The following is a 72089-nucleotide window of genomic DNA, read 5'->3' as shown; positions in this document are numbered from 1 at the left end:
CATTTCTAAAGGCTTTGGAATTCTGGTAAACCAAGCGGAGGGCCATTATCCACAAATGTAGATAACTTGGAACAGTGGTGAAACTTCCCAGGAGTGGCCGGCCTACAAAAATTACTCGAAGAGCATGACCATGACTCATCCAGGAGGCCATAAAAGAACGCAGAACAACATCTAAAGAACTGCAGGCCTCACTTGCCTCAGGTAAGATTAGTGTTCATGATTCAACAATAAGGGGTGGTGTCGACCACTGTCTAAGATGGCCGCATAAGACAATAGCTCTGCTCTGAGCTCAGAGTTATATGGCCCATCCACAAGCCCATCACACTGCCTGATCCAGCAAAGACATCTCCGGACTCCCCACGCCACTGACAATGTCACGGAGGAGGAGATAAGAGCTTCAGAAGATGTCTGGATTCTTTACGATGATCCGAGGAGGACCACAACAAAATGGCGGCGGGAGACATCAAGAGACGGCCGAGGATAGACCTCTAGCGGCCACTAAGTTTATTTTCCCTCAGGGAGACAGGGAGAGAGGAGAATATGCAGGATCTAATGAGGAAGTGTCCCCAGGCACCCCTGGCACTGGAAGCCCTGCTAAATCTGGCCCCAGGCGAGATTCTGATAAACCTACTGGCCCATGCATGGAAGTATGTGACCCACAACACCAAGCAGCAACACTCCTGATCTCCTCCTCTCCTACAGTAGGACAACCAATGTCAGATATAATGATGAAAGAAATGCTTTTATCCCTACGTTCCTCATTGCAAGCTGATATGTCAGCAGGTTTCAATAAATACGTCCATGATTTGGGGGAGAGAGTAGGTCACTTAGAAGACACTATGGGTGCTTGCACAGAATCTTACAATACTATGGTTTACGCACACACAAACAATGCTGAGGATTCATAGAACCCCCAAACCATCATTTCTTCCAGATGAAGTTCCAAGGGATGTTCTTCTAAGGATGCACTACTTCCAAGCGAAAGAAACAGTCCTCGCGGCATTCCGTAAGAAGTCTCAACTCCCTGAAAGCGCAGCATCAGTACAAGTCCTCCCTGACCTTTCCGCGCACACTTTACAGAGACACAAAAATTGAATCTCTATCACAAAGCCCTGCAATAGGAAATAGGATACCAGTGGAAGTATCCCTCTACCTTGAAAATCTTGTATGCTGGCTCAACTTTCTTCATCAATTCTCTTTCAGAGGGGCTCCAGCTTCTGAAACAGTGGAAAATTGTCCAAGTTGATCCACCTGACCATCCACAATCTCGTCCACCGACTAGACCATCTTGGGACTGGAATAAGTCATCACACAAATAAAACACCAAGAAAAAATCTGCGCTGGTCAGTCATCAAAGCCGAGAAGCTGTACCCTCGTGAGAAAAGAGCTCTCCATTCTTGTTTTGTTTATGAGAAACCATCTCTATTTCTTCCCTCCACCTGATATGCAGTTCAGCTGCCCTGAGTTCTTTAGAACTTTTCTTTTTACCCTCACCAGGGTTACCATGAATACTATTGGCACTCTAGTTACAAATTTCATCAGTCTCTTAAAAGGCACTATGTACTATGCATTATGTCGATCATCTTCATATTTTTATATGCACGGATTCTTCATGAGGCACCTACAACTCCACCCGTACATAACTGTGTATTATGTTTCAGTATCTCACTTCAAGCAAAGACAGAACTTGACTGGATCTTCCTCTACCCTCAACTCCATGGCTCTTAAATTACTATCCATCAATGCCTGGGGTCTCAACCACTCGGCTAAACGCTTCTCATTATGGAAGGAAGCCAGCAAGTCCAACATAGACGTCGTAATTGTACAAGAAACTCACTTCAAGACCTCAGCAGTTCCAAGATGTCAGCACAGAGACTTCCCATATGTTTTCTCAGCTGAATACTCCTCCAAAAAAAGGGGAATTTTGATTGCCGTCGAGCTACACTGTTCCATCATAGACAAAGACGGTAGATATGTTTTACTGGAATCATAATAATGAACATTTGTACACAATAGTAGGGGTGTACCCTCCTAACTCAAAACAAGGTTCCTTTTTTCATAAATTATTCAAATGTATAGCAAAACATATGCAAAGCAACCTAGTTGTAGGTGGTGATCTGAATTTGGTCGTAGACCCCAAATTAGACAAATTAGACAAAAGTACCCCTACCATTTCACTAAAAAACTGTCAAAAATGTTAAAAATTACAAGAGACAGTTTTTGACAATTCCTTTATTTAAATGCTTCTTCTTTCTTCTATCTTCTTTCTTCTATCTTCCTTCATCTTCTTCTTCTTCTTCTGGTTCTTCTGGCTCTTCTGGTTCTTCCTCCGGTGTTCTCGTCCAGCATCTCCTCCGCGGTGTCTTCTATCTTCTTCTCCTCAGGCCGCTCCGCACTCATTGCACGAGGGGAGGCTCCTGCTCTTCTCTTCATCTTCTTCTCTTCTTCATCTTCTTCTCTTCTTCATCTTCTTCTCTGGGCCACTCCGCATCCATGCTGGTATGGAAGGAAGCTCCTGCTGTGTGACGCGTCTCCTCTTCTGACGCACAGTGACTTGACAGGACTTCCCTGTGACGTCACGGGGAATGCCACAGGGAAGTCCTGTCATGTCCCGTGCATCAGAGGGGTGCGGGGTCACCGGGTGGCCCCGCCCCCCATTATTTAAGAACCGTCAGAAGAGGAGACGCGTCACACAGCGGGAGCCTCCCTCCATGCCAGCATGGATACGGAGCAGCCTGGAGAATAAGATAAAGAAGAGAAGAAGAGAAGAAGATGAAGAAGAGAAGAAGATGAAGAGAAGAGCGGGAGCCTCCCCCCATGCCATGGGTGCGGGGCAGCCTGAGGAGAAGAAGATAGAAGACGCCATGGAGGAGATGCTGGACGAGAACACCGGAGGAAGAACCAGAAGAGCCAAAAGAACCAGAAGAAGCAGAAGAAGAAGATGAAGGAAGATAGAAGAAAGAAGAAGCATTTAAATAAAGGAATTGTCAAAAACTGTCTCTGTCATTTTTAACATTTTTGACAGTTTTTTAGTGAAATGGTAGGTACCCCCTTACCATTTTACAAGGGGGGCCGGGATCTGGGGGACCCCTTGTTAAAGGGGGCTTCCAGATTCCGATAAGCCCCCCACCCGCAGACCCCCACAACCACCGGCCAGGGTTGTGGGGATGAGGCCCTTGTCCTCATCAACATGGGGACAAGGTGTTTTGGGGGGCTACCCCAAAGCACCCTCCCAATGTTGAGGGCATGTGGCCTGGTACAGTTCAGGAGGGGGGCGCTCTCTCATCCCCCCCTCTTTTCCTGCGGCCTACCAGGTTGCATGCTCGGATAAGGGTCTGGTATGGACTTTTGGGGGGACCCCACGCCGTTTTTTTTTTAAATTTTGGTGCGGGGTTCCCCTTAAAATCCATACCAGACCTGAAGGTTCTGGTATGGAATTTAGGGGGACCCCCACGTAATTTTTTTAAAAATTTTGGCCAGGGTTCCCCTTAATATCCATACCAGACCTGAAGGGCCTGGTATGGAATTTAGGGGGACCCCCACGTCATTTTTTTTTAAATTTTGGTTTGGGGTTCCCCTGTGGGGAGTTCCCATGCCGTTTTTATCAATGAACTTTTATGTGTATTGTCGGACCGGCAATGCAATAGCCGCGAGTAGTTTTAAATGACTTTTGTCCTTTGAAATGTCATTTTGCTGTCAGACTGTTTTAAACACGGGAAACATGCGCCCCTTTACAGGCATACTATAGACATCCCCCAGCTACGAAATTTAAAGGGATATTACACTTTTATTGTTTGACTTTAAGCATTATTAAAATCACTGCTCCTGAAAAAACGGCCGTTTTTAAAACTTTTTTTTGCATTGATCCATGTCCCCTGGGGCAGGACCCAGGTCCCCAAACACTTTTTATGACAATAACTTGCATATAAGGACTGTAAAATTAGCACTTTTGATTTCTCCCATAGACTTTTAAAGGGTGTTCCGCGGCATTCGAATTTGCCGCGAATACACCCCAAATTGTTCGCTGTTCGGCAAACTTGCGAACAGCCGATGTTCGAGTCGAACATGAGTTCGACTCGATCTCGAAGCTCATCCCTATCCCTATATACAGGAATATGAGGTGAGGCAGGCATTTAAGGCTATAAATACAAGAAAATCATCAGGTCCAGATGGAATCCCAGGGAGAGTAGTTAAGGCCTGTGCTGATCAATTAGCTGGAGTCTTTGCCAAGATCTTTAATCGATCACTATCATCTGCTGTTGTTCCGGCATGTTTAAAATCAGTCATTATTATTCCAATTCCAAAAAAGTCAACTGTTGGAAGTTTAGACGACTATAGACCAATAGCACTGACCTCAGTACTAATGAAGTGCTTTGAGAGGTTGGTTTTGAAATATATCAAAACTAGATTACCGGGTAGTTTAGATCCTTATCAGTTTGCGTATAGGGCAAATAGAAGCACAGAAGATGCAATAGCTTTAGCGTTGCATGGGGCAATTAGACATCTGGAGCATTCAAGAAACTACATAAGGATGTTTTTTATAGATTATAGCTCTGCCTTTAATACCATCATTCCAGATCGATTGGTTGAAAAAATGCAAAAATTGGATTTGCCGCCCTTTATTTGTTTTTGGATAAGGGATTTTTTGGTCCATGGCTCACAGGTGGTCAAATTGGATAAACTTGTTTCTTCCAAGTGAGAAATGAGTACTGGAGCCCCGCAGGGTTGTGTTTTAAGTCCCTTTCTCTATTCACTGCACCCCCTCTTATAAGACCAATAGTATAGTTAAGTTTGGTGATGACACTACCGTAATTGGTTGTATCACTGGAGATGATGAGGAGCCATACAGGAGAGAGGTTGATAGGATAGTGGAATGGTGTACAGCTAATAACCTGATCCTAAACACAGGGAAAACAAAGAAACTGATTGTAGATTTCAGAAGGAACAGGCCTGAACCAGCACCACTTTTTATTAAAGGCGTGTGCGTGAAGCGGGTCTCTACCTTTAAGTTTTTGGGAATATGCATTTCTGAAAACTTATCATGGACAATCAACATTAAACCTTTCATGACTAAGCCTATTTTTGAAATTTGGTGTTTACAAGTTAAAATCCGTATTTTTTGCTAGAAAATTACTTAGAGTTCTCAAACATTATATATATTTTTTTAGCAGAGAATCTAGAGAATAAAATGGAGATTGTTGCAATAGTTTATATCACACAGTATTTGGCAGCGGTGTTTTAAACGCAAATTTTTGGAAAAGGGACACTTTCAAGAATTTGAAAAAATCCAAACAGTAAAGTTACCCCAATTTTTTTGTATAATATGAAAGATGATGTTACGCCGAGTAAATAGATACCAAACATGTCAACCTTTATAATTGCACGCACTTGTGGAATGGCGACAAACTACGGTACCTATGAATTTCCATAGGCAACGCTTTAAATTTTGTTTACGGTTAACAGGTTTGAGCTACAGAGGAGGTCTAGGGCTAGAATTATTGCTCTCGCTCTGACGATCGCGGCGATACCTCACATGTGTGATTTGAACACCGTTTACATATGCGGGCGCAACTTCCGTATGCGTTTTCTTCGCTGCACGAGCTCGCGGGGACGGGGGCACTTTAAAAAATTTTTTATTATTTATTTTATTTATTTTTATACTTTATAAATTGTGTTTAAAAATTTTTTTTTTTTTTTTTACTTTTATTGCTGTCACAAGGAATGTAAACATCCCTTGTGACAGTAATAGGTGGTGACAGGTACTGTTTATGGAGGGATCGAAGATCTAAAAGACCCCCTATCCCTCCTTTGCACTTCAAAGTATTCAGATCGCCAAAAACGTCGATTCTGAATACTGTTTCTTTTTTTTAAACCGGCGCCATTGGCAGCCGAGTAAACGGGAAGTGACGTCATGACGTCGCTTCCGCGTTTACAATGAGAAGGCTGGAACGAAGCTGCCCACAGCTTCGTTCCAGCCCGCCCCCAGCCACCGAAGGCAGCCGATTGGACACCGGGCCTCCCAATCGCACGGGAGGCCCGGTAAGAGCGGCGGGAGGCGGCGGGAGGGGGGATGTCCCCTCCCGCTCCTCTGGTATAACAGCTTTTAGCCGCATCGGTTGTTATACTCGGGTAGCCGATCGCCCGCTGTAAACAACGGTACCGGGATGATACCTGCAGCTGGTTGTCATTTCTTTGAATTAATGCCATCTGGGAGATGTTTTAGGGTAATTAAAGCAAGGACAAATAGATTTAAAGAGAGCTTCTTTCCCAGGGCTGTTAAGGCTATCAATCCAGGAATAAAATGAAAGAGGTTACATAGTTTTATTTTCTGTCTTGTTTAGTTTTTTATTTTTATATGAGGGCACTTTTTATACCTTTATAATATGGGGACAATTTTATATATTTATATATATTATACACGTTTTGGTATAATTAAATCCTATATGGTAAATGCATGGTTGAAAATTTTGATGTATGAATAAGGTGTGGAGTAGAAATGTAATTTTAGCATTTAAGATGTTAATACTTCTGCAAATACTATATTTGTTCAGAACTCTTCACATCCCATTGAAATCAACATACATGAAAGAACTAACATCATTAATGAAAAAAATTATCTGGCAGGGAAAAAGAGCCTGTTGCTCCCATATATCCCTAATTATGCATAGATTAATTGGAGGCATGGTAGACCTACAAGACTATTACACGGCTGTACATGTGGACGCACTCAAACACTGGTTCAACCTAGCAGCTGAACCCCGGTGGCTAGATATTGAAAAGGGTCTTAACAACACCTTAAGTCTCTGCATCATACTATATGCAGATCAAGTGGTTAATATGGCGCACAATGGAGGTAGCCGAGTACATATAGCTAAAAATGGTGGGGGGAAGGGGGTGGGTTGGGGGTTCCTGAGAGGTAGGGATGAGCTTCGTGTTCGAGTCGAACCCATGTTCGATTCGAACATCGGCTGTTCGATCGTTCGTCGAATTGCGAACGATATGGGCCGTTCGCGCCAAATTCGTGTGGCGCGTCACGGCCCATAATGGCAAAATTGCTAGCACTTCAACTGCTGCCTTTTCAGTTGGTAGACTCTGCCCCCTTCCGTGAGTTTGTGGAATGTGCGGTTCCTCAGTGGCAGGTACCCAAACGCCACTTTTTCTCACGGAAGGCGATTCCGGCTCTCTACCAGCATGTGGAAGGCAATGTCCATGCCTCGCTGGACAGGGCGGTCAGCGGTAAGGTGCATATTACCGCTGACTCATGGTCCAGCAGGCATGGACAGGGACGTTACCTAAGTTTCACAGCGCATTGGGTGACTCTGCTGGCAGCTGGGAAGGATGCAGGACAAGGTGCAGTAGTGTTGGAGGTTGTTCCGCCACCGCGCCTCCAAAATGCTAATGATTGTGACACACCTCTCTCCTCCACCCCCTCCTCTTCTTCTTCCTCCATGGCCTCTTCCTCGGAACCAGCGGTGCTCCGTAGTCGTTCAAGGGGCTACACAAGTACGCAGGCCAAAAGATGCCATGCGGTGCTTGAGCTGGTGTGCTTGGGGGACAGGAGCCACACTGGGCAGAGGTTCTGTCAGCTCTGCAGGGGCAGGTTCAGAGGTGGTTGACGCCACGCCAACTTAAGGCAGGAATGGTGGTTTGTGACAATGGCACCAACCTCCTCTCTGCCCTCCGACAGGGACAAATGACCCATGTGCCCTGTTTGGCTCACGTCCTTAACTTGGTGGTGCAGCGGTTCTTGGGCAGGTACCCGGGCTTACAGGATGTCCTGAGGCAGGCCAGGAAAGTCTGTGTGCATTTCCGCCGGTCATATAATGCCAGTGCTCGGCTGACGGACCTCCAAAAGGAGTTTAACCTGCCCAAGAACCGCTTAATCTGTGACATGCCCACCAGCTGGAACTCAACGTTGGCCATGCTGCAGCGGCTGCACATGCAGCAGAGGGCCATCAATGAGTACCTGTGCGACTATGGCACCAGGACAGGGTCAGGGGAGCTTGGTTTTTTTTCCCCACGCCAGTGGGCCATGATCAGGGATGCATGCACTGTCCTGTCACCATTTGAGGAAGCCACGAGGATGGTGAGCAGTGACAGTGCATGCATCAGTGACACTGTCCCCCTTGTCCACCTGTTGGAGCACACGCTGCGTGGAATAATGGACAGGGCACTTGAGGCAGAACAGAGGCAGGAAGAGGAGGACTTCCTTAGCTCTCAAGGCCCCCTTTATCCAGACAGTGTTCCTGCGTGCCCGCCGATCACACAGGAAGAGGACGAGGAGGAGGAGGAGGAAGATTGTGTCAGTATGGAGGTGGAGCCTGGCACTCAGCATCAGCAGCAGTCTTTAAGGGATCAGTCCCAAGAAACACATGGACTTGTACGTGGCTGGGAGGAGGTGGCTGCGGACCATGTCGTCCTTAGTGACCCAGAGGACTCCGGACCGAATGCCTCAGCAAACCTACGCTGCATGGCCTCCCTGATCCTGCAAAGCCTGCGTAAGGATCCTCGTATTCGTGGTATCAAGGAGAAGGACCAATACTGGCTGGCAACCCTCCTTGATCCACGTTACAAGGGTAAGGTTGCGGACCTTACCTTGCCATCACAGAGGGAGCAGAGGATGGAACATCTTCGGGAGGCCTTGCAGAAAGGTCTGTGCAAGGCGTTCCCAGAGACTGGGAGGTTACAAACTCCTGTTTCTGGACAACGTGTTGCTGAGGCTTCGGTCAGTCAAAGAAGGAGCGGTGGAGAAGGTGGCCGTCTGACCGGTGCGTTCAGACAATTTTTTGGTCCGCAGCCCCAAGGTATGATCGGTTCCAGCAACCATCGCCAGCGTCTGTTTTACATGGTGCAGGAATACCTAGGGGCAAGATCAGACTTGGACACCTTTCCCACCGAAAATCCTCTGGGTTACTGGGTCTTGAGGATGGATCACTGGCCAGAGCTTGCACAGTATGCAATTGAGCTACTGGCCTGTCCTGCATCCAGCGTTCTTTCGGAACGCACATTCAGTGCTGCTGGAGGCGTGGTAACCGATCACAGGGTGCGTCTGTCCACTGACTCGGTCGATCGACTGACCTTCATAAAAATGAATCAGTCTTGGATCACTACCAGCTACCAAGCACCTGATGCTGATGTAACCGAATAATTTTTTTTTTACATCTCAGATCCCTTCAAAGACTGCCTATGCTGATGCTGAGTGACTATCCCTGAGTAATTATCCTCTTCCTCCTCAATCATCACGCTGATAGCTTGTAAGAACATCTTTGGTTCTGGGCGCCACCACCAGTGCCTAAGGCACAATTTTTCAGCCCCTGTTTAACAGGGGCGTGTAATTACAATTTTTGATGTAATACTTTGCAGCAGGGCTCGTTCCTGCATTCCAACTAGAGTGTCTGTGAGGGGTTGCAGTGTTGTGGTACCAGCACCAGTGCCTAAGGCCCATTTTTTCTGCCCCTGTTTAACAGGGGCGTGTAATTACAATTTTTAATGCAATACTTTGCAGCAGGGCTCGTTCCTGCATTCCAACTAGAGTGTCTGTGAGGGGTTGCAGTGTTGTGGCACCAGCACCAGTGCCTAAGGCCCATTTTTTCTGCCCCTGTTTAACAGGGGCGTGTAATTACAATTTTTGATGCAATACTTTGCAGCAGGGCTCGTTCCTGCGTTCCAACTAGAGTGTCTGTGAGGGGTTGCAGTGTTGTGGCACCAGCACCAGTGCCTAAGGCCCAATTTTTCAGCCCTTGTTTAACAGGGGCGTGTAATTACAATTTTTGATGCAATACTTTGCAGCAGGGCTCGTTCCTGCGTTCCAACTAGAGTGTCTGTGAGGGGTTGCAGTGTTGTGGCACCAGCACCAGTGCCTAAGGCCTAATTTTTCAGCTCCTGTTCAACAGGGGCATGTAATTACAATTCTTGATCTAATATTTCACAGCAGGGCCCTGTGAGGGCTTACAGTGTTGTGGCCACAGCAACACCTAAGGCCCAAATTTCTGCTGAGTATATAGGGCAGGACCCTACTTTCAAACAACTAACTTACAAACGACTCCTACTTGCAAACGGAAGGAGACAACAGGAAGTGAGATGAAATCTACCCCTAGGAAGGGAAATTCTCTCCTGTAAGAGTTAATATGGGAAAAACATTTCTCCTTTCCACTGATGCTTTCCAATTCATTGGGACAAAAAGTGAGGTGAAATCTTCTGAAGAGGAGGAAAGACAGCAAAACAAATGTCACAGGGGTGATAACCCTTCCCTATGTTTTCCAAAAATCTTAAAAAAGATTTTTTGGCTGGAGCTAAACACGTTAAAAATGTACCCGTTCAAAATTACAAAGAGATTCTACTTAACAACAGACCTACAGTCCCTGTCTTGTTTGCACCGCCTGTATACTGCTGTTCAGAGTATATAGGGCCTGGTGGCCCCACACCTTTCCTTATTTTAATTTGGGTGTGGGGTTCCCCTTAATATCCATACAAGACCCAAAGGGCCTGGTAATGGACTGGGGGGTACCCATGCCGTTTGTCTCACTGATTTCCATCCATATTGCCAGGACCCGACATTACATTAAACCCGCAAGCAGTTTTAAATGAGATTTTTTCCTTTAAAAATGACATTTGGTGCAGGGACTGTTCTAAACACGGGAAACACACGTCACTTTACAGGCATACTATAGACACCCCTCAGGTACGATATTTAAAGGAATATTTCACTTTTTTTTTTTTTACTTTAACCACTTCAGCCCCGGAAGGATTTACCCCCTTCCTGACCAGAGCACTTTTTACAAATTGGCACTGCGTCGCTTTAACTGCTAATTGCGCGGTCATGCAATGCTGTAACCAAACGAAATTTGCGTCCTTTTCTTCCCACAAATAGAGCTTTCTTTTGATGGTATTTGATCACCTCTGCCGTTTTTATTTTTTGCGCTATACACGGAAAAAGACCGAAAATTTTGAAAAAAAATGATATTTTCTACTTTTTGTTCTAAAAAAAATCCAATAAACTCAATTTTAGTCATACATTTAGGCCAAAATGTATTCGGCCACATGTCTTTGGTAAAAAAAATGTCAATAAGTGTATATTTATTGGTTTGCGCAAAAGTTATAGCGCCTACAATCTAGGGTACATTTTCTGGAATTTACACAGCCTTTAATTTATGACTGCCTATGTCGTTTCTTGAGGTGCTAAAATGGCAGGGCAGTACAAAACCCCCACAAATGACCCCATTTTGGAAAGTAGACACCCCAAGGAAATTGCTGAGAGGCATGTTGAGCCCATTGAATATTCATTTTTTTTGTCCCAAGTGATTGAATAATGACAAAAAAAAATTACAAAAAGTTGTCACTAAATGATATATTGCTCACACAGGCCATGGGCATATGTGGAATTGCACCCCAAAATACATTTAGCTGCTTCTCCTGAGTACGGGGATACCACATGTGTGGGACTTTTTGGGAGCCTAGCCGCATACGGGGCCCCGAAAACCAATCACTGCCTTCAGGATTTCTAAGGGCGTACATTTTTGATTTTACTCCTCACTACCTATCACAGTTTTGAAGGCCATAAAATGCCCAGATGGCACAAACCCCCCCCAAATGACCCCATTTTGGAAAGTAGACACCCCAAGCTATTTGCTTTGAGGCATGTTGAGTCCATGGAATATTTTATATTTTGACACAAGTTGCGGGAAAGTGACAATTTTTTTTTTTTTTTTTTGCACAAAGTTGTCACTAAATGATATATTGCTCACACAGGTCATGGGCATATGTGGAATTGCACCCCAAAATACATTCTGCTGCTTCTCCTGAGTATGGGGATACCACATGTGTGGGACTTTTTAGGAGCCTAGCCGCGTACGGGACCCCGAAAACCAATCACCGCCTTCAGGATTTCTAAGGGTGTACATTTTTGATTTCACTCTTCACTGCCTATCACAGTTTCGGAGGTCATGGAATGCCCAGGTGGCACAAACCCCCCCCAAATGACCCCATTTTGGAAAGTAGACACCCCAAGCTATTTGCTGAGAGGCATGGTGAGTATTTTGCAGCTCTCATTTGTTTTTGAAAATGAAGAAAGACAAAAAAAAAAATTTTTTTTTTCTTTTTTTAATTTTCAAAACTTTGTGACAAAAAGTGAGGTCTGCAAAATACTCACTATACCGCTCAGCAAATAGCTTTGGGTGTCTACTTTCCAAAATGGGGTCATTTGGGGGGGGGTTGTGCCACCTGGGCATTCCATGGCCTCCGAGACTGTGATAGGCAGTGAAGAGTGAAATCAAAAATTTACGCCCTTAGAAAGCCTGATGGCGGTGCTTGGTTTTCGGGGTCCCATACGCGGCTAGGCTCCCAAAAAGTCTCACACATGTGGTATCCCCGTACTCAGGAGAAGCAACAGAATGTATTTTGGGGTGTAATTTCACATATTCCCATGGCATGTTTGAGCAATATATCATTTAGTGACAACTTTGTGCAAAAAAAAAAAAAAAAAAAAAAAAATTTGTCTCTTTCCCGCAACTTGTGTCACAATATAAAATATTCCATGGACTCGACATGCCTCTCAGCAAATAGCTTGGGGTGTCTACTTTCCAAAATGGGGTCATTTGGGGGGGGTTTGAACTGTCCTGGCATTTTATGCACAACATTTAGAAGCTTATGTCACACATCACCCACTCTTCTAACCACTTGAAGACAAAGCCCTTTCTGACACTTTTTGATTACATGAAAAAATTATTTTTTTTTGCAAGAAAATTACTTTGAACCCCCACACATTATATATTTTTTTAAAGCAAATGCCCTACAGATTAAAATGGTGGGTGTTTCATTTTTTTTTTTCACACAGTATTTGCGCAGCGATTTTTCAAACGCATTTTTTGGGGAAAAAACACACTTTTTTACATTTTAATGCACTAAAACACACTATATTGCCCAAATGTTTGATGAAATAAAAAAGATGATCTTAGGCCGAGTACATGGATACCAAACATGACATGCTTTACAATTGCGCACAAACGTGCAGTGGCAACAAAATAAATACATTTTTAAAAGCCTTTAAAAGCCTTTACAGGTTACCACTTTAGATTTACAGAGGAGGTCTACTGCTAAAATTACTGCCCTCGATCTGACCGTCGCGGTGATACCTCACATGCATGGTGCAATTGCTGTTTACATTTGACGCCAGACCGACGCTTGCGTTCGCCTTAGCGCGAGAGCAGGGGGGACAGGGGTGCTTTTTTTTTTTTTTTTTTTTTTTTCTTTATTATTTTTTTGCTTTTTCATCTTATTTTAAAACTGTTCCTTTCATTTTTTTTTTTTTTTAATCATTTTTACTGTTATCTCAGGGAATGTAAATATCCCCTATGATAGCAATAGGTAGTGACAGGTACTCTTTTTTGAAAAAATTGGGGTCTATTAGACCCTAGATTTCTCCTCTGCCCTCAAAGCATCTGACCACACCAAGATCGGTGTGATAAAATGCTTCCCCAATTTCCCAATGGCGCTATTTACATCCGGCGAAATCTAAGTCATAAAATGCTCGTAGCTTCCGGTTTCTTAGGCCATAGAGATGTTTGGAGCCACTCTGGTCTCTGATCAGCTCTATGGTCAGCTGGCTGAATCACCGGCTGCATTCTCAGGTTCCCTGTTGAGACAGGAGAGCCAGAGAAAAACACGGAAGACGATGGGGGGGGGGGCATTCTCTCCCACTGCTTGTAAAAGCAGTCTAGAGGCTAATTAGCCGCTAGGATTGCTTTTACATGAAAGCCGACCGCTGGCTGAAAAGAATGATACCAAGATGATACCTAAACCTGCAAGCATCATTCTGGTATAACCACTCAAAGTCGTGAATGCTGTACCTGAAGACAAAAATATGGCTAACAATAAAGCACAGTAAACGGTAAAGTATAAAAAATTGCATACCTGAAAAGCAAACATGATAAAACATAATAACAATAAAACATTGCAGAATAGAATACAGTAAAAAAGAGCACAACAATAGAGAGAATAGAGAGAGAGAGAGTAGAGAGAGAACAATAAAACGACAACTATTATTTTTTATTTTATATTTTTGTTTGTGTTTTTTTTTTTTTTTTTTACACTTTTTTTGTAACTGTAACTTTTATAACGGTAACCGGTTCCAGGTTCGGGTCTCTCAAAATGCGATGGCATCTTGGGAGACCCTGTGAAAGTGTGCCTAGTCTGTGCAATGCTGTACCCTACGCTAATACTCAGCTAGTGAATGGTAGCGTTCAAAACATTCACCAATGCAAAGACCAGGATTGTCAGGACAGGAGGGACAATAATAGCGGGTGTCACGCCTATATCCGCGCTTACTGCAGACACATCTTTTTTGGGGGGGTTCGTTGGGTAGGGGTACTCGGGAGGACATAAAGAAAATGCCTCTCATGCAGCCGACTGCATTTGGTTGGGGATGTGAATGGGGGAAGTACGGGCACTGCAGAAGTGGTGGGTTCCCAATTAGGATTGGCGAATGCAGCAGGAAGGGCATTATGGGCACGACGGGCCTGTGTTTGTCTTCTTGGTGGCAGCGGGACACTACTTGTGCTTGCCACCTCACCAGCTTGAACTGCACTTATGGGACTCGCCACGTCACCAAGTGTTACTGCAGTGCTGGTTTGACTATGACCGGGGTGTACTAGGCCGCTGGCGCTTGCCAGTTCACCAAAACGCTACCAAAAAAACTGTTAACGATCGCAGGGATCAGGCCTGACTCTGCGAACGCTGCAGTTATGCGTTTAGTGTTTTGTAAGTGACAGTGATCGATCGATACTGCACTTGGGTGGGCTGGGCTGGGCCGGGCGGAGGGGCAAAACGCAGGTGCTAGCAGGTATCTGGGCTGATCCCACTAACACTGCGTTTTTGGGAACCCTAAACTGCTGAGGATGCCAGTATAGATCTGATCGGATCAGATATTGATCAGTTCAGATACTATACCACTAAGGGAGGTGTATGGTGCGTGCGTGGGTGTTAGCGCTACTGGCACTAACCTGACGCTGCCTGGGGCTGGTGCTTGCCAGTTCACCAAAACGCTACCAAAAAAACTGTTAGCGATCGCAGGGATCAGGCCTGACTCTGCGAACGCTGCAGTTATGCGTTTAGTGTTTTTTTAAGTGACAGTGATCGATCGATACTGCACTTGGGTGGGCTGGGCTGGGCCGGGCGGAGGGGCAAAACGCAGGTGCTAGCAGGTATCTGGGCTGATCCCGCTAACACTGCGTTTTTGGGAATCCTAAACTGCTGGGGACGCTAGTATAGATCTGATCGGATCAGATATTGATGCGTTCAGATACTATACCACTAAGGGAGGTGTACGGTGCGTGGGTGTTAGCGGTACTGGCACTAACCTGACGCTGCCTGGGGCTGGTGCTTGCCATTTCACCAAAACGCTACCAAAAAAACTGTTAGCGATCGCAGGGATCAGGCCTGACTCTGCGAACGCTGCAGTTATGCGTTTAGTGTTTTGTAAGTGACCGTGATCGATCGATACTGCACTTGGGTGGGCTGGGCCGAGCCGGGCGGAGGGGCAAAACGCAGGTGCTAGCATGTATCTGGGCTGATCCCGCTAACACTGCGTTTTTGGGAACCCTAAACTGCTGGGGACGCTAGTATAGATCTGATCGGATCAGATATTGATCCGTACAGATACTATACCACTAAGGGAGGCGTATGCTGCGTGCGTGGGTGTTAGCAGTACTGGCGCTAATCTGACGCTGCCTGGGGCGACGCATATCACCGCCGGGCGATCAGGGGGCTAAATCTTTATTCGGTAATAAACGGCGGGTGCCCTGACACTATAAAAAATAAACAAACTAACCAGCGTCACCCGTAACACTTATACGGTGATCAGTGGTGAAAGGGTTAACTAGGGGGCAATCAAGGGGTTAAAACATTTATTAGATAGTATATGGGGGTCCCTGTCGCTATAAAACGCTGACGGCGAACCTAAATATTTACCTCACTAACTAGCGTCACCAGCGACACTAATACAGCGATCAGAAAAATGATCGCTTAGCGACACTGGTGACAGGGGGTGATCAAGGGGTTAAAACTTTATTAGGGGGGTTAGGGGGGTATCCTAGACCTACAGGGGGCCTAACACTAACTGCCCTGACACTGTAACTGTCACAAACTGACACCAATACAGTAATCAGAAAAAAAAAAAAAAAAAAAAAAAAACCTGCTGGTGTCAGTTTGTGACAGGGGGGGGGAGGTGATTGGGGGGGGATCGGGGGGCGATCGGGGGGGGGATCGGGGTGTTTTGTGTGCCTGGCATGTTCTACTGTGTGTGTGTGTTTGTGTAACTCACAGTACAGTCTTCTCTCCTCGGCCCGGAACGGAAAATACCGAGCCGAGGAGAGATGACATCATTTCCTCTGCCTCTGTGTACAATACAGAGGCAGGGAAATGATCCCATTGGCTGGGAGCGATCGCGAGGGGGGGGCCACGAATGGATGGCCTCCCCCTCACCTCCGATCGCCGGGGGACATTTGCCGACCGCCGCAGGCACCGGGGGGGGGTCCGATGGGACCCCCCACCCGCGGGCAGGCAAGGACGTACATGTAAGTCCTTTTGCCTGCCCGTGCCGCTCTGTCGACGTATATAGTCGTGCGGCGGTCGGCAAGTGGTTAAGCATCATTAAAATCACTGCTCCCGAAAAAACGGCCGTTTTTAAAAGTTTTTTTTGCATTGATACATGTCCCCTGGGGTAGGACCCGGGTCCCCAAACCCTTTTTAGGACAATACCATGCAAATTAGTTTTTAAAATGAGCACTTTTGATTTCGAATGTTCGAGTCCCATAGACGTCAATGGAGTTCTAACGTTCGTGCGAACTTTCGGTCCGTTCGCAGGTTCTGGTGCGAACCGAACCGGGGGGTGTTCGGCTCATCCCTACTGAGAGGGGGAACTTGGTGGTGGTAGTTAATGTTTCACAACAAGTTCAGGTATTAGTCCATGTAAGGATAAAATGATGCTGAATAAATGGAAGGCAGCCAGTCTATAAAAGCTAGAAGAAGCTCTGGAACAATAAAAAAGAAGAAAGAAGGACGGCGCCCTCTAAGTGCAGCATGTATCTTAAAAATATTTATTACAATAGATAAAAACACTCACATTTGAGTTGCTAAAAACCAGCATGTAAAGTAGTTTCATCTGCGTGCTCTCGGGGGATGTGGGTGTCACGGGCCAGTGGGGGGGTTCCTGGGATGTGCGTCCTGTGACCTGGGTCCTGGTAGCTGTTCCGGTGGTGCCGAGGTTCCTCAGAGGCTCCGGGCAGCCAGGATGTCGGTCATGGATCCTCTGTGGAGCGCCGTGCTGACCTACGTTTTCACTCCCGGGAGCGGGGTGAGACGGGGGGTGCTTCACGTTCAGAGCATGCGTGCTCCTTCATCAGGCTATGCATCAGAGCATATTTACCAAAAAACATCTTGATTATCTCCAAGATTTTTAGGCAAATATTCTGTGGACTGATGAGACAACATTTTAACTTTTTGGAAGGTGTGCATCTCATTACATCTGGCATAAAACGAATACAGCATTTCATAACAAAAACATCATACCAAGAGTCAGACATGGTGGTGGTAGCGTGATGGTCTGTGGCCGCTTTGCAGTTTCAGGACCTGGATGACTTACCATAATTGATGGAACCATGAATTCTGAGCTCTATCAGAAAATCCTAAAGGAGAATATCTGGCCATCAGTTTGTGACCTCAAGCTCAAATGCACTTGGGTTATGCAGTAGAACAATGATCCGAAACACAACAGCAAGTCCACCTCCAAATGGTTCAAACAAAGCAAAATTTAGACTTTGGAGTAGCCTAGTCAAAGCCCAGACTTAAATCCAATTGAGATGATGTTTCATGACCTTACACAGGCCTTTTATGCTGGAAAACCCTCGAATGTGGCTGAATTAAAACAATTCTGCAAAGAAGAGTGGGCCAAAATTGCTCCACAGCAATGTGAAAGACTCATTGCCAGTTATCGCAAACGCATGTTTGCAGTAGTTGCTGCCAAGGGTGACACAAGCAGTTATTAGGGTTAGGGGCAATTATTTTTTCACATAAAGCTAGGCAGGTTTGGACAGCTTTTTTGCCTTAATAACTGAAACCATCTTTTAAAAACTGCATATTGTATTTACTCGGGTTATCTTTGTGTAATGATAAAATTTGTTTGATGATCTCAATCATTTAAGTGTGACAAATATGCAAAAAAAAATTTTAAAAATCAGAAAGGGGGCAAATACTTTTTCCTTGTCAAAAGAAGTTTATTGAGTATACAATATTATAAAGATACATAAAGTAAGTTTACAAGGATCTATAAAGTAAGCTCATTGTTTTACAGTAGGGATTATATAGGTAAATATCATGAAATTTAAAATATTAAACATTGGGTTCACGTAAACCTAAATTAAAGATATATATAATTTCCTTAGTTACTTTTGTAGGTATTTAAATGATTTATACCTACTATATATATTGTTTACAGGTAGAGTGTATATAGGTCAAATAAATTCTGATAATGAGGTGGAGAAAAGGAAAGAGAAAGAAGAAAAAGGGTAGAAAGGCAGAGGTATGGTCCACAAGGTTGTCCCGCTCGTTAGTTTATTATTTTTTTTAGTTCTCTTTGAAGCCTTAGAATGGGTGTCTCTGTAAGTCATTTAATCTGTTACCATGGCAACAGGACAGAGTCATTGAAATTTGACAGGAACTGTTGTTTTATCCAAGGATGCCAAAGTTTTTCAAATTTTGGAATTTGATTTTGATCGATGGCTACCATCTTAGCATGGGACATTGTATTATTCATTCTGTGAATTGTTTCTGCTAGTACCAACGTAGGAGATTTCCATGCTTTGGCCACTGTTTGTTTTGCAGCCGTTATTAGTTGGATCATAAGTTTGAATTGAGAGAGTGTTAACCATTCTGGTTTTAGATTAAGTAAAGTTATATATGGATCTGGTTGTATTATTTTTTTAAATATTTTAGGTGCAATCATGAAGACTTCCTTCCAGAAGGATTGGATTACTGGGCACGTCCACCATATGTGTAAATGTGTGCCTATTTCTGGGCATCCTTGAAAACAAAGAGCTGAGGTATTAGGTGAATATTTTGCCACTCTAGCGGGTACAAGGTACCAGCGAGTTAGGACTTTATAATTTGTCTCCAGTGCTAAGATGTTGGGTGAGGATGACTTAGATGTGAGCCATATGTTAGACCAGTCCGTGTCTTCTAAAGTTCGTCCCAGGTCCTCCTCCCACCTCTGAACGTAAGAGGGTCTATTAAGATTTACTACTCCATATAATTGATTATAAAGTGATGAAATTGTACCTTTAGCAAATGGATCTTTTGTACAGATTGATTCAAAAATGGATAATTGGGATAATGGTGTATCCCCCTTTAGGAATGGTGTATAGAAATTTTTGATTTGGAGATATCTAAATATCTCAGAGTTTGGTAGATATTTTTCTCTAAGAGATGGGAATGAAAGGAATGATTTAGATGCTATGAAGTCATTTAGTGTCTGAATGCCTGATGTTGTCCAAGCTTTAAAAGAATTTGGGTAGCAAATACTTTTTCACACAACATATAAAAGTTAATTTATTTCAGTAATTCAATTCAAAAAGTGAAACTCACATATTTTATATAAATGTAGTACACACAGAATGATATACTTCAAACATTTATTTATTTTAACTACTTTCAGACTGCCCAACACACATTTTCATAGTGGCCCAGCTGCGTGAAAAAATGTACCTGTGCGTTGTTCACGCTTCCTGGTCTGGGGCGCGTGCCGCCAGTAACCCGCTCTCGCTGTGATTGTACATAGCAGGAGCCAATCAGCGGGTCTAGCGACCCGCGATCATTTGGGGGAATGACTTAATGATGGTCTGCCTATGTAAACAAGGCAGACCGTTGTTCTGTCACAGAGAAAGAGAGAGATCTGTGATTCCTATTAACCAAGAACACAGATCTCTCTCTTCGTCTAGTGTCAGCATTCCCCACATAGTTAGAAAGCACACATGGGAAACACATTTAATCCTCTGACTGCCTCTGATGTTAACCTCTTCCCTGACAGTGTCATTTATACTGTGACAGTGCATTTTTTTTAGCACTGATCACTGTATTGGTGTCACTGGTTCCCAAAAAGTGTCCCTTAGTGTCCAATTTTTCCGACGCAATGTCGCAGTACCGTAAAAATCGCTGATCGCCACCATTACTAGTAAAAAATGTAACTAAAAAAGTACCTAAATCTATCCCATAGTTTTTAGACATAACTTTTGCACAAACCAATCAATGAATGCTATTTGGGGTTTTTTTTACCAAAATTATGTAGCAGAATACAAATTGGCCTAAATTGATGAAGAAATTACTTTTACATATTTTCATTGGATATGTTTCATAGCATAACGTAAAAAAAATAGTTTTTTTTTTCAAAATTGTTTGTTTATAGCACAAAAAGTAAACTTCTAGTCACTCGGATCTGCCGGGGAGAAGCTTGGGAGGTCACTATAGTAACGACAGACTATTTAAGGCTTGGGAGAAGTATCCCCGCCCATCTGCTGATGAAGACCAATCAGTGAGCAGCAACGGCAGTGAGCCAGCGGACATTCTTATCATGTGAAATAAGTGGTTGATTGTCTTTGATCTAGTAAGTGTCCTCTTTTAGCGTGGTTTTAAATACATTATTAAGCAGAGAGCACTATGTGGGCTGTGTTTTTTGATTACATGTCAAATATGAGTTCCCTGGAGTGGAGCTGTATAAATCCTGGAGATCAACTCCCTCTCTGTGAGATACACATTGGGTGGAGTGGAGATCGTTAAAGTGAGAAGGTGAATTCCTGACTGAAAGGAGAGATACTTTAAAGAGTTTAGTTGAGTCTACCTAACTCATCCTTGAGGTGAGCAGATAGAGTAGCTGGTGGTGGTGTGCACAAGTATAAGAATCTTTTTGCATAGCACGGTGACAGAAGGTTAACACTGAAGTACATCCATCAAGATTTCTGTTTATTGAGTAGACTTTTTGTATGGCTTTTTTCTGATGGATTTTTCTTATTAATTTTTCACGTATAATTTGCACATAGGGGATTGTTGATTATCACTGCTAGCGCTGCACTGCATGTGTAATGTGTATGTGTGTGCTTTTAGGTACGCACACATATATACACACATATATATATATATATATATATATATATATATATATATATATATATATATAGTGTATATTGATTTTATTTTTTTCCACAAATAAAATGTACATGTTTTAATTTTTACTTGTTTTGTGGACTTAACTAGCACCTGAGAAATCCCATAAATTCCATTCCATTTCTGTTTGAAAATACTATTAAAACTACAAAACTGTGACTTAAATAAAAGGATTGCTAACAGGGTAGCTTTCTCTAGCAGATGTCTGGATACCGATAATTTGGCTAAAACACACCCTTGTTATGCTCACCCCCACCACTTATGCCAATAAGCAGTATAGTTCCCGCAGGAAAAGAAGACAAAAACATTCTCTGGATCATCTATGAACCATGGCTTTTTCCAGGGGAGGAATGGCATTTCATGCATTGTGACCACATGTACAGTATACAGTGGTATTGTAGCTATCTGTGCCAGCCATAATATATTTAAGACAAGAGGGTCAAGTTTAATGGTGAGTGACAGGTTGAAAAATAAAAAAGACTCAAACACCTTTATGAAATGGTGTGCAACTTTCCACATATATGTGTTTATTGCTGCTGTAGTGGAATTGTTCAGTTGTGGTCACATCAATGAAGTTTAGTAGAACACTTCATCGTATGTCACCATACATAGCTGTCAAAGATCAAATGCGAAGATCTGGCAATTTCATGCATAAGGTAACATGAACGCCAAGCTTTTTTCCTAGAGTTAAACCCACTCAACTAATCCATGCTTTAAAGAATTATCTACAAACCAAAAAGCAGACTCACATTGTTGTATGCATACCCATCTGTGCATTAAAATGTTAGAAAAATCATTCTATAATGTTAGAAAAGCAATATTTTCTCATAGTAAGGGTTGCAGATTTCTAAAAAAAAAAAAATATATATATATATATGTATATATATATATATATATATATATATATATATATATATGGTTACTTTCAGTAGATTTTGTGACTGGGTTCAACATGTCATGGGGTAAAATGGCAATCAGTGTGCAGTGCAGGGGTAAATAGGATTTGTTGTCATCCAGAATTCTCACTCAAGCACGTGAAGGGTTCAGGGTGCTTGTTTTCTCTGGCTTGGAAGTATTCTCTAGTTTTGGTAAAGCCTGGTCATGATTTTGGAAACCTGGCAGAGAATTAGGATGCATGAAGCTTCTGACCCTAAGTCCATATTTTGGTGGTAACCAGCACCTGCTTATTATGGTATTAATGGAGACTAGTGTTCAGGGTTCTACCCTCTTCAGGATCCATGTTGCTGTAAGAGAGAAGCTTGGGGTGCACTTGTGCACCAGAGTTTGAGCAGATTGTCAGTGGAGGAACAGACAGAAGCCTAAGGGCTAAAACAGTGATGCTGCAACAATAAGCCAGGAGGCTGGTGTAGTAATTGAATGCTGAATAACCTCTGCAATAGTAACTCATTTGTGTTGTATCTTTAACCAAAAGGGGGCAAAAAAGCCCTGAAAAGGATGATTTGGCTAGTGGCTGTGTCCCTAATGCTGTATCATTTGAAGCTGGTTCCTACAATAAATACAGCCATGAGTCTTTTTGGGAAAGATGCAACAAGTTTTTCACACCTGGATTTGGGGATCCTCTGCCATTCCTCCTTGCAGATCCTCTCCAGTTCTGTCAGGTTGGATGGTAAACATTGGTGGACAGCCATTTTTAGGTCTCTCCAGAAATGCTCAATTGGGTTTAAGTCAGGGCTCTGGCTGGGCCATTCAAGAACAGTCACGGAGTTGTTGTGAAGCCACTCCTTCGTTATTTTAGCTGTGTGCTTAGGGTCATTGTCTTGTTGGAAGGTAAACCTTTGGCCCAGTCTGAGGTCCTGAGCACTCTGGAGAAGGATATCCCTGTACTTGGCCGCATTCATCTTTCCCTCAATTGCAACCAGTTGTCCTGTCCCTGCGGCTGAAAAACACCCCCACAGCATGATGCTGCCACCACCATGCTTCACTGCTGGGACAGTATTGGACAGGTGGTGAGCAGTGCCTGGTTTTCTCCACACATACCGCTTAGAATTAAGGCCAAAAAGTTCTATCTTGGTCTCACCAGACCAAATAATCTTATTTCTCCCCATCTTGGAGTCCTTCAGATGTTTTTTAGCAAACTCCATGTGGGCTTTCATGTGTCTGAGGAGAGGCTTCTGTCGGGCCACTCTGCCATAAAGCCCCGACTGGTGGAGGGCTGCAGTGATGGTTGACTTTCTACAACTTTCTCCCATCTCTCGACTGCATCTCTGGAGCTCAGCCACAGTGATCTTTTGGTTCTTCTTTACCTCTCTCACCAAGGCTCTTCTCCCCGATAGCTCAGTTTGGCCGGACGGCCAGCTCTAGGAAGGGTTCTGGTTGTCCCAAACGTCTTCCATTTAAGGATTATGGAGGCCACTGTGCTCTTAGGAACCTTAAGTGCAGCAGAAATTTGTTGTCACCTTGGCCAGATCTGTGCCTTGCCACAATTCTGTCTCTGAGCTCTTCAGGCAGTTCCTTTGACCTCATGATTCTCATTTGCTCTGACATGTACTGTGAGCTGTAAGGTTTTATATAGACAGGTGTGTGGCTTTCCTAATTAAGTCCAATCAGTATAATCAAACACAGCTGGACTCAAATGAAGGTGTAGAACCATCTCAAGGATGATCAGGAGAAATGGACAGCACCTGAGTTAAATATATGAGTTTCACAGCAAAGGGACAGAATGTGATAGACCATGTGATATTTCAGTTTTTCTTCTTTAATAAATCTGTAAAAATGTCAACAATTCTGTGTTTTTCTGTCAATATGGGGTGCTGTGTGTACAATAATGAGGGAAAAAAATTAACTTAAATGATTTTAGCAAATGGCTGCAATATAACAAAGAGTGAAAAATTTAAGGGGGTCTGAATATATTCTCTAATTCTGTATATTCTCTAATGGAATGAATCCTAATTTTGTTGGGATTATTTAACAAAATATTAAAAGTATATATTTATTTTCTTGCTTCTGCATTTTTTTTAAGGTAAAATATTGCATTGCGCAATAGCCCTAATAGTAGCTGTGATGCATAATTCAACCCAGCTTGTTCTCATTTAATTTTGTTATAAAGGCGTTATAGGACAAGTTATTGCCACTGTCTACAAAATCAGATTTACCACGCATATGAAAAAATAAAATAACAACTAAACAGATTTGGCTAGATTACTATTTCATCCCTGTTAATGCTAAACAATTACATGTTAACCACTTGCCGACCGCCTAACGTATATATACGTCGGCAGAATGGCACGGGCAGGCAGAATCACGTACCTGTACGTGATCTGCCTCCCGCGGGCGGGGGGTCCGGTCGGACCCCCCCCCGGTGCCAGCGGCGGTCGGCATCTGACTGGGAGCGTCGGGAGGCGAGGGGGAGACCATCCGATCGTGGCCCCCCCCTCGCGATCGCTCCCAGCCAATCGGAATCCTCCTCTGCCTGTGTGTAGTTTCACACAGGCAGAGGATGTGATGTCATCTCTCCTCGGTCTGGCAGTTTCCGTCCAGCGCCGAGGAGAGAAGACATGTAAGTCCACACAACACAAACACACACAGTAGAACATGCCAGGCATACTTTACACCCCCGATCCCCCCCCGATCGCCCCCCGATCCCCCCCCAATCACCCCCCCCCGTCACAAACTGACATTAGCAGTATTTTTTTTTTTTTTTTTTTTTTTTTTTTCTGATTACTGCATAGTGTCAGTTTGTGACAGTTACAGTGTTAGGGCAGTGAATATTACCCCCCTTTAGGTCTAGGATACCCCCCTAACCCCCCCTAATAAAGTTTTAACCCCTTGATCACCCCCTGTCACCAGTGTCACTAAGCGATCATTTTTCTGATCGCTGTATTAGTGTCGCTGGTGACGCTAGTTAGAGACGTAAATATTTAGGTTCGCCGTCAGCGTTTTATAGCGACATGGACCCCCATATACTATCTAATAAAGGTTTTAACCCCTTGATTGCCCCCTAGTTAACCCTTTCACCACTGATCACCGTATAACTGTTACGGGTGACGCTGGTTAGTTCGTTTATTTTTTATAGTGTCAGGGCACCCGCCGTTTATTACCGAATAAAGGTTTAGCCCCCTGATCGCCCGGCGGTGATATGCGTCGCCCCAGGCAGCGTCAGATTAGCGCCAGTACCACTAACACCCACGCACGCAGCATACGCCTCCCTTAGTGGTATAGTATCTGTACGGATCAATATCTGATCCGATCAGATCTATACTAGCGTCCCCAGCAGTTTAGGGTTCCCGAAAACGCAGTGTTAGCGGGATCAGCCCAGATACCCGCTAGCACCTGCGTTTTGCCCCTCTGCCCGGCCCACCCAAGTGCAGTATCGATCGATCACTGTCACTTACAAAACACTAAACGCATAACTGCAGCGTTCGCAGAGTCAGGCCTGATCCCTGCGATCGCTAACAGTTTTTTTGGTAGCGTTTTGGTGAACTGGCAAGCACCAGCCCCAGGCAGCGTCAGATTAGCGCCAGTACCGCTAACACCCACGCACGCACCGTACACCTCCCTTAGTGGTATAGTATCTGATCGGATCAATATCTGATCCGATCAGATCTATACTAGCGTCCCCAGCAGTTTAGGGTTCCCACAAACGCAGTGTTAGCAGGATCAGCCCAGATACCTGCTAGCACCTGCGTTTTGCCCCTCCGCCCGGCCCAGCCCAGCCCACCCAAGTGCAGTATCGATCGATCACTGACACTTACAAAACACTAAACGCATAACTGCAGCGTTCGCAGAGTCAGGCCTGATCCTTGCGATCGCTAACAGTTTTTTTGGTAGCGTTTTGGTGAACTGGCAAGCACCAGCGGCCTAGTACACCCCGGTCGTAGTCAAACCAGCACTGCAGTAACACTTGGTGACGTGGCGAGTCCCATAAGTGCAGTTCAAGCTGGTGAGGTGGCAAGCACAAGTAGTGTCCCGCTGCCACCAAGAAGACAAACACAGGCCCGTCGTGCCCATAGTGCCCTTCCTGCTGCATTCGCCAATCCTAATTGGGAACCCACCACTTCTGCAGCGCCCGTACTTCCCCCATTCACATCCCCAACCAAATGCAGTCGGCTGCATGAGAGGCATTTTCTTTATGTCCTCCCGAGTACCCCTACCCAACGAACCCCCCCAAAAAAGATGTTGTGTCTGCAGCAAGCGCGGATATAGGCGTGACGCCCTCTATTATTGTCCCTCCTGTCCTGACAATCCTGGTCTTTGCATTGGTGAATATTTTGAACGCTACCATGCACTAGTTGAGTATTAGCGTAGGGTACAGCATTGCACAGACTAGACACACTTTCACAGGGTCTCCCAAGATGCCATCGCATTTTGAGAGACCCGAACCTGGAACTGGTTACAGTTATAAAAGTTAGTTACAAAAAAAAGTGTAAAAAAAAAAAAAAAAAAAAAAACATACAAAAATATAAAATAAAAAAAAAATAGTTGTCGTTTTATTGTTCTTTCTCTCTCTATTCTCTCTCTATTGTTCTGTTCTTTTTTACTGTATTCTATTCTGCAATGTTTTATTGTTATTATGTTTTATCATGTTTGCTTTTCAGGTATGCAATTTTTTATACCTTACCGTTTACTGTGCTTTATTGTTAACCATTTTTTTGTCTTCAGGTACGCCATTCACGACTTTGAGTGGTTATACCAGAATGATGCCTGCAGGTTTAGGTATCATCTTGGTATCATTCTTTTCAGCCAGCGATTGGCTTTCTTTTTAAAAGCAATCCTAGCGGCTAATTAGCCTCTAGACTGCTTTTACAAGCAGTGGGAGGGAATGCCCCTCCCCCCCCAACGTCTTCCGTGTTTTTCTCTGGCTCTCCTGTCTCAACAGGGAACCTGAAAATGCAGCCGGTGATTCAGCCAGCTGACCATAGAGCTGATCAGAGACCAGAGTGGCTCCAAACATCTCTATGGCCTAAGAAACCGGAAGCTACGAGCATTTTATGACTTAGATTTCGCCGAATGTAAACAGCGCCATTGGGAAATTGGGAAAGCATTTTATCACACCGATCTTGGTGTGGTCAGATGCTTTGAGGGCAGAGGAGAAATCTACTGTCTAATAGACCCCAATTTTTGCAAAAAAGAGTACCTGTCACTACCTATTGCTATGATAGGGGATATTTACATTCCCTGAGATAACAATAAAAATGATTAAAAAAAAAAAAAAAATGAAAGGAACAGTTTAAAAATAAGATAAAAAAATAATAATAATAAAGAAAAAAAAAAAAAAAAAAAAAAAGCACCCCTGTCCCCCCTGCTCTCGCGCTAAGGCGAACGCAAGCGTCGGTCTGGCGTCAAATGTAAACAGCAATTGCACCATGCATGTGAGGTATCGCCGCGAAGGTCAGATCGAGGGCAGTAAGTTTAGCAGTAGACCTCCTCTGTAAATCTAAAGTGGTAACCTGTAAAGGCTTTTAAAGGCTTTTAAAAATGTATTTAGTTTGTCGCCACTGCACGTTTGTGCGCAATTTTAAAGCATGTCATGTTTGGTATCCATGTACTCGGCCTAAGATCATCTTTTTTATTTCATCAAACATTTGGGCAATATAGTGTGTTTTAGTGCATTAAAATGTAAAAAAGTGTGTTTTTTCCCCAAAAAATGCGTTTGAAAAATCGCTGCGCAAATACTGTGTGAAAAAAAAAAATGAAACACCCACCATTTTAATCTGTAGGGCATTTGCTTTAAAAAAAATATATAATGTTTGGGGGTTCAAAGTAATTTTCTTGCAAAAAAAATTATTTTTTTATGTAAACAATAAGTGTCAGAAAGGGCTTTGTCTTCAAGTGGTTAGAAGTGTGGGTGATGTGTGACATAAGCTTCTAGATGTTGTGCATAAAATGCCAGGACAGTTCAAAACCCCCCCAAATGACCCCATTTTGGAAAGTAGACACCCCAAGCTATTTGCTGAGAGTCATGTTGAGTCCATGGAATAATTTATATTGTGACACAAGTTGCGGGAAAGAGACAATTTTTTATTTTTTTTATTTTTTTTTTGCACAAAGTTGTCACTAAATGATATATTGCTCAAACATGCCATGGGAATATGTGAAATTACACCCCAAAATACATTCTGTTGCTTCTCCTGAGTACGGGGATACCACATGTGTGGGACTTTTTGGGAGCCTAGCCGCGTACGGGACCCCGAAAACCAAGCACCGCCTTCAGGCTTTCTAAGGCCGTAAATTTTTGATTTCACTCTTCACTGCCTATCACAGTTTCGGAGGCCATGGAATGCCCAGGTGGCAAAAAAACCCCCCAAATGACCCCATTTTGGAAAGTAGACACCCAAAGCTATTTGCTGAGAGGTATAGTGAGTATTTTGCAGACCTCACTTTTTGTCACAAAGTTTTGAAAATTGAAAAAAGAAAAAAAAAAATTTTTTTTCTCGTCTTTCTTTATTTTCAAAAACAAATGAGAGCTGCAAAATACTCACCATGCCTCTCAGCAAATAGCTTGGGGTGTCTACTTTCCAAAATGGGGTCATTTGGGGGGGGTTTGTGCCACCTGGGCATTCCATGGCCTCCGAAACTGTGATAGGCAGTGAGGAGTAAAATCAAAAATGTACGCCCTTAGAAATCCTGAAGGCAGTGATTGGTTTTCGGGGTCCCGTACGCGGCTAGGCTCCCAAAAAGTCCCACACATGTGGTATCCCCATACTCAGGAGAAGCAGCTAAATGTATTTTGGGGTGCAATTCCACATATGTCCATGGCCTGTGTGAGCAATATATCATTTAGTGACAACTTTGTGCAAAAAAAAAAAAAAAAAAAAAAAAATTGTCACTTTCCCGCAACTTGTGTCAAAATATAAAACATTCCATGGACTCAACATGCCTCAAAGCAAATAGCTTGGGGTGTCTACTTTCCAAAATGGGGTAATTTGGGGGGGTTTTATGTCATCTGGGCATTTTATGGCCTTCAAAACTGTGATAGGTAGTGAGGAGTAAAATCAAAAATGTACGCCCTTAGAAATCCTGAAGGCAGTGATTGGTTTTCGGGGCCCCGTACACGGCTAGGCTCCCAAAAAGTCTCACACATGTGGTATCCCTATACTCAGGAGAAGCAGCTAAATGTATTTTGGGGTGCAATTCCACATATGCCCATGGCCTGTGTGAGCAATATATCATTTAGTGACAACTTTTTGTAATTTTTTTTTTTTTTTTTTTTTTTTTTGTCATTGTTCAATCACTTGGGACAAAAAAAATGAATATTCAATGGGCTCAACATGCCTCTCAGCAAATTCCTTGGGGTGTCTACTTTCCAAAATGGGGTCATTTGGGGGGGTTTTGTACTGCCCTGCCATTTTAGCACCTCAAGAAACGACATAGGCAGTCATAAATTAAAGGCTGTGTAAATTCCAGAAAATGTACCCTAGTTTGTAGACGCTATAACTTTTGCGCAAACCAATAAATATACACTTATTGACATTTTTTTTACCAAAGACATGTGGCCGAATACATTTTGGCCTAAATGTATGACTAAAATTGAGTTTATTGGATTTTTTTTAGAACAAAAAGTAGAAAATATCATTTTTTTTCAAAATTTTCGGTCTTTTTCCGTGTATAGCGCAAAAAATAAAAACGGCAGAGGTGATCAAATACTATCAAAAGAAAGCTCTATTTGTGGGAAGAAAAGGACGCAAATTTCGTTTGGGTACAGCATTGCATGACCGCGCAATTAGCAGTTAAAGCGACGCAGTGCCGAATTGTAAAAAGTGCTCTGGTCAGGAAGGGGGTAAAACCTTCCGGGGCTGAAGTGGTTAAAATAGCAAAAAAAATAATACAAAAGCTGAACTGTAATAATGCAAATAGAGGCAGAGGCTGCAGTCCCATTTACACTGTTAGCCTAATCAGCAGTAGTTGTAATATTTTGTGCATGTTATGCTTTTTTGTATCAATTATCCAAAATGTAAGTGCCAAAAACAAGTCAATTTGACATCAGTGTTAAGTATGGGTAAGCTATTTACTTGATTCCCATTGTGAACTAATTAATGTACAACACGTAATGGTGGTAAGTAGTAGTCTTTAGTATAATTATTTTATTAATTTTCCACTCACTATGTCCACATAATTGTTTTTACATCACACGGTGAACACACACTGTTATAAAGGCTGAACAAATTGGCAGTCAACAGCAAATGGTAAAATTACATTACAGTTCTGTTAGATCTATAAATTCAGCAATTGTGCTGAAAGATTTCTTCAAATAAGTATACCACAGCTTTTATTTTGTGAGGAAAAGCAAAAACGATACAATAAAGTGAAAGCACATTGACTGCAAAAAGCAGAGATACTATGATTACAATGAGGCCATTTGCTTTGAACTAACTGTACTTGACTAGGATAATGTACAAGCGGATTGTGTGTGGCAAACCCACAGGAAATCCTTTGTGTTTAAGTTTTAAGAAAAGATTTTAAGTCATTATTCTGGCAGAGTCTGCATTGAAAATTCAAGATTCTAAGCAGGACAAATTGAACCTTGTTCATACTTCTGACCAATTATTTATACTATACAATGTACAATACTGTTCCTTAGACGGTATGATCAAACGTATACATTTACACAGTGTGTCTCTTACCCTGCTAAAGAGTTTAGCATATTTTACTGTTCTGACAAAAGACCTATACAGAATTATATATGATAGTTTGCTGCTAAGTTGAACAAAATACATGTAAGTAAGGTCCTTATGAGTCACCCACTCACCTATAAATTACCAAGGCCATTTCAGTCTTTGTTAATGGGACGTGGATGTTCAGAGTTCAAGTAAACTTATTGATGTTCTTCTGTGATCAAACTTATGAATAAGTTAACCCAAATGTTTAAATACTGTATAGATTGTCAGTTGAACATTTATGCATTTTCAGTGTTTGTATACATATATTTTATTTCTTTTAAAGGAAACTTTGCAAGATGTGAAATGCGTAAACATCATTTTAATATTCAGTCTGTTGAATTTTGTTTGTTGGTGGTTAAGAATGAATTCTCAAAGTTGCCAATCACCCAAAATTTCAGCTGTAAATAAACTGAGACTATGTAGATTTGAAATTATTAGCACCATATGCTCATCCCCATTATTGAACTTTTATCTCCAAGTATCCAGAAAGAATGATCAGAGCTTTTTTGTTGAAAGACTTTTCAGCTATACCTCCCTTTTTCTTTTGCATAGAGAGGGTCGAAAGAACATAATAAAAAAAGCATGCTGGAAAGACCGTTCCTTCCTTCCTTCCTGCTTTTCAAACAATAATAAAAGCAACCATAAGTGACCAGTATTACATAACAAGCATACTGTACCTACAATGATAAGAATATAGAAAAATCACATTAGAAGTAAGGATTAAGTTCAGTTGTTGCTGCTACCTGGTGTTTTAGGCAAATCCTTTGGGTTTAAGATTCTAGGTCCAAGCATGTAAGTTTTTGAATCCATAATGCACAATTGAGACATGACCAGAAAGCTTAGGAAGTCAAATAAGGGGGGCACAGAGCAGCAAAAGTGTCACTAGAAGCTGCTTTAGTGAATTTATAGAAAATCTGTAAAAATCCATTGGGAGAGATTAGAGTCATTTAGAAAACTCTACTTTCATTTTGATTGCTAGCTGTTTGGACAATCAAGGTGTGACTATTCGTCCAAATAAGTAGAAATGATCAAGGTGAAAGAAGATAAAATGCTGTGGAAGAAAACTATTAGAGTGTAATATATTTTACATAATCAATAAAGGTGGAGATTGGTGAATATGATTTTAGTAATGTATGCTCACATTCATGAGATTGCAAGAGACCCAAAAGGAGATCAAGCAACCTTGAAAGAGGGCTTGAAGGGAATATGGCTGTCTCCAAGCAGGATGCAGTCACACCCAATGCTTGTAAAGTTGATCTGGTGAATCCTACTTTATGTCTGGATACATACCTGGGAGAAATATGTTAGAGAGTTTATTTCCTCTAAAAGGAACAATGGCTGGAGTTAGAAGACATGCTTGCATATGGAAGGAGAGCCACAAAGACTGTAAATTCAAGAGTGACCTACAACACAAGCTTAAGAAATTAACACTGCATATATTGTCCTAAAAAAGGATGATCCGAACACCCCCCCCCCGGTTCGGTTCGCAGCATAACAGTCAAAAAATTTGGACGAACACGTGAACACCATTAACCACTTCAGCCCCGGAAGGATTTACCCCCTTCCTGACCAGAGCACTTTTTCCAATTTGGCACTGCGTCGCTTTAACTGCTAATTGCGCGGTCATGCAATGCTGTACCCAAACGAAATTTGTGTCCTTTTCTTCACACAAATAGAGCTTTCTTTTGATGGTATTTGATCACCTCTGCCGTTTTTATTTTTTGCGCTATACATGGAAAAAGACCGAAAATTTTGAAAAAAAATGATATTTTCTACTTTTTGTTCTAAAAAAAATCCAATAAACTCAATTTTAGTCATACATTTAGGCCAAAATGTATTTGGCCACATGTCTTTGGTAAAAAAAATGTCAATAAGTGTATATTTATTGGTTTGCGCAAAAGTTATAGCGCCTACAAACTAGGGTACATTTTCTGGAATTTACACAGCCTTTAATTTATGACTGCCTATGTCGTTTCTTGAGGTGCTAAAATGGCAGGGCAGTACAAAACCCCCACAAATGACCCCATTTTGGAAAGTAGACACCCCAAGGAAATTGCTGAGAGGCATGTTGAGCCCATTGAATATTCATTTTTTTTGTCCCAAGTGATTGAATAATGACAAAAAAAAAAAAAAAATTACAAAAAGTTGTCACTAAATGATATATTGCTCACACAGGCCATAGGCATATGTGGAATTGCACCCCAAAATACATTTAGCTGCTTCTCCTGAGTATGGGGATACCACATGTGTGGGACTTTTTGGGAGCCTAGCCGCATACGGGGCCCTGAAAACCAATCACTGCCTTCAGGATTTCTAAGGGCGTACATTTTTGATTTTACTCCTCACTACCTATCACAGTTTTGAAGGCCATAAAATGCCCAGATGGCACAAACCCCCCCCAAATGACCCCATTTTGGAAAGTAGACACCCCAAGCTATTTGCTGAGAGGCATGTTGAGTCCATGGAATATTTTATATTTTGACACAAGTTGCGGGAAAGTGACAATTTATTTATTTATTTATTTTTTTTTTTTGCACAAAGTTGTCACTAAATGATATATTGCTCACACAGGTCATGGGCATATGTGGAATTGCACCCCAAAATACATTCTGCTGCTTCTCTTGAGTACGGGGATACCACATGTGTGGGACTTTTTAGGAGCCTAGCCGCGTACGGGACCCCGAAAACCAATCACTGCCTTCAGGATTTCTAAGGGCGTACATTTTTGATTTTACTCCTCACTACCTATCACAGTTTTGAAGGCCATAAAATGCCCAGATGGCACAAACCCCCCCCAAATGACCCCCTTTTGGAAAGTAGACACCCCAAGGAAATTGCTGAGAGGCATGTTGAGCCCATTGAATATTCATTTTTTTTGTCCCAAGTGATTGAATAATGACAAAAAAAAAAAAAAAATTACAAAAAGTTGTCACTAAATGATATATTGCTCACACAGGCCATGGGCATATGTGGAATTGCACCCCAAAATACATTTAGCTGCTTCTCCTGAGTATGGGGATACCACATGTGTGGGACTTTTTGGGAGCCTAGCCGCATACGGGGCCCTGAAAACCAATCACTGCCTTCAGGATTTCTAAGGGCGTACATTTTTGATTTTACTCCTCACTACCTATCACAGTTTTGAAGGCCATAAAATGCCCAGATGGCACAAACCCCCCCAAATGACCCCATTTTGGAAAGTAGACACCCCAAGCTATTTGCTGAGAGGCATGTTGAGTCCATGGAATATTTTATATTTTGACACAAGTTGCGGGAAAGTGACAATTTATTTATTTATTTTTATTTTTTTTGCACAAAGTTGTCACTAAATGATATATTGCTCACACAGGTCATGGGCATATGTGGAATTGCACCCCAAAATACATTCTGCTGCTTCTCTTGAGTACGGGGATACCACATGTGTGGGACTTTTTAGGAGCCTAGCCGCGTACGGGACCCCGAAAACCAATCACCGCCTTCAGGATTTCTAAGGGTGTACATTTTTGATTTCACTCTTTACTGCCTATCACAGTTTCGAAGGTCATGGAATGCCCAGGTGGCACAAACCCCCCCCAAATGACCCCATTTTGGAAAGTAGACACCCCAAGCTATTTGCTGAGAGGCATGGTGAGTATTTTGCAGCTCTCATTTGTTTTTAAAAATGAAGAAAGACAAAAAAAAATTTTTTTTTTTCTTTTTTTAATTTTCAAAACTTTGTGACAAAAAGTGAGGTCTGCAAAATACTCACTATACCGCTCAGCAAATAGCTTTGGGTGTCTACTTTCCAGAATGGGGTCATTTGGGAGGGTTTTGTGCCACCTGGGCATTCCATGGCCTCCGAGACTGTGATAGGCAGTGAAGAGTGAAATCAAAAATTTACGCCCTTAGAAAGCCTGAAGGCGGTGCTTGGTTTTCGGGGTCCCATATGCGGCTAGGCTCCCAAAAAGTCTCACACATGTGGTATCCCCGTACTCAGGAGAAGCAACAGAATGTATTTTGGGGTGTAATTTCACATATTCCCATGGCATGTTTGAGCAATATATCATTTAGTGACAACTTTGTGCAAAAAAAAAAAAAATAATTTGTCTCTTTCCCGCAACTTGTGTCACAATATAAAATATTCCATGGACTCGACATGCCTCTCAGCAATAGGGATGAGCCAAACACCCCCCTGTTCGGTTCGCACCAGAACATGCGAACAGGAAAAAAGTTCGTTCGAACACGCGAACACCGTTAAAGTCTATGGGACACGAACATGAATAATCAAAAGTGCTAATTTTAAAGGCTAATATGCAAGTTATTGTCATAAAAAGTGTTTGGGGATCCGGGTCCTGCCCCAGGGGACATGGATCAATGCAAAAAAAAGTTTTAAAAACGGCCGTTTTTTCAATAATTTTTAATAATGCTTAAAGTCAAACAATAAAAGTGTAATATCCCTTTAAATTTCGTACCTGGGGGGTGTCTATAGTATGCCTGGAAAGGGGCGCATGTTTCCTGTGTTTAGAATAGTCTGACAGCAAAATGACATTTTGAAGGAAAAAACTCATTTAAAACTACCCGCGGCTATTGCATTGCCGACAATTCACTTAGAAGTTCATTGATAAAAACGGCATGGGAATTCCCCAAAGGGGAACCCTGAATCAAAATTAAAAAAAAAAAAAAATGACGTGGGAGTCCCCCTAAATTCCATACCAGGCCCTTCAGGTCTAGCATGGATATTAAGGGGAACCCCGGCCAAAATTTAAAAAAAAAAATGACGTGGGGTTCCCCCTAAATTCCATATCAGACCCTTCAGGTCTGGTATGGATTTTAAGGGGAACCCCGCGCCAAAAAAAAAAAAAAAAACGGCGTGGGGTCCCCCCAAAAATCCATACCAGACCCTTATCCGAGCACGCAACCTGGCAGGCCGCAGGAAAAGAGGGGGGGACTAGAGTGCGGCCCCCCTCCCTCCTGAACTGTACCAGGTCACATGCCCTCAACATTGGGAGGGTGCTTTGGGGTAGCCCCCCAAAACACCTTGTCCCCATGTTGATGAGGACAAGGGCCTCATCCCCACAACCCTGGCCGGTGGTTGTGGGGGTCTGCGGGCGGGGGGCTTTTCGGAATCTGGAAGCCCCCTTTAACAAGGTGACCCCCAGATCCCGGCCCCCCCCTGTGTGAAATGGTAAGGGGGTACATAAGTACCCCTACCATTTCACGAAAAAAGTGTCAAAAATGTTAAAAATGACAAGAGACAGTTTTTGACAATTCCTTTATTTAAATGCTTCTTCTTTCTTCTATCTTCCTTCATCTTCTGGTTCTTCTGGCTCTTCTGGTTCTTCCTCCGGCGTTCTCGTCCAGCATCTCCTCCGCGGCGTCTTCTATCTTCTTCTCCTCGGGCCGCTCCGCACCCATGGCATGGGGGGGAGGCTCCCGCTCTTCTCTTCTTCTTTTCTTCTCTTCTTCATTTTCTTCTCCGGGCCGCTCCGCAATCCATGCTGGCATGGAGGGAGGCTCCCGCTGTGTGACGGCGCTCCTCGTCTGACAGTTCTTAAATAATGGGGGGGCGGGGCCACCCGGTGACCCCGCCCCCTCTGACGCACGGGACATGACGGGACTTCCCTGTGGCATTCCCCGTGACGTCACAGGGAAGTCCCGTCAAGTCACCGTGTGTCAGAGGGGGGCGGGGTCACCGGGTGGCCCCGCCCCCCCCGTTATTTAAGAACTGTCAGACGAGGAGCGCCGTCACACAGCGGGAGCCTCCCTCCATGCCAGCATGGATTGCGGAGCGGCCCGGAGAAGAAAATGAAGAAGAGAAGAGAAGAAGAGAAGAAGAGAAGAAAAGAAGAAGAGAAGAGCGGGAGCCTCCCCCCAATGCCATGGGTGCGGAGCGGCCCGAGGAGAAGAAGATAGAAGACGCCGCGGAGGAGATGCTGGACGAGAACGCCGGAGGAAGAACCAGAAGAGCCAGAAGAACCAGAAGAACCAGAAGATGAAGGAAGATAGAAGAAAGAAGAAGCATTTAAATAAAGGAATTGTCAAAAACTGTCTCTTGTCATTTTTAACATTTTTGACAGTTTTTTAGTGAAATGGTAGGGGTAAGAACCCCCTTACCATTTCACACAGGGGGGGCCGGGATCTGGGGGTCCCCTTGTTAAAGGGGGCTTCCAGATTCCGATAAGCCCCCCGCCCGCAGACCCCCACAACCACCGGCCAGGGTTGTGGGGATGAGGCCCTTGTCCTCATCAACATGGGGACAAGGTGTTTTGGGAGGCTACCCCAAAGCACCCTCCCAATGTTGAGGGCATGTGGCCTGGTACGGTTCAGGAGGGGGGGGCCGCACTCTCGTCCCCCCTCTTTTCCTGCGGCCTGCCAGGTTGCGTGCTCGGATAAGGGTCTGGTATGGATTTTTGGGGGGACCCCACGCTGTTTTTTTTTTTTTTTGGCGCAGGGTTCCCCTTAACCTGAAGGGTCTGGTATGGAATTTAGGGGGAACCCCACGTCATTTTTTTTTTTTAATTTTGGCCGGGGTTCCCCTTAATATCCATATCAGACCTGAAGGGCCTGGTATGGAATTTAGGGGGACTCCCACGTCATTTTTTTTTTTTAATTTTGGTTAGGGGTTCCCCTTTGGGGAATTCCCATGCCGTTTTTATCAATGAACTTCTATGTGTATTGTCGGCAATGCAATAGCCGCGGGTAGTTTTAAATGAGTTTTTTCCTTCAAAATGTCATTTTGCTGTCAGACTATTCTAAACACAGGAAACATGCGCCCCTTTACAGGCATACTATAGACACCCCCCAGGTACGAAATTTAAAGGGATATTACACTTTTATTGATTGACTTTAAGCATTATTAAAATCACTGCTCCTGAAAAAACGTCCGTTTTTAAAACTTTTTTTTGCATTGATCCATGTCCCCTGGGGCAGGACCCAGGTCCCCAAACACTTTTTATGACAATAACTTGCATATTAGCCTTTAAAATTAGCACTTTTGATTTCTCCCATAGACTTTTAAAGGGTGTTCCGCGGCATTCGAATTTGCCGCGAACACCCCAAATTGTTCGCTGTTCGGCGAACTTGCGAACAGCCAATGTTCGAGTCGAACATGAGTTCGACTCAAACTCGAAGCTCATCCCTACTCAGCAAATAGCTTGGGGTGTCTACTTTCCAAAATGGGGTCATTTGGGGGGGGGGGTTTGAACTGTCCTGGCATTTTATGCACAACATTTAGAAGCTTATGTCACACATCTCTGGAGAGTAAAAAATATGTGAATCAAAAGTCATAAATCATAACATAAAATCTGTTAAATTAAACCGTTCCTTCACAGGATGACAATCTGCAGATTTCAAACTTGATTCATTCAAAATGATAGATTCCAAATAACAGATAAGGCTGATGCCGGTAATGCTTGAGAGGAGGCTTTAGAGATCACAACCCTCGCATTCCATCAGAAAAAGGAGAAGAGAAGACACATAGCATAAAACCTATGACACCGTGAGATCACCTGCGCATAAAAGCGCTACTCACGGAACCGATGTGCAGAGCAGGCATTCAGATAGTTTATTCGGTGTTCGCTGCTGTGCGGCGTGCGTTCCACCAACTCCAGGAAGTGATGTCACTGGTTCTCAGGTTTACAAGCGTGGGCAGGATGTTACGTCGACGCGTTTCGCCCCTCCCCCAGGGCGTTATCAAAGACTCAGTCTTTGATAACGCCCTGGGGGAGGGGCGAAACGCGTCGACGTAACATCCTGCCCACGCTTGTAAACCTGAGAACCAGTGACATCACTTCCTGGAGTTAGTGGAACGCACGCCGCACAGCAGCGAACACCGACTAAACTATCTGAATGCCTGCTCTGCACATCGGTTCCGTGAGTAGCGCTTTTATGCGCAGGTGATCTCACGGTGTCATAGGTTTTATGCTATGTGTCTTCTCTTCTCCTTTTTCTGATGGAATGCGAGGGTTGTGATCTCTAAAGCCTCCTTTCAAGCATTACCGGCATCAGCCTTATCTGTTATTTGGAATCTATCATTTTGAATGAATCAAGTTTGAAATCTGCAGATTGTCATCCTGTGAAGGAACGGTTTAATTTAACAGACTTTATGTTATGATTTATGACTTTTGATTCACATATTTTTTACTCTCCAGAGATTAATTTATTGTCACTCACAAATGTATGGGATTATCTCTATAACAGTCTAGTGACTTTCTAGTCGCATAGCGTCCAAGAGTGAGTTTTTTGGAGGAATTGATTTAGATCACAATATTTATGTTTATTGATTTATTTTTATTCACATAGTTTGGTAGTTTTATGCACAGTTCTTGGTACATCTCCATATAATATCCACTAAATGTGGTTCTGTGCAACATCATATGGTATATATGCTTTTTGATATAAAATTCAAAATATCACTTTCTCACAATTATACACTTGGGGAGTTGCCAGCGCAGATTCTTTTTGTTTTATATATTTTTAAAGTGTTAGCACTTTTTTCATCTAGCAGCTGCAACACATGAATTAGTTTTCAATATCATTTATCTATTTGCGAGCGCTGTGTTTTTTATCTATTTATGTCACACATCACCCACTCTTCTAACCACTTGAAGACAAAGCCCTTTCTGACACTTTTTGATTACATGAAAAAATTATTTTTTTTTGCAAGAAAATTACTTTGAACCCCCACACATTATATATTTTTTTAAAGAAAATGCCCTACAGATTAAAATGGTGGGTGTTTCATTTTTTTTTTTTCACACAGTATTTGCGCAGCGATTTTTCAAACGCATTTTTTGGGGAAAAAACACACTTTTTTACATTTTAATGCACTAAAACACACTATATTGCCCAAATGTTTGATGAAATAAAAAAGATGATCTTAGGCCGAGTACATGGATACCAAACATGACATGCTTTACAATTGCGCACAAACGTGCAGTGGCAACAAAATAAATACATTTTTAAAAGCCTTTAAAAGCCTTTACAGGTTACCACTTTAGATTTACAGAGGAGGTCTACTGCTAAAATTACTGCCCTCGATCTGACCGTCGCGGTGATACCTCACATGCATGGTGCAATTGCTGTTTACATTTGACGCCAGACCAACACTTGCGTTCGCCTTAGCGCGAGAGCAGGGGGGACAGGGGTGCTTTTTTTTTTTTTTTTTTTCTTTATTATTTTTTTGCTTTTTTATCTTATTTTAAAACTGTTTCTTTCATTTTTTTTTTTTTTTAATCATTTTTATTGTTATCTCAGGGAATGTAAATATCCCCTATGATAGCAATAGGTAGTGACAGGTACTCTTTTTTGAAAAAATTGGGGTCTATTAGACCCTAGATTTCTCCTCTGCCCTCAAAGCATCTGACCACACCAAGATCGGTGTGATAAAATGCTTCCCCAATTTCCCAATGGCGCTATTTACATCCGGCGAAATCTAAGTCATAAAATGCTCGTAGCTTCCGGTTTCTTAGGCCATAGAGATGTTTGGAGCCACTCTGGTCTCTGATCAGCTCTATGGTCAGCTGGCTGAATCACCGGCTGCATTCTCAGGTTCCCTGTTGAGACAGGAGAGCCAGAGAAAAACACGGAAGACGGTGGGGGGGCATTCTCTCCCACTGCTTGTAAAAGCAGTCTAGAGGCTAATTAGCCGCTAGGATTGCTTTTACATGAAAGCCGACCGCTGGCTGAAAAGAATGATACCAAGATGATACCTAAACCTGCAAGCATCATTCTGGTATAACCACTCAAAGTCGTGAATGGTGTACCTGAAGACAAAAAAAGGGTTAACAATAAAGCACAGTAAACGGTAAAGTATAAAAAATTGCATACCTGAAAAGCAAACATGATAAAACATAATAACAATAAAACATTGCAGAATAGAATACAGTAAAAAAGAGCAGAACAATAGAGAGAGAGAGAATAGAGAGAGAACAATAAAACGACAACTATTATTTTTTATTTTATATTTTTGTTTGTGTTTTTTTTTTTTTTTACACTTTTTTTGTAACTGTAACTTTTATAACTGTAACCGGTTCCAGGTTCGGGTCTCTCAAAATGCGATGGCATCTTGGGAGACCCTGTGAAAGTGTGTCCTAGTCTGTGCAATGCTGTACCCTACGCTAATACTCAACTAGTGAATGGTAGCGTTCAAAACATTCACCAATGCAAAGACCAGGATTGACAGGAGGGACAATAATAGCGGGTGTCACGCCTATATCCGCGTTTGCTGCAGACACAACATCTTTTTTGGGGGGGTTCGTTGGGTAGGGGTACTCGGGAGGACATAAAAATGCCTCTCATGCAGCCGACTGCATTTGGTTGGGGATGTGAATGGGGGAAGTACGGGCGCTGCAGAAGTGGTGGGTTCACAATTAGGATTGGCGAATGCAGCAGGAAGGGCATTATGGGCACGACGGGCCTGTGTTTGTCTTTTTGGTGGCAGCGGGACACTATTTGTGCTTGCCACCTCACCAGCTTGAACTGCACTTATGGGACTCGCCACGTCACCAAGTGTTACTGCAGTGCGGGTTTGACTACGACCGGGGTGTACTAGGCCGCTGGCGCTTGCCAGTTCACCAAAACGCTACCAAAAAAACTGTTAACGATCACAGGGATCAGGCCTGACTCTGCGAACGCTGCAGTTATGCGTTTAGTGTTTTGTAAGTGACAGTGATCGATCGATACTGCACTTGGGTGAGCTGGGCCGGGCGGAGGGGCAAAACGCAGGTGCTAGCAGGTATCTGGGCTGATCCCACTAACACTGCATTTTTGGGAACCCTAAACTGCTGGGGACGCCAGTATAGATCTGATCGGATCAGATCAGATATTGATCAGTTCAGATACTATACCACTAAGGGAGGTGTACGGTGCGTGCGTGGGTGTTAGCGCTACTGGCACTAACCTGACGCTGCCTGGGGCTGGTGCTTGCCAGTTCACCAAAACGCTACCAAAAAAACTGTTAGCGATCGCAGGGATCAGGCCTGACTCTGCGAACGCTGCAGTTATGCGTTTAGTGTTTTGTAAGTGACAGTGATCGATCGATACTGCACTTGGGTGGGCTGGGCCAGGCGGAGGGGCAAAACGCAGGTGCTAGCAGGTATCTGGGCTGATCCCACTAACACTGCATTTTTGGGAACCCTAAACTGCTGGGGACGCCAGTATAGATCTGATCGGATCAGATCAGATATTGATCAGTTCAGATACTATACCACTAAGGGGGGTGTACGGTGCGTGCGTGGGTGTTAGCGCTACTGGCACTAACCTGACGCTGCCTGGGGCTGGTGCTTGCCAGTTCACCAAAACGCTACCAAAAAAACTGTTAGCGATCGCAGGGATCAGGCCTGACTCTGCGAACGCTGCAGTTATGCGTTTAGTGTTTTGTAAGTGACAGTGATCGATCGATACTGCACTTGGGTGGGCTGGGCTGGGCCGGGCGGAGGGGCAAAACGCTGGTGCTAGCAGGTATCTGGGCTGATCCCGCTAACACTGCGTTTTTGGGAACCCTAAACTGCTGGGGACGCTAGTATAGATCTGATCGGATCAGATATTGATCCGTTCAGATACTATACCACTAAGGGAGGCGTATGCTGCGTGCGTGGGTGTTAGCGGTACTGGCGCTAATCTGACGCTGCCTGGGGCGATGCATATCACCACCGGGCGATCAGGGGGCTAAACCTTTATTCGGTAATAAACGGCGGGTGCCCTGACACTATAAAAAATAAACGAACTAACCAGCGTCACCCGTAACGGTTATACGGTGATCAGTGGTGAAAGGGTTAACTAGGGGGCAATCAAGGGGTTAAAACATTTATTAGATAGTATATGGGGGTCCCTGTCACTATAAAACGCTGACGGCGAACCTAAATATTTACGTCCCTAACTAGCGTCACCAGCGACACTAATACAGCGATCAGAAAAATGATCGCTTAGCGACACTGGTGACGGGGGGTGATCAAGGGGTTAAAACTTTATTAGGGGGGGTTAGGGGGGTATCCTAGACCTAAAGGGGGCCTAACACTCACTGCCCTAACACTGTAACTGTCACAAACTGACACCAATACAGTAATCAGAAAAAAAAAAAAAAAAACCTGCTTGGTGTCAGTTTGTGACAGGGGGGGTGATTGGGGGGGATCGGGGGCGATCGGGGGGGGGGATCGGGGTGTTTTGTGTGCCTGGCATGTTCTACTGTGTGTGTGTGTGTTGGTGCACTCACATTACAGTCTTCTCTCCTCGGCCCGGAACGGAAAATACCGAGCCGAGGAGAGATGACATCATTTCCTCTGCCTCTGTGTACAATACAGAGGCAGGGAAATGATCCCATTGGCTGGGAGCGATTGCGAGGGGGGGGCCACGAATGGATGGCCTCCCCCTCACCACTGATCACCGGGGGAGATTTGCCGACCGCCGCAGGCACCGGGAGGGGGACCCCCCACCCGCGGGCAGGCAAGGACGTACCTGTAAGTCCTTTTGCCTGCCCGTGCCGCTCTGTCGACGTACATCGTCGTGCGGCGGTCGGCAACTGGTTAAAGTCTATGGGACACGAACATGAAAAATCAAAAGTGCTAATTTTAAATGCTTATATGCAAGTTATTGTCAGAAAAAGTGTTTGGGGACATGTATAAATGCAAAAAAATTTTTAAAAATGGCTGTTTTTTCGGGAGCAGTGATTTTAATAATGCTTAAAGTGAAACAATAAAAATAAAATTTTCCTTTAAATATCGTGCCTGGGGGGGTGTCTATAGTATGCCTGTAAAGTGGCACTGGTTTCCCATGTTTAGAACAGTACTGCAGAAAAATAGTCATTTAAAACTGATCGCGGCTGTAATAAATTGTCGGGTCTCGGCAATGTAGATAAAACTCATTGAAAAAATGGCATGGGCTCCTCCCAGTCCATTACCAGGAACACTGAACCAAAAATGAAAAAAAAATTTGTGGTGGTCCCCCCAAAATCCATACCAGGCCCTTCAGGTCTGGTATATAAATTAAGGGGAACCCTGTGCCAAATTTTTTAAAAAAAGGTGTAGGGGTTCCCCCAAAATCCATACCAGACACTTCAGGTCTGGTATAGATTTTAAGGGGAACCCTGCGCCAAAATTTAAAAAAAAATGGCGCTCTCTTGCCCTTCCTCTTTTCCTGCAGCCTGCCAGGTTGGGTGCTCGGATAAGGGTCTGGTATGGATTTTGGAGGGAGCCCTATGCCTTTTTTTTATTTTGGCGCAGGGTTCCCCTTAAAATCCTTAGCAGACCTGAAGGGCCTGGTATGGATTTTGGGGGGACCCCACGCAATTGTTTTATAATTAATGGTTTGTGGTTCCCCTTAATATTCATACCAGACCCAAAGGGCCTGGTAATGAACTGGGGGGGGCATGCCGTTTTTTTTAATGAGTTTTGTCTATATTGCCGAGACCCGACAATTCATTACAGCCGCAATCAGTTTTAAATGACTTTTTTTCCTTTAGAAATCTCATTTTGTTGTGGTACTGTTCTAAACACAGGAAAACTGCGCCACTTAACAGGCATACTATAGACACCCCCAGGCACGATATTTAACCACTTCAGCCCCGGACCATTTGGCTGGCCAAAGTCCAGAGCACGTTTTGCGATTCGGCACTGCGTCGCTTTAACTGACAATTGCGCGGTTGTGTGACGTGGCTCTCAAACAAAGCTGACATCCTTTTTTTTCCCACAAATAGAGCTTTCTTTTGGTGGTACTTGATCACCTCTGCGTTTTTTATTTTTTGTGCTATAAACAAAAATAAAGCAACAATTTTGAAAAAAACGCATTATTTTTTACTCGTTGCTATAAATCAATATCCCCAAAAATATATAAATAAATATTTTTTTCCCCCAGTTTAGGCTGATATGTATTCTTCTACATATTTTTGGTAAAAAAATTGCAATAAGCGTTTATTGATTGGTTTGCGCAAAAGTTATAGCGTCTACAAAATAGGGGATAGTTTTATGGCATTTTTATTAATATTTTTTTTTTACTAGTAATGGTGGCAATCAGTGATTTTTATCGTAACTGAGACATTATGGCGGACACATTGGACAATTTTGACACATTTTTGGGACCATTTATACAACGATCAGTGCGATTAAAAATGCACTGATTACTGTGTAAATGTGACTGGCAGTGAAGGGGTTAAAACTAGGTGGTGCTGTAGGGGTTAGGTGTGTCCTAGGGAGTGATTCTAACTGTGAGGGGGAGGGGCTACATGTGACATATCACTGATCACCGCTTCCGATTACAGGGAGCGGTGATCAGTGACAGTGTCACTAGGCAGAACAGGGAAATGCTTGTTTACATTAGCATTTCCCCATTCTTCCTCTCTGTGAGACAATCGCAGGTATCCCCGCAGACATCGAGTCCACGGGACCCGCAATCCTACTCATGGAGCTTGCGGCATGTGCGCGCGTGCACCAGCGGCAGCGTGCACATGATGGCACAGCGCCAAATTCAAAGGGACGTACAGGTACGCCATTTGGACAGCCGTGCCATTATGTCGAAGTATATCTACATGCTAAGGTCGGAAACCGGTTAAAGGAATATTTTATTTTATTGTTTCACTTTAAGCATTATTAAAATCACTGCTCCCGAAAAAACAGCCGTTTTAAAACTTTTTTTTGCATTGATACATGTCCCCTGGGGCAGAACCCGGGTCCCCAAACACTTTTTATGGCAATAAATTGCATATAAGCCTTTAGAATGAGCACTTTTGGTTTTTCATGTTAATGTCCCATAGACTTTAACGGTGTTCCACGGCTTTTGAATTTGCCGCGAACACCGCATAATGTTCGCTATTCCACGAACAGGCGAACACGCGATGTTCGAGTCGAACTTATATTTGACTCGAACATCGGGCTCATCCCTAGTTCTAAAGTATTGCAAACCTCATCCTGAAGAAAAATTGTTCTATATTTTTTTCAATATTTCAATATTTAAATGACCAATAAATACCTACCATGAACATACAGCCCATACACCCATATTTTTTAATTTATGTGGGGTGTATTGTATTTTTTGCTCATAGGAAGAGGCGTAGCCTGCCACAGACCTAGATGGCTGCACATTGGGAAGCTCTAGTGCAGATGCTATACAAGCAGGCTTATAAAGCTACTAAGCACCTAATACCTAATCTCTGACTCAGACAGCATCTGCAAGCTACCCAGACCCTCCTCACAATGCCTAAGGCCTCGTTCACACCATACGTGCAGAAAAACTGTTGGAAAAAAAGTGCAGATTTCACTTGCAGGGACATGAGATTACATCAGTTTTCAGGCATGTTTCAGTTAGTTTTTATGCATGTTGACATCAGTTTTTTTTCATGCATTTTTTTATGCATAGACTGATATACAGCATATATGTGAGAAGGCTTTTCACAGACACATCAGTGCCTGAGTTCGTTTAGCCAAACAATGGGACCCAAACCTTTTTCTTTTACAATTATCAACTTCAAAGAATCCCTTATTTGGATATGCAATGAAGATGACCAGCTCTCATGAATACTTTATTTGTCTGAAAAAGGTCATGAACTGGCATACTTAAAGTGATATTAAAGTCTTGTTTATTTTTCAATAAAAATAACAAATATGTTATACTTACCTGCTCTGTGTAGTGGTTTTGCACAGAGCAGCCCAGATCCTCCACTTCTAGGGTCCTTCTTTGGTGCTTCTGGCCCCTCCCTCTTGTTGAGTGCCTCCACAGCAAAGCAGTGGGGGTGCTATGGGGGCACACGAGCCAAGCCACAGCTCCCTGTGTCCATTCAAACATGGAGCCATGGCCCTGCACCCTTTCTCTCCTCATTGGCTCACTGACTTTGAGTGACAGCAGTGGGAGCCAATGGCACCATGCTGATGTCTCAGCCAATGAGGAAGGGAGTCCCGGACAGCAGAATCTCTCATACAACATCGCTGGATCTAGATGGACGTCAGGTAAGTATTAGGGAGGGCTGAGGGGAGCTGCTACACACAGAAGGTTTTTTATCCTAATGCATAACATGCATTAAGATAAAAAACCTTCTGCCTTTACAACTACTTTAATTGTCTTTACCAAACAAAATAGGGGCTGATTATGCAAAGTACAGGGATTGGGAATTAGCCAATTTTTAAAAGCATGTGTAACATTTGAGTAGACGGAATAGAGATGCCCTCCAATCAGAGCCACTCCATGCAAACCAATAAAGGGGAGGTCTATAATAATACACAGACTAGATGGAGTAGGGGGAAAAGTCTTTGAAACACCAGTTACCAGAATGGGGCCCTCATGTGCAGTGGCATGGTAATTATGGAATATATTGTTTGCAGTTATATATAAATGTTTATCTTATGTCTTTTCTTTCTCACGGTTTGTAATAGGTTAGAGCTCTCTTAAAGCAGAAGTAAACATACCCATTTAACCATTTCAAATAACAGTTACATTTCCAAACCAATGCCAGTAATGTAACCCTCTCATTGGTTGTGCTCCCAACCAGACTGTCAAACCATCCAATGGCTAGTGTCATAACTGGTCACATGTGCAGCATCATGGCAGTTGTAGATTAAACAGAGGCCAAGACGTCAGCTTCCTTGGCTGAAAACGATAGGAGGGTTTATTTCCACTTTAATAATGTTTCTTTTCTGTAACCCAATAGATTGTTTTTGTTCATTCATACTATTTACCATAAATTTCTGTTGTTGTGTTGAAGCTTTCACTTTTGGGTAAGAACTCTCATTTACTAAATAATATCAGAGGAATATTAAGTTTCATAATCTATAGATTTGGTCAACAAGGGCCTGAATATGACAGTCAAAGACTGGGCAAAATATATGAGGGGGTTACAGTTAACAATCTGTACTGCAGACTGCTAGCTTTTGGATATCAATTTCTCTGTGAGTATAATGCCCCGTACACGCAGTCAGATTTTCCGATGGATAATGTCCAATCGGAGCGTGTTGTCGGAAATTCCGACCATGTGTGGGCTCCATCTGACATTTTCCATCGGATTTTCCAACACACAAAGTTTGAGAGCAAGCTATAACGTTTTCCGACAACAAAATCCGATCGCATCAATTCCGACCGTGTGTGGCCAGTTCCGACGCACAAAGTGCCACGCATGCTCAGAAGAAATTCCGAGACGGAACCGCTTGGTTTGGTAAAATTAGCCTTTGCAATGGATACAACACTTTCGCCATGGTGCAATGTTAAAAATGGTTTAATACAGCGCACTCTCTTCTTCTTTATAATGTGAGAAGAATGAAGTAGTTTTGCTGCTCATATTCACACAGACTTCTCACAAACTTCTTTCTTTATTATTTATCGGGATTCCCTCAATATATTTTGATTTGTCACATCTGACAAAATTATTTTTGTGTTGTTTTATTTTTTTTTATTTTAAGGCATAATTTTTTTTTTTTTTTAGGTTTGTATTTTTTTTAAGGCTGATCTTTCTTTTATTTTATTTTTAGTTTTACTCCAGAATATTTTTGTGTGTGTTTTGTGTGTCAAGTTACCACAACACCATTGATATCTTGTGTTATTTAATTTCAAGGAGATTGCTTGCTGTTGGTGTCTCTTGCTAATTTCACATTGTACTTTAGAAATGTACCTGAATCCTCACAAACAAACTGTCTATTTTGAAGGAAGACACACATAGGCGAGTATAATTGAAACAAAAATTCCTTTATTAAGGGCTCAGAACCAAACAAAGAGGGAGGCAACGCTGGAGAAATAGCAGAAATTGGCGAAGCCTTGGACCCCCAGGGCAGACATCAATTCTTTAACATCAAAATTGGTGGCCTGAGGAGTCCATATCTAAGGGAGTGCAGTCTGGTCCAGAAGTCCCAGAGATCCAGAAAGCAGCAGATGACATCTGTGTCCCCTGGCTGTGGTACTACAAGAGCCTGCATCTTTTGCCAGACTAGACTGGACCCAGGGTCATCACTTTCTGGTCTTCTTTCCATGCTTCCTTCCTGGCTGTGGCTCTGCTGTTGGAGATGTGGCAGGAGGAGGAGTAGGACCTGGAGGAGGAGGAGGACTAGTAGTACCTGGAGGAGGAGGAGGAGTAGTAGGACCTGGAGGAGGAGGAGGACCATGTGTAAGGTCACAAATGTGGGTAGCAGATGTTATTTGGCCCCTCAACCCCTTATTGAGAGCTTCCAACATTAAGGACTCACACATGAGTTGTTGGCCATCCTCCATCCGCTGCATTTTGCAGGCAATTATGCCAGCAAAGTCCTCCTGCACAGTGTGGGTGGCTGTCAGGGCCTCTGTAGCCTTCCAAAAGAGGCCTATGGCAGCCTCCTCCAGGGTACTCCTCTTCCTGCCACTTTCTCTTTGCAGGTGGCTGGGAGGGACCTGGATATCAGGCAGCCTGCTCGGCCCGGCCACATCCTGGCTGAGACTTCCCTGTGTATGAAAAAGGGACATGGTTTTACTTTTTGCATCATCAATCACATTCATACATTAGTACTCCAAACTAACATCTAGTTAACATCATTGATTGGACAAGCAGAAATATTTAGAGGAATGCTATACCTGGCTCAAGCTGGGCTCCTCCACATGTTGCTACCTAGAAGGCCCAGGTTGGGCTACAGAAGCCTCAGCTGGGGGGGAAGGAAGTGTGGAAGGAAGACTGGAGAGTGATTACCTGGGTTCAGTCTGGCCTGCCAGAAAATGCAGCCTGTCATAGCACCACATCCTGGGGACATAGATGTCATCTGCTTTTCCGGATCTCTGGGAATCCTGGACCTTCTTGTGCTCCCTTAGATAAGTGCTCCTCAGGCCACCAATTAGGATCTTCAAATAGGTCATGTCACCGTCTTCACAAATTCCAGCAATTGATCCAGTGCTACCTTCCTCTTTGTTTGGTTCTTATAATGTGGTTGGTTTATCTCCCAAAGACAGGGCAGCTCCCTGAACATATCTATGAAGATTGAAGTCGGTATCTTTCAAGATATCCATTTTCACTGCAAGATACAACACAAGACAAACCCTAATGTCAGGCAAAACTCTCCTAATCTAGTTACAATATAGGCCTCAATCTAGAAGCAGTATAGGCCCAAGTTTGGCTCTTACCTTCGTTATCACGATCGGCGCCCGATACTCCTTCCTCCGCTCACAGATCGTATGTACTACGCACGCGTGTTACGCTTTATACACACTGCGCATGTGTGTAACTCCACCCACCCCTGACGTTCTTTCTAGTCTATTCCCCGCTCCTTTTCGTTCGGCGCAGTGGGTAAAGAGCACATGGCGGAGTCAGAGCAGGTGCATGCTAATTATAGCAACGAGGAGGAGGAGGGAAAAGCCCGGATCCGGAAACATCCCGATCCAGAAGGAGACGATTTAAGGCCTCAAATATGTCCTTTGGGGAGATGTTGGAGATGGTCGACATCCTGAAGAAGGCCGACTATGATGGAAAGTATGGACCTTACCCCAACCCCAATATCAGAAAGGCCAAGATCATGGCAAAAGTGGTCAAAAGTCTGCACCAGAATTTCGGGGTACGACGATCGAAAGATCAGCTCAGGAAGCGGTGGTCGGACCTGAAAATAAGAGAGCCAGAGCAGTACAGAAAGATCCGGAAAGTGCTGCAAAAAAGTAAGTAGTTGTGCTGTGTTCCTATTCTTTTTGTCTTTATTACGTTCGTGCTGCTCCATGTGCTTTTCTTAAGTGTTGTACAGTTTAAAATGGCAACTTTCATGTTCATGGGCACATTATTTGTTCGTATCGAACCTTTTTCTTTCGGCCTATAAAACACCATTGTTTAGGCCATATGCATTTGCCCACATTTTTTAGGGCCTACTTGTATGAAAAATATTTGGTTGTGTAGATGGGTTTGTTACTAGAATGAAATGCAAACTAGATTCTGTGTAAGGAGAGGACACTCAGCAGCTGTTTTCACATCTGGACACTGGAGCACTAGTGTGGAACACAAGAACACCTTTTTTATTAAGGGCCCACACAGGAAGAACAGGTCTCTGGGATAATTATACCCAGAGCCTGGGGGGAGATGCCTGTTGAGAACTTCAAGTCCTGCAGGCTTCTCCCCATCACCAGGTACCGCAGGGTGGCGATGAGCCTCTGCTCCGCAGTGATGGCTTGTCTCATGCAGGTATCCTGCCTGCTGATATAGGGGGTCAGCGAAGCCAACAAACGGTGAAAAACGGGGTCCGTCATCCAGAGAGAGTTCCTGAAATCATCAGGATTATTCTCACGGATCTCATGGAGCAAAGGCATGTGACAGAACTGGCCACGCTGAAGCAACCAATTCTTGGTCCATGAACTCCTCCCCACCCTGTTCATGGACTGGACTTGTGTCAAGGTCAGGACCCCAACACCAAGCCCCTGCACAGCACGAACTCTACGAGGAGTACGTATACGCAACATGGCTAGAAAACAGTCGGCTGCTCAGAACGAAGTAACAGAACGCACTGAAGAACAGTAAGGCCTGTGAAGAGCGACCTGAAAAACAGTAACGAACGCACAAGAACACAATGACTCAAATAAGTCACGCGTAGCTTGCTTGCACGCACTGAAGAGCAGATACAAACCCACAAGCACAAACTGAACAGCAGAAAACGATCTGAAAACCACGAGTCTGAAAAAGCGTGAATCGTCTCTCACCAAACTTTTACTAACACGAGATTAGCAAAAGGAGCCCAAAGGGTGCCGCTCTTGGTTCTGAACTGGCCTTTTCTAGTCTCATCATACGTGGTTTATGTCACCGCGTTCTTGGCAATCGGAAATTCCGACAACTTTGTGCGACCGTGTGTACGCAAAACAAGTTTGAGCCAACATCCGTCGGAAAAAATCCTAGGATTTTGTTGTCGGAATGTCCGATCAATGTCCGACCGTGTGTACAGGGCATTAGTGCACTAAAAGTGAGTAAAGTTCATAACAGACAACATTTTTTCTACAATAAAGAAAAACATTGGTGCAATTTCTGTATATATACTGTATATATATGAGCATTTCTTCTACATCCCTCCACAAGTATGTATCAGCTGAACCACATCTTCCATCTTTAACTGCAACTGGAATCTGTTTACTCTCTCATGTATCTGTTCTTTGGTATGTGGCCTTCTTAATCTGTCACCCTGTGTGCATTATCATGATGTTTTTGTTGTTCTGTAGCAGCTTACCTAAGTTTTATGTGCTGATCTTATCTTTAAAACTCTAGCCCCTTGCTAGTCTGACTTTAGAAGTGAAACGTCCGCTTTAATTGTTAGGCATCCTTAAATTCACTCATGAATAATAACAAACTTCCATCCCCCACCCTTATAACAGTATAAATTTAGAGCACCCTTAAGGGGTCAGCACTTTTCTGGGGGAGCACATTGCTGGGGCTTCTTCCTTAAGGCTTCTTTCTCTAAGTGATTCTTCATACAAGTGATATGCACTTCAAGCTCTGCACTTCAGCAGTTGCACAAAGCGATCTTACATTGCAAACTGCACTGAAAATCACCAAACAGGTTGCAGGTGACCCTGTCTCTATATTCAGCTCTCCTTTCACTCGCAACATGTGCTCTTCACCACTCCTTCTGGCAGTTGTGTCCTTTCTCCTCAAATTCACTTACGTTCACCCCTCTTTTCCACCCCACAGCTTATCCTGTATATATCATCCTGCCTTCTGTCCTCCCCTATTACTGCTCTTACCAGCGCTTGCTAACCATACATCCATACACAGATAAAACCTCCAGGATTCAGAGGCATGTCCCTTCAAATAACTTCCATTCCCACATTACCTCCCTCCCCCTCCTGCTTCTCCTAACCTCTGGTGACATATCCCTAAACCCTGGGCCTTCATTTAGCTTTGCCAAACACACCAATCTCCCTACACTGGCAGCCGCCACCCACAGAACTTGGTCTCTATTCTTCTTCTTCCCAAAACCAGCCTCCCCTGTGCCATCTGGAATGCCCACTCTGTCTTTAACAAACTCACCGCCCTCCACGACCTCTTTATCACAAATTCCTTTAACCTACTTGCCATTAACAAAACCTGGCTTCATGAATCTGACACTACCTCTCCTGCTTCCCTCTCCCATGGTGTCCTTCTCTGGACTTACTCCCCCAGACCAAGTGGATGGAAGGGAGGTGGAGTGGGAATTCTTCTAGCCCCATGCAGCACCTATCAGGTACTTCACCCACCTCACTTTCTGGCACTTTCCTCTTTGAGGCACATTGTATTTGTCTATTTTCTCCTGTTTCTCTAAGAATTGCTGTCATCTACCAGCGCCCTAGACCATTATCAACCTTCCTGGATGACTTCTCTGCCTGGCTACCCTACTCTCTCTAATATCGCTCTCTGAAATCCCACAATCATTCTCGATGACTTTAACATCCCTACTACTTCTAAACTTCTTAGTCTAACCACATCTCTTGACCTGAAGCAATGGATACATGCTCCTACTCACTCCAATGACAACACCCTTGACCTTGTCTTTTCCTATCTGTGCATTCTGTGCAACCTCTCCAACAATCCTCTCCCACTCTCTGATCACCACTTTATTAGTTTTACTCTCTCCCAGTCTTCCACCCCCTCTCCCTCGAACCTCCTTACCCATAGAAGCCTTCGTGACCTCAACCCTTCTTTTCTCTACTCTGCTACTGACCACCTCTATGACAAAATCTCACTCCTGTCCTGCCACAACCTAGCCACTTTCGTCTAAAACAACTTGCATGCCTCCACCCACTAACTAACTCACTGCCCAGGAGATCACCACTTACTTCAAAAATAAGATTGATATAATTTGTGAGGAGATCTCCAATGCACAGAAACCTCCCCCACTCAACAACCATGTCCACAGGTACAGTCATTACTTCCCTCATTCAACCCTGCTAGTATTAACGAGGTTGCTAAACTATTTTCTAACACCCATCTAACCACCTGCCCCCTGGATCCTGCTCCCTCGCAAATGCTACGCTCACCCTCTGACTCTATTCTACACTCTGTAACCCACATCTTCAATCTCTCCCTCTCTTCTGGCATCTCCCCCAACTCTCTAAAACATGTGCTAGTCACCCCTATCCTTAAAAAGCCCTCACTGGAACCCACTAATCTTAACAACCTACGCCCCATCTCCTTACTCCCCTTCTCCAAACTCCTTGAAATACTGATCTACAACCCACTAAGCAACCATCTGACTATGAACAAACTGCTTGATCCCTTCAGCCTTGATTTTGCCCTCAACACTCCCTTGAAACTGCTCTCCTTAAACTCACAAATTACCTACCTACAGCTAAAACCAATGGATACTAGGCTGTACTACTTCTCCTGGACCTCTCTGCTGCCTTTGATACAGTGGACCACCCTCTTCTCCTCAAAAAAACTCCAATTCTTTGGTCTCTGTGACTGTACTCTTCGCTGGTTCTCATTCTACCTATCCCACCACTCCTTTAGTGTCACTTACAAATCTACTTCCACCTCTCCTCTTCCATTCTCTGTGGGGGTCTCCCCAAGGTTCTGTTCTTGGACCTCTTCTTTTGTCAATCTACATCTCCTCCATGGGTCAGTTGATAGCCTCCCATGGCTTTCAATATCATCTCTACGCTAAGGACACCCAAATCTACCTCTCCCCCCCAACTCACTCCATCTCTGCGTCTCCTCACGCATCACCAACTTACTAACAGATATATCAGTCTGGATGTCACATCACTTCCTCAAACTCAACCTATCCAAAACCGAATTCATGATATTTGATGAAATCACCCCATTAGTTACCTGTGAATATGGTGTATGGACCAACTCATGTCGGAATACCCTTCCAAGTGATACGATCATGCAGAGTGAGCCACCATTCATCCCAGGCTGATAAATACCCCCAGTCCAAGGCCAGGCCCCACCAACGTCATGCTGAATAAGCCAATGCAGCACGTGGGAGGTGAGGAAGTATGTCCCATCTGCGTACGGCATTGGCGTCAGCAGTGGATCCACGCCCATCTTGTTTGCAGCGTGGAATGGATGGGGACGTCCCTTTGGAGAGGTGAGATCTGTAAAGGGCAGATGGCAGACAGCATGTATGGAGGCATGTGAGTGAGCGGTTTGCTGATGTCAACGTTGTGGATCGAGTGGCCCATGGTGGCGGTGGGGTTATGGTATGGGCAGGCGTATGCTATGGACAATGAACACAGGTGTATTTTATTGATGGCATTTTGAATGCACAGAGATACTGTGACGAGATCCTGAGGCCCATTGTTTTGCCATTCATCCACGACCTTCACCTTATGTTGCAGCACTGTGTAGGGGAGGCACAGTGGTGTAGTGGGTAGCACTCTCGCCTAGCAGTAAAAAGGGTCGCTGGTTTGAATCCCAACCATGACACTACCTGCCTGGAGTTTGCATGTTCTCCCTCTGCCTGCGTGGGTTTCCTCTGGGTACTCTGGTTTTCTCACCACACTCCAAAGACATGCTGGTAGGTTAATTGGCTTCTGTCCAAAATTGGCCCTAGTATATGAATGTGAGTTGGGGACCTTGGATTGTGGGCTCCTTGAGGGTAGGGATCGATGTGAGTGTGCAATGTATGTGTGGAGAACTGTGTAAATTGTCTGCGCTATATGGGTACCTTAAATAAAAAATAATAATATAATAGATGAGCATCTTAATGAGACACAATGTACAGGGACAGGGACAATTGTAGACACACACCCACACTCATTCAGGTTGAACTGGATGGACTGGTGTCTTTATTCAACCTTACTAACTATGTAACTATATAATGCATGGCCCCATGTTGCAAGGATCTGTACACAATTCCTGGAAGCTACAAACATCCCAATTCTTGCATGGCCGGCATACTCGCCAGACATGTCACCCATTGAGCATGTTTGGGATATTCTGAATCGGCGTATACGACAGCGTGTTCCAGTTCCTGCCAATATCCAGCAACTTCACACAGCCATTGAAGAGGAATGGACCAACATTTCACAGGTCACAATCAACAACCTGATCAACTCTATACGAAGTAGACGTGGTGCACTGCGTGAGGCAAATGGTGGACACACTAGATACTGACTGGTTTTCGGACCCCCCCGACCCAACCAATACAATAAAACTGGATATATTGGAGTGGTCTTTTATTGTGGCCAGCCTAAGGCACACCTGTGCAATAATCATGTTGTCTAATCAGCATGTTGATATGCCACACATGTGAGGTGGATGGATTATCTCGGCAAAGGAGAAGTGCTCACTAACACAGATTTAGACAGATTTGTGAACAATATTTGAGAGAAATAGGCCTTTTGTGTACATAGAAAAAGTCATAGATCTTTGCATTCAGCTCGTGATAAATAGGGGCAAACACAAAAGTGTTGCATTTATAATTTTGCTCAGTGTATATATGAAACAAAAGATTGGAGATGCAACCTCTGTTTCTGTCCAAAAACTTTTTACTTCAGTCTTCATGCATATACAAATACAATGACTGCACAGTTTCTGACAAGACCACCATCCTTGATCAAGTTGCATGTATAGTGTTCAAACTGCTAGTCACATTTATTGGCTAATACGTCTAAAGCACCACAGAGTACACACAGCACATAGGTGTATCCCTTCATCCGTCTCCTAATTAACCCCTTCATTCATTACACCTGTCACATGTCTAATAGTATAGAAATGAAAAAGAAAAAACAAAAAGAAAAAAAGACAAATAAAGCAAAAAAAGCTGAAACCCCAGACTCTCACTAATAAGAATTGCTAATAAAAATTACAACTAACTAGTACTATATCACTAATTATCTCTATACCATTTAACCTAATAGGCTAACAGCATGAGAAACATTCTGCTATTAAACAAACAGTATAAGGGTAAACCCAGCTCTTAGTATATTTGTACAACATTGTGCCGATTATTTAGTTCACCCGCGCAGGGGTGTTATAAAATATTAAATATAAAATTGTGAAATAACAGTTATCAAGAAAGTTTACTGATACAAACACAAAATGGTCAATTCTGCCACAGGTGTGGTATAGAATACAGAGGGGAATATACCGGTATCAGCAATGTGTAGTACACTGCCATCTGTACTACATAACTGCCAGTCATGTCATCACCCCAGCACCCCATATGAGCCCAGACTGTGCCATAGGCAGTGAGACCACCTGGCCTTCGATTGCTGAATATTTCAGTGTATACTCACAGGAAGAAACAGGTAAACCTTTAATAAACTGCCAGATCAATTATCCTATGGTATGTTTGACGAGTGACAAAAAGATATTCAGACCTGAGCTGTGAAATGGGAATTTTCAGCTTGTTCCATAAGCAATCCAGAGCATGTGTTAGAGGAAGAAGGATTTTTGTCACGATCATAGCCCAACATTTCACCAGCAGAGGCTGTTAGGAGTGATGGAAACAGGGATAGAAGAGAGGAGGTATAAGTAGAGAGATTGAGACAAAGGGGGAAGGAGCAAGGAGGAGGGTGTGGGGGTGAAGGTGCGGGCTTCAAGGAGAGCTAGGATATGTACAGTACCTGACCATGAGATTGTGTTTCCAGCGCGATCCTATCACGCTGGTTTTCGGCGACAGAGTACTGTGCATGTCACGCTGGCTCGCTGATCGGGAAAGGAAAACTTTTTTTCCTTTCGCGATAAGCGACATGCAGTGCTGACAGCTGTCTGGTATGAATCATGAGGGGGAACGCCATGCCAAATTTTAAATGAAAAACAAGGTGTAGGTTCCCCCCAGGGGCATACCAGGCCCTTAGGTCTGGTATGGATTTTTAGGGGAACCCCCTACTCTGAAAAATCGGCGTGGGGGTCCCCCCAAAATCCATACCAGATCCTTATCTGAGCACACAGCCCGGCTGGTCAGGAAAGGGGGTGGGGATGAGTGAGCGCCCCCCCTTCTGAACCATACCAGGCCACATGCCCTCAACATGGGGGGTGGGTGCTTTGGGGAAGTGGGGCAAGGGCCTCTTCCCGACAACCCTGGCTATTGGTTGTCGGGGTCTGTGGGTGGAGGGCTTATCGGAATCTGGGAGCCCCCTTTAATAAGGGGCACCCAGATCCCGCCCCCCCTATGTGAATGAGTATGGGGTACATGGTACCCCTACCCATTCACCTAGGAAAAAAGTGTCAATAAAAAAACACACTACACAGGTTTTAAAAGTAATTTATTAGGCAGCTCCGGGGGTCTTCTTCCAACTTCGGGGTATTCCTCCGACTTCGGGGTCTTCTTCCGACTTCGGGGGTCTTCTTCCGACTTCTCCGCTCTCTCCGGCCTCTTCTCCCGATGTTCAGCTTCTTCTCCCAGTGTTTGGCCTCTTCTCCCGGTGTTCGGCCTCTTCTCTCGGTATTCGGCCTCTTCTGCCGGTGTTGGGCCTCTTCTGCCGGGCCCCTCCGCTATCTTCTTCCAGCTCTTTTGCTAGCGGGGACCCGGTCTTCTGCCGCTGTCCGGTTCTTCTGTCGCTGTCCGATTCTTCTCTGGTATCTTCTGCTGGACTCCCCCGCTATCTTCTTCCAGCTCTTTTGCTAGTGGGGGCCCAGTCTTCTGCGCTGTCTTGTCCCCTCTTCTCTTCTTCCGATGTTGACATGACGCTCTCTCCCGCTGGAATGCTGTGTGCGAGCTGCACAACCATTTATATAGGCGGTGACCCCGTCCCCTTGTGACGTCACAGTCCCAGCATGCGCATGGACTCTGGCGTCATGAGGGGGCGTGGTCACCCACGCCCCCTTATGACGCCAGAGTCCCTGCGTCAAAAAGGTATTGAGTGTATGTGTAGCGCTGGGGTTTGTTCCTGGATTTTGAATAGATTGAATATTTGAATAGATTTGAATATTTGAGATTTGAATAGAATGAATGGAATGCTTCTAGGATCTGTTTGGGCTTTTGGGTCAGAGCACTAGATAGCGACTTAATTTTGAGCAAGGATTGAACCCTATGCTTAGGTGAAAGCTTAGCCGCAAGTTGGGGGCCAAATTTATCTAAATGGAGATAAAATCACCCATCTTAGGTGTTTTTGGGTCAAAAAACCTGTGATTTTAAGGGTGACCTGACCAGGGGACCGCACATATAGAGGCCTGAGATGCTAAGTGGATTTCTGAAGTGTGTAAAAAGATATGATCTATGCGAGCATATGTCCTATGAGGTGCAGAGAAATGTGTATAATCTTTAGCGGAGGGGTTCAATTCTCTCCAATTATCTATCATGCCTAGGGAGTGAAAGAGCCGGGCTATGCGGAGGCTCTGTTTTGGGGGGTCTTTTCAGGTGGGTTGTGCCTTGTGCCGATTTATCTAGGAGGTGATCGAAGGTGATGTTTGAAACACCACCCAATATTACTTTGCCTTCAAAGTGAGGGGATAGGGAGGCTAGCATGGAAGATAAAAAGGATGATTGGCCTTTGGGGCATAATAAGAGACAAGGGTGAATAAGGCACCATTAATATGGCCTTTGACCAGGATGTACCGGCCTTCTCTGTCCCTAATGGTTTGGGAGTGAGTGAATGGGGTGCATTTGGATATGAGGACGGCCACCCCTCTCTTTTTATTGTCTGCATAGGCCAGAAAAAAGGTTGGATAATTATGGTGCAGAAAGGTGGTGTTGAAGCTTTGGGGAAGTGGGTTTCCTGGAGTAGGAGGATCTCTAAGCCCCTAGAATGATAGTTATGGAAGGCCTTACGTCTTTTAATCAGGGAATTTAAGCCTTGTGTGTTACGGGAGGCTATCTTGAGGATCGCTTGGTTTGGGGTCGGTTCAGCCATGGATATGAGGGGGTGAGTGCGAGTACATGTATATGGTTCCTACTTGGTCCATTTGTGCAGGTGTATCCATTCGGAAGTATTGGAGCGAGCCTAGCATCCAGGTAGACGTGGTCTGGAGAGCTCTCCTTGAAGGCACCTGGGGGGGAAAGGGCAGAGGAGGTAATGGATGAAGGCCTCTTGGAGGAGCTTGGGCGATTTGCAGTCTGATGGAGAGGTAGTTCCTGCAAGATGAACCCGAGTTGCAAGAGTAGATGTTCACAGTTCTGGAAGTTAGTGAAGCTATATGATTTTGCTTTGTACTGGAATTGCAGGCAGAAAGGGAAAGCCCATCTGTACTTTATCATCTTCTGGGAAAGTATGTCCAGGAGAGGTTTGAGTGATCTCCGCTTCTGGATTGTGGCAGGGGAAATGTCTGTGAAAGTTTGGATTTTATTGCCATGTATGGAGAGGTTGTCCAGATTGAGAGATTTCCTCATGATTTCCTCCTTCACCACATAGAAATGAGGTTTTACCACTATATCCCGTGGGAGAGCATCTTGGAGGGGGGTTGCAGTGCTCCATGGGCCCTGTCCAATTCGAGCCTGTGGTTTGGGATATCTGGTTTGATATCTTTTATGAAAGATTTGACGGTACCTTGTACATCATAGATAGACTCGGGGACTCCTCTGATGCGAAAATTGTAACGTCTGCTCCTATTCTCTATTCTCTATTCTGCTCCTATCATCTAACTCGGAGAGAGCTGTTTCAAGCTGCTCTTGTAGCGTCTGGATGCATGTGGTATTCTGATTAGTGTGTGCGGCAGAGTCATCCACAGCCTGTTCAATGGCATCCATACGGGCTCCCAGGCTCTGTAGGTCTGCTTTAATGGAAGATGTGATCTGCATCGCATTTTGAGCCAGACCCACAGCCAGTATTTTTCAGAAAAGCTGCTTAAGAGCTGAGCCATTTCATGGGGGATAATTGTGGAGCATTCATCAGGAGTGTTCATCAGGGTTGTATGGGTGATGACTGCCATTGATCTGCCCAGGAGTGACTCAGTGGAGGCAGGGGATACAATAAGTTTGTGCACAGTACTCACTGAGGTGGAAGCAGGCAAGGGAGGAGGCGGTGGGTCCTCTATGGGGTCCTGGTCTCCTGTGTCCCCACATGGTGGAGCTGCAGCTGTCATCTTGGGAGGCTCAGGGGTAGACAGGCCAAAGTGAAGCGGTGAACTTCTTTCTTTAGGTGAACCCCTGACAGGCTCTGTGCTGTCCGGAGATTGGGGGGTCTCGCCGAGGGGTCCCGTTAGTTGTATCTGGTGTGGGGGCCGCCGAAGGCTCGGAGCGGTGCAGAACACCCAGCTAGTGTGGCGTCCCAGAAGTCCCACGCATGCGCACTCTAATTACTTTCTTTTTCAGGATGTGTTTGTACAGCAACTAAAAGGTGTCGCAATGGGTTCCAATGTCGCCCCATCATTCACATTTTGAAAAGAGATTTATATATGAAAATTAGATATTTGTTGGACATTGCATCACATGGTGGTGGTATATAGGTGACATTTTTGCGGTTTGGTGGGGCGACATTGGAAGTTTACAGTTCTTTGATGAATACCTAAATTCAGTCAGCAGCGATATTAAATTCAGCATGAATATCAGTTGGAAATCGGTGTCATTTTTGGACACCAAAATCTACATGGACAAAGGCAAAATGGAGTCTGAGATCTATAGGAAACCTACAGATAGGAATCAATTACTAATTTTTGATAGTTTTCATCCTTCACATGTGTGAATGGTGATGGTGTTTGCGCTGTGAGGGGAAAAGGAAAGAGAGGGGTGTGAACCAAAAGGGTACTAATAAATAATTAAGAAAAAAATATTAAATAACACATGGAATAAATGTACATCCAATAGGAAATAGTGACTTGTGCAGTAAAAGTATGTAAACCAGACCAGAGTGAGCTGATATAAACATATAAATGGTGAAAGTCCATGGGCTGGTGAAAAAATATATATAATATATGGATCTAGATAGAATAAAAAAGTCCAGAGCAAACAATATATAAGAAAAAGGACACTTCCACCACCAAAGGGACGCGTGTAACGGATGCAATCTTCAGTGATATCACCTCCGTGTCTGCAAGCAGATCACCTCACAGCTGTAAGGTGTACAGCATGATCACAGATCACAGGTGAAGATGATGGATTGGAAGGATCAATATGGCGATGTCCCGTATGTTGTTAGAAGATTCTCAGTAAAGGGTATAAAGGATCATGAGGAAAAAACATAAGAAAGTATATATAGTATAATACCGCAATAGCTGTATTGGGACAGGGATGGACTGAGCAGTGCACACTCACTTAAGGAGAACGAGCGTAGGCGTCAATCCAACAAACGCCGAGTTTGTATGTCCCCAGTGTGGCAGCCTCGGTCCGCTCCTGCTCCCAGCGCTTTTCAAATGGACTCAGTAGATGTTGGTATGGGGTATGAAGAAATATGCATATAACATAATCCAATATAACAACAAACCAGTTTAATAAAAGTACCAAAAGATAAACTCACATTAAAAAGCTGTAATAGGTAAAATGATCCACGAGCGCCGAGCTCATCTCCTGCCGTCAGGTTGTGTGTAAACCCAGTTGTCAGAGAGGTCACCTGGTTGGGCGTCGGTGCGCACTGGTGCGCGTTGGTGCACGCGTTCCTGTGTGTGCTGGGGCGCATGCTTCTGTGGGCACTGGTGTGGATGATCCGGCTGGCCATGGTGTGCGCGGTGGCACTTGGGCACGCGCGTTCACGTTAGCGCACGTCTGCCTATGGGTGCTGGTAGGAGTGTGCCTGGTGGTGCTGGTGTGCGCGTCAGTGTCCAGGGGCACGCTCAAGCATGTGCGGGTGCACGGGCGCCTGTGCGTACCAGCGTGGCGTTTGGCGCCAATCAGCCTATTTAGGCTTGTTGCACTCTCTGCTCGGTCCTGCCTGATCAACAGCTCCTGTACCTAGTTCCCATTATCTCCTCTGTGTTCCTGTGTTCCTGAGTTCTGATCTGTTGACGAGCCGGCTTGCCTACTGGACTTTCCTGACTTCTGCCTGCACCTGACCCCGGCTTGTTTGACCTTGCTCCTGCCTGCTCCTCTTGTACTGCTACTGCCCTCCTGTTGCCAAACTCTGCCTGTGTGTGACCAGTCTACAGCTCCTGCTCAGCATCTGTTGCCTGTGATTCAGATTACTACCTTCTGTTGGAGGACCACCTCCCTTCTGGCATCCAGACTCCTGAACCAGGCTCTCATACCACTCCGCACTCGTGGGTTCCCTGTCTGCTCTATCAGGGGCCGCAAGTCGGATACATAAGGGAGCCTACCCTCTGCCCAAGCAGACTCACCAGTCTGGTAAGTGAGAGACCTGACACCAGTGCTCCAATCCCGACGCATATCATTATGTCACGTGACTTCATCAGGGGATGACACAGGGTAAGAGTGCATGTCTTTAAATAGTCTGTAAGAGATGGATGTCCGGCGGCCATTTTCCCAAAGCCGGCCATTGAAGTGAATGGCATTGACATAGCAATGGTGCACCCGCCATTTTGCCTAGGTCTCTACTTAAATGATCTCCAGGGAATGAATGGCGTCGGCAAAGCGGAAATGCACCCACCATTTTGCCTTGGTCTCCAATATAGCTAATACGGAAGTAGAATATGTTAATAGCAGATGCATGTAAAAACACATGCTGCGGTGTCACCAGGACACAGCCAGTGAGATCAAGTAAGGCTAGGGCTTGGAGTAGAAAATATGTTTAGCAGCATGGGCTAATCATAAAAATGGAAAATTAGCAAATACAAAGCTAAGTGTGTAAAAGGATAAAAAAAATATATATAAAAAATATATATATGTAAAAATCTTATATATGAAAAAGGATGAAAAAAGAACAAGGGGAACGGCAAAAAGGAGGGGGAAGCTCCAGGGACAACACAGATGACTGGAAGGGATACATAAAAACACCTATATTAAATGGCAATAGATGTAAATGAATATAGAAGATACATAAAAACCACCTATAGACAATAGTAATGAATATGGAAAGTTTAGGGGAGTATAGATGTGGGCTGTATAGGGGACCTAAAACCCAATAATGTAGATATTTTAGAAGTCACTAAGGGAACAATTTAAGTCGAATTCTATGTTAAGGCCTTTTGGCACAAAGGTATCCATGGAAAATATCCATTTGGATTCAAGTTGAATAATGGGGCGTACACACGGTCAGACTTTTCGGATAAAAAAGTCTGAGGGATGCCGAAGGACCAAATCCGGTGGACAATCCGATCATGTGTGGGCTTCCCCGGACTTTCAGCGGACTTTTCCAGTCGCAAATCTGACAGACTTTAGATTCAGAACATGCTTCAAATCTTTACATCATAACTCCACCGGACCCAGAAATACGCTCGTCTGTATGCTAGTCCGACGGACAAAAACCCACGCTAGGGCAGCTTTTGGCTACTGGCTATCAACTTCCTTATTTTAGGCCACTGTACTTCATTACGTACGAATCCGTCAGACTTTTGTGTGATCGTATGTAGGCAAGTCCATTTGTTAGAAAGTTTGCCGCAAGCCCGCCAAAAGTCCGTCGAAAGTTTGTCAGACGGGCTGTCGGACTTTTGTAGCTGAAAAGTCCGACCGTGCGTACGCCCCATAAGAGTCCTCACTTTGTGCCCACCTCGCCAAGGTCTAGAATAGGGTACAATACCCCAAAATTTGAGATCGTTGGGATTCTTGTTGTGAAATTTCGCAAAGTGCCTAGATACACTGTGCTTATCAAAGCCATTCTGTATATTTTGAACATGTTCTTTGATACGAATTCCCAACAATCTTTTGGTGCGGCCAACATATTGAAGGCCGCAGCTGCATTCAAGGATGTATACTGCTCCCTCGGTGTTACATCCAATGAAATCCTTAATGTCGTATTTAGTACCATTGCTGTTAGATTGGAAAGCAAATACTTTTTCATTTGGACGCTTTGTCCGAGTACAAGTGTAACATCTTTTGCAAGGAAACAATCCTTTACCAGTGGAAAAGGAAAACTGTTTTTTTGGAGGATTTATTACGCTTTTTACTAGCTGGTCACAAAGTGTAGGAGCTCTTCTATATATAAATTTCAGTCTATCTGGCAATACTTCTCTGAGGCTTTTGTCGGATTTTAGGACGTGCCAGTGGCGTGCAACAATCCTCTCAATTTTTTTGTATTGAAAATTATACTCCAGTACCTGATCTTGTTGGCATATGGTTTTTATATCTTCAACAAGAGCTTCTCTTTGCATGTTCTTTACTTCTTCTATTTTTTCTTTGATGAAATTTTAATCATACCCCTTATTTATAAATCTCTTGTCAATCAGGTTGGCCTGTGTACAGAAGTTGGTTTTGTTTGTACAGTTACGTCTAAGTCGCATGATCTGGCCTTTAGGATTATTAAGCAACCAATTTCTATGGTGACAGCTTCCAATAGGTAAGTAACTATTAAAGTAAGTAACTATTACGATCAACATTTTTGAAGAAAGTCTTCATAACAAATTTGTCATTTACTCGTGAAATTACAAGATCAAGGAACGGGATGGAGTCCTCTTCTATCTGCCATGATAATCTGCCATGATAATACGATATTATTATTATTATTATTAGTATAAAGTGAAGACACATCTGCTGTTGCCATCAGAAGGGGTCCTGTATCAGTTCTTGGGTAACGCATAGATAATCGGGGTCCTACAAGCCTACAAGGTATCAGATATTTTGCTTCTTTTTTATTGAGTATTCCTTTTTTCAGTCCAAGATGGACTACTAATTTAAGTTCTTTTTTCCATTTAAATATGGGATTTTTGGATAGTGTACTATACGTACTACGATCATCAAGTAACTTCATCATGCCTTGGTGATATTGCTCAGTCGTTTTATCCGAAGGCCTTATAACAAGATTTTTTCTTTTTGTTAGTTTCTGTATTTCAGTTTTAATGGCTTTCGGTTCTCCTCTTTTCTTTATTTTCTTCCGTAACCAAATTTTTAAAAACTTCAATGTGTTTGTTGTCTTTGGGTTTAGGGTTATAGATCGACTTGTTCCTTAGGTTACTGTGTACCACAAGAGTTTTCTTGTTGGGCGTTGCATATATTGGGTTTCCATCATATATTTTTTAATATTAATTTTTTGGATGTATTTTTGTATGCCGATGTATGTTTGAAATTTGTCTAGATTTTTTGTTGGTGCGTATTTGAGGCCTTTGTCGAGCACCGATAGTTCTTCCGTAGTAAGTGGTACATTTGTTAGATTAAAAATGCCTTCTCCTATGACATCCTTTTTCGTTTGTTTTCCCTTTCCTGCAGCCTTTTTCTGCAGCCTCTTTTCTTGTAGGGCTTCTTCTCCTTGTTTCTTCCATTTTTCTCGGAAGATGATAGTCCGTTCCCCTCTCTAAAAAAGATCTATTATGACCCTGTTCATGATGATATCCCTGCGGTGGTCTATCATCCCTGTCTATGTCGTGAAGATCTCTCAGGGGAGAATAGTGGTTACAGGTGTAGACGGGACTCCTTTCATGTAGTCTATACGGTACAGTTGGTGGGCCTCTTCCTTCTCTTGGTCCATGATGTTGGTAAGGGCCGGGCTCTTCTCATGTGGTCTATAATAGTCATGTTGTCCATTCCTATTATCTCTTATTCCATAGCTCGGTCTAGGATGAATTGGACTTCATTCTCGCCTATATTGTTCATTTGGCGAGCCCCTTGTGTCTCTCAGTGCATGGTTTGGCCATGTCCAATAATTATTGTATGGTCTCCTGCTGTTGTTTTTACGATGGTTAGGTTTTTTCCACCCTTGTTGTGGGGTGCGTTCCGGATAGGGGTGTTGCCTTCGTTTGTTATATGGAGTGTTGTAGCTAGAATGTCTGTGTCTCTCTTCATTTTTCCAGTGTTATGGAGAAGCGTATCTCGGTGTATAATCACTAGAATGCTTACGGGGGGCATTATGCCAAGGTGACCTAGGTATAGGTGACACTTCAGAGCGACATGTTTTTATCTTGACCACTTTTTCGGGTGTAGAAGATGCAGAAATAGGGTCATTCTGCCCTATGCTACTCTGCCATTTGAACACCAGATCTTTCTTGAAACCACTAATATCTCTAGAGAACTTTTTACTTTTTCTCTGTTGAACCTCAGAGTCCTTTTTTTTTGTTGAATTGTGCAGTAAGGTGCTTGAACTCAGTTGCATCTTTGTGTGTCTCCAGTTGTTCTTTCAGTTTAGATATTGTTTGCTTAGTTTTTCTAATTTTCTTCTGTTTCCGTTTCAACAGTTGAAGTAATTCGATTCCTTTTTCATTAAAGAATCTAAACCATTCATCGACTGATCCTTGGTCGATGAGGCCATCGTTAAGGGGGACATCCCACCTGAGCCGTCTAGGCACAATATTGGCTTTAATGTACCTATCAAAGATGGTGATGTCCCACCATAAGCTAACTTTTTTCTCCATGTTATGGCCAAGCTTGCGCATTATATTCTCCAAATTACTATCTGTTTTGGTTTCATCACTGTTAAATAATGCGTCTAGATCTACCTCTCTTTGTTCAATGAAAGTGAAGCTGTCCATGACTGCAGCGGGGGTAGGGGGAAGGATGTGTGTAAATATGTGTATAGAATATGTGTATAGAAAAAACTCCCACGCTGTCTACACAAATTAAAGCTAAAGGGGCACTGCTGCAAACACCTGTGATTCTGATCCTAGCAGAAACAAAAAATGTGTGAATGGTAATGGTGTTTGCGCTGTGAGGGGAAAAGGAAAGAGAGGGGGCTGAACCAAAAGGGTACTAATAAATAATTAAGAAAAGAATATTAAATAAAACATGGAATAAATGTACAGCCAATAGGAAATAGTGACTTGTGCAGTAAAAGTATGTAAACCAGACCAGAGTGAGCTGATATAAACATATAAATGGTGAAAATCCATGGACTCCATCACGTTCCTTGATCTTGTAATTTCACAAGTAAATGACAAATTTGTCACAAAGACTTTCTTCAAAAATGTCGATCGTAATAGTTACTTACCTATTGGAAGCTGTCACCATAGAAATTGGTTGTTTAACATTCTTAAAGGCCAGATCATGCGACTTAGACGTAACTGTATGAACAAAGCTGACTTCTGTACACAGGTCAACCTGATTGGCGAGAGATTTATAAATAAGGGGTATGATACAAATTTAATCAAAGAAAAAATAGAAGAAGTAAAGAACATGCAAAGAGAAGCTCTTCTTGAAGATAAAAAATCCATATGCCAACAAGATCAGGTCCCCCTCGTACTGGAGTATAATTTTCAATACAAAAAAATAGAGAAGATTGTTGCACGCCACTGGCACATCCTAAAAAGCCCCAGAGAAGTATTGCCTGATAGACCGAAATTTATGTATAGAAGAGCTCCTACACTTCGTGACCAGCTAGTAAAAAGCGTAATAAATCCTCCAAAAAAACAGTTTTCCTTTTTCACTGGTAAAGGATTTTTTCCTTGCAAAAGATGTTACGCTTGTACTCGGACAAAGCGTCCAAATGAAAAAGTATTTGCGTTCCAATCTAACAGCAATGGTACTAATTACGACAATAAGGATTTCATCGGATGTAACACCGAGGGAGCAGTATACGTCCTTGAATGCAGCTGCGGCCTTCAATATGTTGGCCGCACCAAAAGATTGTCGAGAATTCGTATCAAAGAACATGTTCAAAATATACAGAATGGCTTTGATAAGCACAGTGTATCTAGGCACTTTGCGAAATTTCACAACAAGAATCCCAACTATCTCAAATTTTGGGGTATTGTACCCTATTCTAGACCTTGGCGAGGTGGGCACAAAGTGAGGACTCTTAATCAACTTGAATCCAAATGGATATTTTCCATGTATACCTTTGTGCCAAAAGGCCTTAACATAGAATTCGACTTGAATTGTTTCCTTAGTTACTTCTAAAATATCTACATTATTGGGTTTTAGGCCCCCTATACACCCCACATCTATACTCACCTAAACTTTCCATATTCATTACTATTGTCTATAGGTGGTTTTTATGTATCTTCTATATTCATTTACATCTATTACCATTTAATATAGGTGTTTTTATGTATCCCTTCTAGTCATCTGTGTTGTCCCTGGGGCTCCTCCCTCCTTTTTGCTGTTCCCCTTGTTCGTTTTTTCGTCCTTTTTTCATATATGAGATTTTTACATATATATGTTTTTTATATATAATTTTTTTATCCTTTTACACACTTACCTTTATATTTGTTAATTTTCCATTTTTATGATTAGCCCATGCTGCTAAACATATTTTCTGCTCCAAGCCCTAGCCTTACTTGATCTCACTGGCTGTGTCCTGGTGACACCGCAGCGTGTGTTTTTACATGCGTCTGCTATTAACATACTCTGCTTCCGTATTAGCTATATGGGAGACCAAGGCAAAATGGTGTTTGCATTTCCGCTATGCCAAAGCCATTCATTCCAATGGCTGGCTCAGGGAAAATGGCTGCCGGGTGCCCATTCCCTGGAGATCATCTAAGTAGAGACCTAGGCAAAATGGTGGGGGCACCATTGCTATGCCAAAACCATTCACTTCAATGGCCGGCTTCAGGAAAATGGCCGCCGGACGTCCATCTCTAGCAGACTATTTAACGACATGCACTCTTACCCCGTGTTATCCCCTGATGAAGTCACATGACGTGACGATACACGTCGGGATTGGAGCACTGGGTATACACAAAACCTGACGGCAGGAGACGAGCTCGGCGCTCGTGGATCATTTTACCTATTACAGCTTTTTAATGTGAGTTTATCTTTTGGTACTTTTATTAAACTGGTTTGTTGTTATATTGGATTACGCTATATGCATATTTCTTCATACCCCATACCAACATCTACTGAGTCCATTTGACAAGCGCTGGGAGCAGGAGCGGACCGAGGCTGCCACACTGGGGACATACAAACTCGGCGTTCATTGGATTGATGCCTACGCTCATTCTCCTTAAGTGAGTGTGCACTGCTCGATCCATCCCTGTCCCAATACCGCTATTGTGGTATTACGCTATATATACTTTCTTATGTTTTTTCTGCATGATCCTTTATACCCTTTACTGAGAATCTGTGATCATGCTCTACACCTTACAGCTGTGAGGTGAGCTGCTTGCAGACACGGAGGTGATATCACTGAAGATTGCATCTGTTACACGTGTCCCTTTGGTGGTGGCAGTGTCCTTTTTCTTATATATTGTTTGCGCTGGACTTTTTTATTCTATCTAGATCCATATATTATATATATTTTTTCACCAACCCATGGACTTTCACCATTTATATGTTTATATCAGCTCACTCTGGTCTGGTTTACATACTTTTACTGCACAAGTCACTATTTCCTATTGGATGTACATTTATTCCATGTGTTATTTTATATTTTTTTCTTAATTATTTATTAGTACCCTTTTGGTTCACACCCCTCTCTTTCCTTTTCGCCTCACAGTGCAAACACCATCACCATTCACACATTTTTTGTTTCTGCTAGGATCAGAGTCACAGGTGTTTGCAGCAGTGCCCCTTTAGCTTTAATTTGTGTAGACAGTGTGGGAGTTTTTTCTATATACATCCTTCACATGTGTTTAGATTGATTATACAAAGTCAGCTGATTAGAGTAAAAAGATTGTAAATAATAAAGAAAAAAAGATCTTGATGAGGGCAACAGAAATGTGTGAGACATTTAGAAACCATGGATATGCAGAAGCATAAGGCATGAATTGAGGAAGTTGAAATGGACCTAAATAAAACAGGAAAAGATTAAAAGTGGCAGTTTTAGGCACCTTCCTTTCTCCATGCAATATCATAATTATAGTGAAGAGATATTTAGGATTGTTAAAAAGCATTGGACATTGTTGCAATGGGCATACCCTGAGATAGACTACTTCCATGAAGTACCATTAAAAGCATATTGTAGAAATGAAACATTAAGAGACATGTTCGTACATTCTGTTAGAACAAAATTAGAGAGAGTACGACTCCCCCATGAGGTGATGGGACTTTTCTGGATATGTCACTGTCTCTGAGGTAAGCACATACACAATAGATAATAAAATATGAATTTATTACAAAGTATACACAGTATAAAAACGTGTTTGGTAGCATTAAGCCATATACAATATTGACCAAAAATGATACTCAATCCATAAAACTTGAGATATGCTTGTATGTACAGTAAGCCAACGCGTTTCGCAGACTTCTTATCTGCTTCTTCTGGGTAGTTCAACATGCATCTATATCATTATTCAAGTTACAAAAATATAAATATACAAATTTGTTAATAACAATATAAGTGCTCACCAAATTCTATACAATTTACTCTGTACCAACTGCAGCATCAAAAAAGAGTGAACGGACCCTCATCCGGGAGTCGAACGGTGATGTCAGAGTCACCATAACGGTCTGGTGGGCATCGGATCATATCCAAGGCAGGATAGTATTAAACCAATGATTACTATAGAAAAAACAAGCAGCGAGAAAAAGAAAAGGGAAAGAGAAGAGAAGGAGAAGAAAAGGGGGAAAATAGAAGAGATGGGGTCGAAACCAGAGAGTACAAAAAGAGAAAAGAGAGAGTAATTGAAGGCCTTACTGTTCCAGCTGGAGCAATGAGTGGCTATTGACGTTGAGGCCCTATACTCCAGCATCCCCCATAATAAGGGGATTGAGGTAGTCTCAGACTTTCTGAGGGAACATATTTTGACATCCAATATCTTCGTGTTCAATGGGTCCACTTACCTCCAGGTGCAGGGGGTTGCGATGGGGACCTCCTGTTCCCCATCGTATGCCAACCTGTACTTGGGGGGGTGGGAGAGATCCCTGTTCTCGGATGATGGTGCCTTAATCCACCTCCGCCACATCTCACTGTGGCGGAGGTACATCGACAATGTGCTGGTCATCTGGACAGGAACACAAAATTAACTTTCAGAGTTTATCATGACATTCATCTCAGTTAACCAATCTAACTTAAAATTTACTATGCAGATGGATGCATACAGCATCCCTTTTCTGGATCTACAATTGTTTCTAAACCCTGATGGATCTATATATAGCACTTTTTATTGTAAAGAAACTGCCAGTAATACTATTCTACATCCTCTGGTACATAGTATTCCATTCAGTCAGTACCTCAGGCTGCGTCGAAACTGCGCCAAAGAGGAGGACTTCGAAACTGAAGCTAAAACTCTCTTTGGGAGCCTATTACTAAGGGGCTACAGTAAACAAGTCCTGAAAAAGGCTTATCAAAGGGCAAGGATTAATAAACGAGAACAACTTATCTTTAAACCCAGGTCCCAGAACAATAATTCCACCACCAATTTAATAACCACCTTTAGTGCCCACCAGGACCAGTTCTGTGCATTATTAGCCCATAATTGGCATTTCCTCACAGAGGACCATATGATTTCTAAATACATATCAGATGGTCCAGAGATAGTTTACAGGAGATCTCGTTCTCTAAAGGATAGTTTGGTGCATAGCCACTACTCGCCCCCACAAGTCTTGGAGGGAGCAGTGGGTGGTAGGGGTACCTACAGATGTGGTAACTGTGATCAATGCCCTTGGACTAGGGTTGGTGATG

This window comes from Aquarana catesbeiana, linkage group LG01 (assembly GCF_042186555.1).
Source record: "Aquarana catesbeiana isolate 2022-GZ linkage group LG01, ASM4218655v1, whole genome shotgun sequence".
In the NCBI taxonomy this organism is placed as follows: domain Eukaryota; kingdom Metazoa; phylum Chordata; class Amphibia; order Anura; family Ranidae; genus Aquarana; species Aquarana catesbeiana.
Note: the sequence above shows the minus strand (reverse complement) of the source record.